General features: G+C 49.8%; 1 protein-coding gene across 3 annotated transcripts; it reads right to left on the bottom strand.

Moving 5' to 3' along the window:
• Window positions 1-29,570: 29,570 nt before the first annotated feature.
• Rps6ka1 (ribosomal protein S6 kinase A1) lies at window positions 29,571-68,920 on the bottom strand. Of its 3 annotated transcripts, XM_048350585.1 has the most exons (22): window positions 68,719-68,920; window positions 61,600-61,644; window positions 53,228-53,344; window positions 52,896-52,977; window positions 48,759-48,839; window positions 48,510-48,589; window positions 47,002-47,108; window positions 45,110-45,147; window positions 44,632-44,774; window positions 44,239-44,309; window positions 43,864-43,952; window positions 43,238-43,302; window positions 42,877-42,979; window positions 41,092-41,222; window positions 39,640-39,765; window positions 39,339-39,428; window positions 38,619-38,777; window positions 32,229-32,390; window positions 31,950-32,026; window positions 31,613-31,730; window positions 30,787-30,924; window positions 29,571-30,477 (listed from the first exon to the last, which is right to left on the bottom strand). In XM_048350585.1, the coding sequence occupies exons 1-22, from the start codon at window positions 68,779-68,781 to the stop codon at window positions 30,355-30,357; spliced, it is 2,208 nt and encodes a 735-aa protein (XP_048206542.1). In that variant the 5' UTR covers window positions 68,782-68,920; the 3' UTR covers window positions 29,571-30,354. The 3 variants fall into 3 exon arrangements, with proteins under 3 accessions (XP_048206542.1, XP_048206543.1, XP_048206541.1); XM_048350586.1 differs by lacking the exons at window positions 61,600-61,644; window positions 68,719-68,920 and adding an exon at window positions 56,367-56,588; XM_048350584.1 differs by lacking the exons at window positions 61,600-61,644; window positions 68,719-68,920 and adding an exon at window positions 54,164-54,964.
• Window positions 68,921-70,275: the final 1,355 nt, after the last annotated feature.

Raw genomic sequence — 70,275 nt, 5'->3', positions numbered from 1 at the left:
GTAGCTAGGATTACAGATGTAAGTCACCAACCCACAGCTGCTATCGGCCATTTTAAATATATAACCAGTTCAATATATAACCAGACGAAAGATTTATGTGGGAGGAGGTGTTTGATATTGGCTCTGCCATAGAGAGATGGTGACATTATGAAAGGAAATGGAGAACCATGACTGCTACACAACTCTTCTCATCTTAGGTGGTCACTCAAGGGCCTACATCCCAGAATTTCCTTAACATATTATGACAAAGTCAGCCAAAGTGGAATTGCACATGTCCTTGTTCCTAATGCAAGGTAAAGGATTTCACTTCTCTTTCCTTTGGTTCTGTTTTATTCTTCATGCTTTAATCATTTTGACACCAGGCTGTACAAAAGTAATTTAAAATTAACATGTCTGACACTTAGTAGCTGGCAGAACCTGATTCTGAACCCTGTTGCCTCTCCAGGGCAGCTGAAGTCATCTTTCATTGGCTACTGGTCCTGCAGCAGCTGATGAAGGGCCCAGGAAAACACAGCCAATAATTAATTTGCTAATTTGGTTTTCTGTTTAATTTGAAACCAGAAAATCCTCAATCACCCAGGAGCCTGAGTTTCTGGCTCAAGCATCGGTTTCTGAAACTTATTATTCAACCATGAGCACAGAATTACAGAGGAGACAGGGAAAAAGTTTACCTAATTTGGTGCATGCTATAGCCTAGTAGCCTTCTGTTCTCAAAATGGCTTTCTGTAATGCTACAAAAACAAAGGTCATTGTCCTAGGAGAAGTGGAGCAATACATTCATAAAATGTTCAATACAGGGGCTGGGAAGGTGGCTTAGTGGTAGAGCACTTGCCTAGCATGCACAAAGCCCTGGGTTCGATTCTTCAGCCCTACATAAACAGGAAAAGCCAGAAGTGGTGCTGTGGCTCAAGAGGCAGAGTGCTAGCATTAAGCAAAAAGAGGCCAGGGACAGTGCTCAGGCCCTGAGTTCAAGCTGTAGGACTGACCAAAACAACAACAAAAGTTTAATACAAACTCTCTTCTTGAGTTATTGGGAATTTCCAGACCAGTATGTGCTCAGAATTTAGAAAACTGTCTTAGAATCTAGACAGGCCCATCTAGGGTTAGAGGTAGCATCTTTATGAAGCAGCTTTCAGCTTCTCTGGGAACTTTTCCCGGCTGATTTCAATAGGATGAGCCAAAGGCAGTTGGTGAGAGGTTTGTAGTAGAGTTGGATGAGGCACAGCATCCTTCCCAAGTGCCTCTAATAGCGTTCCTGTGCTGGACAGTCTCCATTAAGAGGAAATTGGAGACTTTTTTTTTTTTTTTTTTTTTTTGCCAGTCCGGCCGGGGGCTTGAACCCAGGGCCTGGGCTCTGCCCCTGAGCTTCTTTTGCTCAAGGCTAGCACTCTGCCACTTGATGTGCTACTGAGGAATCAAACCTAGGGCTTCATGCATGCTAGGTAAGCACTCTACCACTAAGCCATATTCCCAGCCCCGAGACTTAACTTTTAAAAATACACAAGAAGCTGGATCCCAGTGGTTCATGCCTGTAATCCTAGCTGCTCAGGAGGCTGAGATCTAAGGATTGCAGTTCAAAACTAAACCAGGCAAGAAAGTCCATGAGACTCTTTTTCCTTTTTTTTTTTTAGTCAGTTGTGGGGCTTGAACTCAGGACCTGGGCACTGTTCCTGAGCTCTAATGCTCTACCACTTTCAGCCATTTCCAGCCATTCAGCCATTTCCAGTTTTCTGGTGGAGATAAGAGTCTAATAGACTTTCCTGCCCGGGCTAGCTTTGAACTATGATCCTCAGATCTCAGCCTCCTAAGTAGCTAGGAGTTATAGATGTGAGCCACAAGTGTCTGGCCCATGAGACTCGTCTCCAATTAACTACCAAAAAGCTGGAAGTGGAGCTGTGGTTCAGGTGGTAGGGTGCTAGCCTTGAGCAAAAAAGCTTAGAGACAGGACCTAGGTCCTAAATTCAAGCTAGGTCCAGTAGACACACACACACACACACACACACACACACACACACACACACACACACACACACCAAAAATCCAGACTAGCAAATAGTCCCTTCCTGAGGTATAAGATTGGGCCCAGGAATCTGTATTCTTACATAGTCCCCAAGAATAGCCAATCCTCCTAGGTGCTGAGGAAATCACCACTTCTAGCACTTGGCATAGGAGACTCTCAAGTGAGACCATTTAGGCATAAACTATACATGTGTACATGCTTATTTATATCACGGGCTGGGAGCCTATGCCAAGGCACTGGTTTCCATCCCTGGCACAGAAAGCAAATGCGAGGAGGAGTCGTTTATGGTTATCATGTAGTGACCTCATAGATGGGTCCTCCACAACCAAACCTCCACCTTCAGGCACAAATGGGAAAGCAGATAATCTGGTTTACCCCTCTGTGGCACTGGTTTGGTATATGTGCAAACAGAATTTCTTCTTGGCCTTATGATTTCTTGGTAACTACAGATGCAGAGGAGGTTAGGCTGATAGAATTATAGTTGGTTTAAGCAGAATTATTTCCTATCCTACTCCATCAGTTACAGTCTATAGCATTTGTGGAATGATATTTAGGAAGCTCAGGAGTCTGGCATGTGAAAGAGTCCATCAGAGTCTGCCTCCAAATGCAACTGCAAAATTAGTCAAATGCTTCCTCCTGCCCACTCCTCAGTCCATGTCCTAAATCTAGCTCAGATGTTAGATGATGGAGGATTAAACTGTGATCTTTCTGGGGTACTTGTGTTTCAAAGGGAATCCTCTGGTTGGGAGAGGAGAGGCTTACCTGACTCCCAACCGTGCTTGACAGGAAGACTATCCAGAGTCCGAGCCTTGGTAAAGTCCTCTATTAGATAAGCCTGTGGACACAGCTCTGCAACTGCCTCTACCCTGCCATTCGGCGAAGTAAACACAATCGCACTGGTCTCCGAGCTGGGAGAGTGGGAGCCTTTCAGCTAAGATGGAATTTGTCTCTGAATGTTCTTAGAAGTAGTGTTGTATGGTAGATCCAGTTGTGAGAAGTGAGAAGTGAGAAGCCACCATTTAAGAAGCTGAATTTAGAGTGTTTATTGGAGCACTAGCAGGCAGCAGGGGGACTCCAGTCCCAAAGCCCTACCCTCCTGAACACAACAAGCACATGGCTTATATGGCCAAAAGCCACACAAGGTGCATAGAATTAACCTTAACAAAGTAGAAAGCAAATCAGATGTGAACGCAATCAAGTAAATAAAAAAACAGTGAACACTCAGATCTAACAAAGATGTTATTAAATAGAAGCCCAAACAAATCAAATGTAGACACAATCAAGGGAAATCAGGAGCCAATCATCTAAGGATAGTAACACTTTTCTGGAACTTGCCAAGGCAAAACACATTTTTAAACTAAAGAATGTCCTCTATTATTAAAGTGTTGTGCTTAGACCCAATCTCCTTACTTCAGTAGCACCTGAATCATAGAGTCCCATCACTCTTCTGCTAAAACATCAGATTCAAGGTTCCCTTTTTTTGGTTTTGTTTGTTTTTGTTGCCAGTCCTGGGACTTGAACTCAGGGCACTGTCCCTGAGCTTCTTTTGCTCAAAGGTAGCACTCTACCACTTAAGCCACAGAGCCACTTCCAGCTTTCTCTGTTGATGTGGTGCTGAGGAATCAAACCCAGGGCTTCCTGCATGCTAGGCAAGCACTCTACCGCTAAGCCACATTCCCAGCCCCAAAATTCCCTTCTTTGTTGTTGTTGGTCAAGTATCTTTTTTGTTTTTGTTGTTCATGGGGCTTGAACTCAGGGCCTTGGAGCTGTCCCTGAGTTCTTCATTCAGGGCTATGGATCTGGCTGGGAACATGGCATAGTGGTAGAGTGCTTGCCTAGCATGCATGAAGCCCTGGGTTCGATTCCTCAGCACTGCATAAACAGAAAAAGCTGGAAGTGGTGCTATGGCTCAAGAGGGAAGCCAGGGACAGTGCTCAAGCCCTGAGTTCAAGCCCCAGGACTGGAAAAAAAAAAAGACTGTCAATCTGCCACTTTGAGCCACAGCTCCACTTCTGGTTTTCTGGTGGTTAATTGGAGATAAGAGATCCTCAGATCTCAGCTTTCTGAATAGGATTATAGATGTGAGCCACCAGCACCTGGCCAGAATCAGCCTTCTGAGTGCTGGGATTACAAGCTTATATGTGTGAGGCCCTGGGTTCAAATTACATGCTCCCTACCACCACCCTTAGGCACTGAAAAACAACAACAACTGGGCTTTGTGGTACATGTTTATAATTCTTCTCAGCACTCAGGAGGCTGAGATGGGAAAGTTACAAAGTGGCAAAGCCAGCCTGGGCTACACAGACTCTCAACAAACAACCAAACAGCTAAGTATTGGTAGCTCATGCCTATAATTCTAGCTACTCAGGAGGCTGAGAGCTGAGGATCACAGTTTAAAGCCAGCCTGGGAAGGAAAATCTGTGAGATTCTTATCCCCAACTAGTGACCAAAAAAGCTGGAAGTGGAGCTGTGGTTCAAGGGGTAGAGCACCAGCTTTGAGCAAAAAAAGCAGACACAGTGCCGAGGCTTTGAATTCAAGCCCTAGTACTGACACACACACACACAAAATTGATTGCACTTCTTTGATGAAAGATTCTCATTTATGCTAATTAATTAATTTGCCTCAAAACAGCCACAGGAGTAATTATATATTGAATTTTTAAGTAGATTATTTGTTTTTAAGAAATTAAAGTTTCTCTTGAGGGTAGGGATGGGAGGGGGAAATAGAAAACAATGGGAGGGGGGACAGTGCTGGAGAAGCATTTAAACTTATAACCTTAACTATGAAATTGTAACCTCTTTGTACAACTACTGTTTAATATATATGTATTTTTTTATTTTTTTATTTTTATTTTTTGCCAGTCCTAGGTCTTGGACTCAGGGCCTGAGCATTGTCCCTGGATTCTTTTTGTTCAAGGCTAGCCCTCTTCTACTTGAGCCACAGCGCCCCTTCTGGCTTTTTCTATATACATGATACTGAGGAATCCAACCCAGGGCTTCATGTATATGAGGCAAGCACTCTACCACTAGGCCATAATCCTAGCCTCTTTTTCAGACTTTTTTGGTTTTGATAACCTGGTTATCCCCCAGAAGTATAGACCATATGTTTCATAGAATGCCTTCTTATTTGGATTTGTGTATGTTTGTGTATGCCAATCCTAGGGCTTGAACTTAGGGTTGAGCGCTGTCTTTGAGCTTTTATGCTCAAGGCTAGCACTCTACCACTTGAGCCACAACTCCACTTCCCGGCTTTTTAGTGATTACTTGGCGATAAGAATCTCATGCATTTTCTTGCCCTGGTCCTCAGATCACAGCCTCCGGAGTAGCTAGGATTATAAGCCGGAGCCACCAGTACCAAGCTTCTTATTTGAATTTGACTGCTGTTTTTCAACGGGCAAATAAAGCTTCAGTTATGGGTCATCACATCAAGGGTATATAGTATGACCATCCTTTATGACGGCTGCTGTTTACCTTGTCTTGAGTGAAACAAGGCTCGTGTGTCAGCTTTCTCTCCATAGAGCTATTCTCCATTCCATGCCCATTTGCATGCTGTATACTTTACAGAAAAACTACTATATGCACACCCTACTTAAGGACCAAAAAGGTATACTTTTTTTCCTCCACAGTAGAAATGCCGTCTAAATTGTTTGGAATTCTTCTACATAGGAATGAATCTTATTTTCTTAAACTGAAGTATTCTTCACTTTTGTGCAGAAGAGTGACAGCACTTTAGGAAGGCTTCATCAGCAGAATAGACAAGAAAGGTTTAAGAAAAAGACTGGGGCAAAAGGAGAAACATTAGCAGAAGAACCAGATAGTATTTTACAGACACGGGAGGAAGAAATATCCCGGCATTTGAAATACGAGAAAAGAATCAAATTCAAGAAACATAACTACTTCTTTATATCTCCTTTTTCGTGAATTAGGTTAGTCATAAATTTTAGTACTTAGTGGATCACTGTACTATACTTTTCAGCATCATCGACTCTACTCAGCCCAAGGTGGAAAGCAGTCCTTGTAGCAGAGCCCAGTGGTGGAGAGGGGGATAAAATTTCTGCCATGATTTAGACTTCCAGCCTTTAAGACCTATGCCTAGGAACGGGTGCCAACTGTCTGTGCTTTCAGATTTAACTTCATCACCGGCTTTTCCAATACACTGTTGATTTTTCTCTTTGTTATATGCCAGATGTGGTTTCACAGGGCATCGAGGGGTTGCTTAAATTCTGTAAGTAAATGCTGTGGTGTAGCTGTTTTCCCATTGGGGAACTGAAAAGACAACTCTGACAGCGAGGAGAAACATGGGCCTTGGAGTCAAAAGATCTGAGTTTTAACACTTGGCTCAACCACTTTTTAGCTGTGTGACCTAAGGCAAGATATTTAATCTCTTTGAGAACTAGTGTCCTTGTACGTAAACTAGTGTAATAACACTCTTAGACATTGCACAGTATGGTGGAAAGACCCAAAAGGGAGAAACTTCTTGGTTTCTTTTTCTTTCTTTCTTTCTTTTTTTTAATTATTGGGGCTGGGAATGTGGCTTAGTGGTAGAGTGCTTGCCTAGCATGCATGAAGCCCTGGGTTCATTTCCTCAGTATCACATAAACATAAAAAGCTAGAAGTGGGGCTGGGGATATGGCCCAGTGGCAAGAGTGCCTGCCTCATATACATGAGGCCCTGGGTTCGGTTCCCCAGCACCACATATACAGAAAATGGCCAGAAGTGGCGCTGTGGCTCAAGTGGCAGAGTGCTAGCCTTGAGCAAAAAGAAGCCAGGGACAGTGCTCAGGCCCTGAGTCCAAGCCCCAGGACTGGCCAAAAAAAAAAAAGCTAGAAGTGGTGCTGTGGCTCAAGTGGTGGAATGCTAGCCTTGAACACAGAGAGGCTCAGGGACAGAGCCCAGGCCCTAAGTTCAAGCCCCATGACCAAAAAAAAAAAAAAAAAAAAGAAAGAAAGAAAGAAAGTCTGAAAAATTGCTACAGCCAAGAAGAGCCTAAAAAGGTACAGTATGTAGTAACTTGGGTGGGGTCATAAAATGGGAAAAAAAAGGATATTAGGTAAAAACTAAGGAAGAGCTGGGTATTGGTGGCTCATTCCTCTAATCCCAGTTACCTTAGGAAGCTGAGATCTGGAAGCTCACAGTTTGAAGCCACCCTACATGGAAATTTTAAGAGTCTTCATTTTCAATTAACCAGAAAGAAAGTGCTTGGAGGCACTTGTTCAAGTAGGAGAGCATCAACCATGAGTGAGGGAAATTTCAATTTTCCTATATTTTAAACTATTCTAGGGGCTGGGGATATGGCCTAGTGGTAAGAGCGCTTGCCTCGTATACTTGAAGCCCTGGGTTCAATTCCCCAGCACCACATATACAGAAAATGGCCAGAAGTGGCGCTGTGACTCAAGTGGTAGAGTGCTAGCCTTGAGCAAAGAGAAGCCAGGGACAGTGCTCAGGCCCTGAGTCCAAGGCCCAGGACTGGCAAAAAAAAACAAAACAAAACAAAAAAAACTATTCTAAATTAGGGGCTGGGAATATGGCCTAGTGGCAAGAGTGCTTGCCTTGTATACATGAAGTCCTGGGTTCGATTCCTCAGCACCACATATATAGAAAATGGCCAGAAGTGGCGTTGTGGCTCAAGTGGCAGAGTGCTAGCCTTGAGCAAAAAGAAGCCAGGGACAGTGCTCAGGCCCTGAGTTCAAGGCTTAGGGCTGGCAAAAAAAAACAACACACACACACAAAAAAAAAAACTATTCTAAATTATAGCCTATTTTAACAAAGAAACACAGAAAAAGTAAGATTCGGTCTAGTACATGAGGCCTTCTTTATCTAGTTCAACTTAGTAAAATTGATACAAGATCAAAGAGAAAACCTGAATTGGAACTAGGGATGGTAGTAACCATCCCTAGATGCTTGTAACCCCAGCTATTCAAGAGGCAGGCACAAAAGGATAGAAATTTAAGGTCCGATTGGGAAACATTATCCAGGCTTTATTTCAAGAATAAAATAAAAACAAAAAGGACTAAGAATTTAGTTCAAGTGGTAGAGTACTTGCCTAGCAAGTGTGAGGCCCTGGGTTCAATCCCAAACAAAATTGAATTGTCCTACGTCTATATAGAAATGGATAGTTCTATGGAAATTGAACTTGTGATTTAAAAACATCTCCCTAAATAAGCTCTAGGCCCAGATAGTTTCACTGGTCAATTCTATCAAACATTTAAAGGATAAGTAGAACCAATCTTATAGAAAATCTGTAAGAAAATAGTGGAAGAGGAGACATTTTCAACTAATTCCACTTTATTTAGTCTACCTAATCTTGGCTACCCTTACTGTAACCACAAAGGAAATCCATGGGTTGCCAGGGCACTCGTGGCTCACGCCTGTAATCCTAGCTACTCAGTAAGCTGAGATCTGAGGATCATGGTTCAAAGCCAACTCAGGCAGGAAAGTACATGAGACTCTTATTTCCAATTAACCACCAGAAAACAGGAAATGATGCTGTGGCTCAAAGTAATGGAGCTCTAGCCTTGAGCTGAAGAGTTCAGGGACAGTTTCCAGGCCCAGTGTTCAAGCCCATGACTGACAAAATCAATCACCATGACTGACAAAATCAATCAATCAATCCACAAGTGCCTCTTAGCTATCATACCCACAACATGCCATATGTCTGTCTTCCTATCCCGGAATGCCCTCCCTACTTCTTCCACCTGTACAGACTTTTGCCTGTATCAGAACAGAAATTCTTAAATGATCTAAGGCTCAGGTCCTTGGTTTTTGTCAGCTGTCCCTAAAGACAAGTATAACCTTGTGAAAAGAACAAATCAGTGTTAGTACTGTACACAGACATGAAGCCCAGTATACACAAAAGAGACAAGGGTGTTTCTGATTCAACGCAGAGAAGTGTTTCTATTAAACAGTGAAGTAGAATGTAGACCTGTGCAAAACATAAAGAAAGTGACAGCTCTGGTGTTTGAACTCAGGCAGATACTCTAGAGTTAAGCAATGCCCCCCAGTACTTTTAACTTTTGTTCTTTTTAGAAAGTCTTGAGTTTTTATTCAGGCTGGCCTGGCCCATGACCAACCTATTTATGTTTCCTGTGGGATGTACCACCAGGTCTAGCTTCTTTATTGAGATGAGGTCTTACTAATGTGGCTCCTGACTGGCCTGGAACCGCCACCTTTCATATCTCTGCCTCCCTGGTAGCCAGGATTATAGGAGGAGGCCACCATGGTCAGCCATTATGATCACCTTCCTACTGACAAAGAACTGATGCTCAGAGTTTTTACTGATGCCCAAGATTACATAATTCAGAAACTATATACTTGAGATTTACTCTGGCAACCTGACATAGCATCTTGTTTCTTCTTCTTCTCCTTTTTTTGCCAATCCTGGGGCTTGAACTCAGAGCCTGGGCACTGTCCCTCCTGAGCTTATTTTGCTCAAGGCTAGCACTCTACCACTTGAACCACAGCACCACTTCTGGCCTTTTCTGTTTATGTGATACTGAGGAATTGAATCCAGGGCTTCCTGCATACTAGACAAACACTCTACCACTAAGCTACATTCCCAGCCCTGTGACTTGGTTCTTCTTACTAAATCTACTAAATCTACTCGTCTATTTTTGCTCAAGCCAAATCCTTACTCCTTTTCTTTCCCTTCCCTTTCTCCTTTCCTTTCCTTCCCTTTCCTTCCCTTTCCTTCCCTTTCCTTTCCTTCCCTTTCCTTTCCTTTCCTTTCCTTTCCTTTCCTTTCCTTTCCTTTCCTTTCTTTTCCTTTCCTTTCCTTTTCCTTCCTTTCCCTTCCCCCACCCCCTTTGTTAGTTGGGCTTGAACTCAGGGCCAGGGCACTGTCCCTGAGCGCTTTTGCTCAAGACTAGAACTTTGCCACTTTAAGCTTCAGTGCCACTTCTGATTTTCTGGTGGTTAACTGGAGATGAGAGCCTCACAGGACTTTCTTCCCTGGGCTGGCTTTGAACCACAATCCTCAGATCTCAGCCTCCTGAGTAGCTAGGATTACAGGCATGACGCACCAGCACGCGGCAATAATATAATTAAAAGATAAAAAATCCAATCCTGAAAGCCTTAACTAAACCCAGTAGTCCCAAATGGTGTTGGTCTATGCATTGCTGACTCCTGGAAAGCCACCAAACTACATAGTCTGGTATTGTCAGGGAATTTAGTCTTGCTATTTTTTCCCCCAGTGCTATCTTTCCTTTCTTTCCCTTGCTATCTTTCCTTGGCAAAGCTAGCTAGGATCACTTAAAGCAATCTTCCTTACATCCTTTGTTTGTTTCTAGAGTTCTTATGAGAGGAATGGTTGTTCCCCTGTCTGTGGCTAGAGTTTTGTTCAGGGAAAGTCATTCGATTAAATTAAGCAGTAGTAAGTTCTTAATTGACACAAATGAGACAGCTGAAGGAGTGGGGGAGGGGCCGTGAGCCAGAGCCTTGCAGTATGAAGAAAGGGAGAAACAGGGCAGATTAGAAATTCAAATGGATGGTGGAAAAAAATAATTTGTGGGTCTAGATTTTGTGCCACTATAAAGGTAACTTTAGGTCTGGGAATGTGGTAGAGTGGTAGAGTGCTTGCCTGGCATGCATGAAGCCCTGGGTTCGATTCCTCAGTACCACATACACAGAAAAGGCTGGAGGTGGTAATGTAGCTCAAGTGGTAGCATGCTAGTCTTGAGCAAAAAGAAGCCAGGGGCAGTGCTCAGGCCCTGAGTTCAAGCTCCAGAACTGGCAAAAAGAAAAAAGGTAACAGGAGTAGAAAGGCTTCTGTGGTGTCTTTGCCAAGGATAAGGCAACAAGTTTCCGTGTTTGTGGAGCAACTGGTAGTGTCTGCACCGGTGGCTGAGTTGGCCTCTTTCTTGGCACTGTCATTTCTGAGAATCACTCCTGGCAAAGTCCTCATTCTGGGCTTTTCTAGGTTAAACTTGTGAGCTAGATACTGTTTGATTTTTTTTTCCTCAAGGCTAGCACTCTGCCACTTGAGCTACAGCGCCACTTCTGGCCATTTTCTATATGTTGGGGAATTGAACGCAGGGCTTCATGGATATGAGGCAAGCACCCTACCACTAGGCCAAATTCCCAGCCCCTCTGTTTGATTTTTTAAAAATTACTTTTAAAATTCTATTTCTCAAGCAAAAGGATTCTTGCTTGTTTTTGGTTTTTAGACAGGTTCTCGCTATGTAGCCCACGTTAACATCAAACTCATGATTCTCCTACCTTAGCTTCTCCATTGCTAGGAAAGTCATGGAAAGGATGTTTCCAGATCTTCAAACGCCAGACTTATGCATTCTTATATGGAAGTTACAGGTACGCACCTTCACAACTCTGGCACTTCCTCTGAGAATGTTGAGGGCATTTTCCCCTCAGAGCTTTGCCTCCCCAGCGCTGACAGTTCTTCTCTGTATCCATGGGAATTGCTCCCATAATTAGCAGTGTCTCCTGCCTGGAACACAGACACGTGGATGTTCAACCCTGGCAGCTGATTCTGGGAAGTCCAGCTGCGATCATCTCTATATTTCTCTTCTTCCTTTCTTCCTTTCTTCCTTCCTTCCTTCCTTCCTTTCTTCCTTTCTTTCCTTTCTTTCTCTTTCTTTCTTTCTTTCTTTCTTTCTTTCTTTCTTTCTTTCTTTCTTTCTTTCCTTTCTTTCTTTCTTTCTTTCTTTCTTTCCTTCCTTCTTTCTTTCTTTCTCTTCCTCTTTCTCTCTTTTTCTCTCTCTCTCTCTTTCTTTCTTTCCTCTCTCTTTCTCTCTTTTTTTTGTCAGTCATAGGGCTTGAGCTCTGGGCCTGGATGCTGTCCTGGCTCTTCAGCTCAAGGCTAGCGCTCTACCACTTGAGCCACAGCGCCATTTCCAGTTTCCGGGTGGTTAATTGGAGATAAAGAGTCTTACAGACTTTCCTACCCCAGCTGGCCTTGAGCAATCCCCAGATCTCAGCCTCCTGAGTAGCTAGGATTACAGGGGTGAGCCCCCCGCACCCAGCTCATCTTTCTGATTGGAATGTGGCACCTACACCCCGACCTCAGGTTTATCTGAAGGAAGCCTTTCACTCAAACCTTCATAAACTAAAGATCCTCATATGTGTGTGTATTTGTGTTTGTGTGTGTTTTAGAGGTGAGTGTGTGTGTGTGTGTGTGTTTGTTAGTACTAGGGCTTTAGCTCAGGGCCAGGGCATTTTCCCTTAGCTTTTTCCACCCAAGGACGGTGCTCTACCACTTGAGCCACAGCTCTACTTCCAGTTTTTTGCTGGTTAATTTAGGATAATAGTCATGTGAACTTTCCTGCCTGGGCTGGCTTTGGCTTTGGCTTGTGCTCCTTACATCGCAGCCTCCTGAGTAGCTAGGATTACAGGTGCAAATCACTCTCTCTTTAATATCCTAATGTTTGGGGTTACATTCAATCTTAAAAGGAGTCTACTGCTTTCCTAAGTCACATGATCTAGGAGCATACACAGGCTTTTCCCTGTCTCCCAGCTCCTCTCCTGTAAATACAGCCCTGTGTTTGGAATGATGAAACTTGAACAGCACAGCTATCGCCAAATGCTGGAAGTGGAGAGGGACTTTAGAAATAAAAGGGGTTCACGACATCACAACGTACATATAAGTGTTAACTATAAACAGTAAAGAGCAGGCAACCTAATTCTTTCAGAGCTTTAGTAAGATAGGCTGGAACCACGGAGTCCCACAGTGAATACTCTGTGTTATTCTAGTCCAGGAAGGCTTTTTCTGGGCTAGGGTGTATTCTTATCTGGATAGAGCTAGGATTATGTACTACCATTCAAACACGTCGGGGAGAGACAATATCCATTTTCCTACTGACATCAAGGCAGCCTTTTAAGTTTATCCAGACTTATTTTGGTTTGTGCAATTAAAAAAAAGCAAGGTTGGAGAACTATGTCTAACAAAAATAAAGCCATTGTGTGCTCCAAGTTCCCCAGTGAAAGCAGCTTTTAGAGCACTTTGCCGCATAGCCATGGAGTTACCTCAGCAATCCTCGCATTCAAGCAGGTAGTCTGGGAACAAAGCACATTTGCCTCACGCGAAAACAGCCCTAAACCTCGGCTGGCAGGACAAAAGTCTTCCTTAGCAATGTTTTCTACATGGTGCTGGCTAAGGGCCATTCGCTTGCCTCCCACCTCCTTTCTCCTGGGAGACAAAGGTACCATTGGGCTGAAGTGACAGGGGAGAGTTAGAATCAGAGTTGTTATCAACATTACAGCCTTCAATTTCAACAAGAAGCTAAATCTGTCCCGGGCTGGCCTGACTACAGGAAAGCAGTCTTTCTAACCCCTGGAGCACTTGGCCAATTATGCACCTGCAAATATACCATACAAGACATTTCAGGTTCCTAAGCACTTTGAAAACCGATACTTAAACCGTCTCAAGGGATCTCTATCACCCCCACCTCAGATAATAGCTGCTTTGGAATCTGTTATTGGCACCAGAAAGAGTCCTCTGAAGTCATTGCAAAGCCATTTTTATTGTGCATTTTCAACAAAGAACCTCACCAAAAGAACTTCTGTTACAAAATCAGGGTAGAGAGTTAAACTCATCTAAGAGTCAATTACCCTGGCAATTTTGTGAAGGGATGGGAAATGAGAGCCAGGAGAGTGTGGGGAACGGAAAGCTGGGCTTTTAAAACCCCCTGGGCTAGAAGGGTGTTCCCACTGACTCTAACCCCCTAACAAATTCCAACAGAGGGGCCTTTGTGACTTTTGGCTATAAAGTTTTTATGATTATTAACTGGGGAAATCTAGAATATGTGGAATTTTAACAATTGGCTTTATTTGTTTGTGTTGGTACTAGGGTTTGAATTCAGGGCTTAGGTATTGTCTCTGAGAGTTTTTGTTCAAGGTTGATGCTCTACCACTTGAGCCATAGCTCTACTTCCAGTTTGGCTTTATTTGGTGGTTAATCGGATAAAAGAGTGTCATGGGCTTTCCTACCCTAGCTGGCTGGCTTTGAACTACAGTCTTCAGATCTCAGCTTGCTGAGTAGCTAGGGTTACAAGCATGAGCCACTGGTGCCCAACTAACAATTGGCTTTCAACCTCCATTTGCTTCTTTTTGAAGAACTTGCTTTTTGTACAGGATGTAATAAAACCAAGGTTCAGAATTTGTGTTGGCTACCTTGATATTTCTTGCTGAAAAGCTACCTTCTTAAATATCTTACTTCCAATAAAGAGGCAGATATACCCTGTGTGCTGTTTATCTCCGAAAAGGAATACATGTGGGAAAAGCAATTTTCTTCTCATTGCAATTAAGTCATGACCACCTGTTGTGGGATTAGTCTGCCATCTGCTGTTCAAAAGAGAAACAACAGCACAGAGAACAGGATGGAGATGAAAAACTTAGCCCCCAGGTGTCCTTACATTGAGAAAAAGGTTTTATATAGTTGAAATGCAGTCTGAGGGATTTTTCATTCCGGGCTGGCTTCAAACTGTGATCCTGCAGATCCCAGCCTCCTGAAGCCTGGCCCTTTTAGTTCTTTTTGTTTTTAGTGTGTGTGTGGGGTGTGTGTGTGTGTGTGTGTGTGTGTGTGTGTGTGTGTGTGTGTGTGTGTCCTGGAGCTTGAACTCAGGGAGGGCCTAGGCGCTGGCCCTTAGATTTTTTGCTCAGGCTCACACTCTACCTCTTGAACTACAACTTCATTTCCCAATTATTGGTGATTAATTGGTCATAGGAGTTTCATAGGCTTTCTTGCCCGGGCTGGCTTCTAATCATGATCCTCAGATCTCAGCCTCCTGAATGGCTTGGATTACCATCGGAGTCTGATTTCATTTCTTTACTTTTTTGTTGTTTTGTTTTTGCCAGTCCTGGGGCTTGACCTCAGGGCCTGAGCATTGTTCCTGGCTTCCTTTTGTTTAAGGCTAGCACTCTACTACTTGAGCCACAGCACCACTTCTGGCTTTTCCTGCTGAGGAATCGAACCCAGGGCTGCATGCATGTAAAGCAAGCACTCTCCCACTAAGCCATATCCCCAGCCCTCATTTCCTTACTTTTTGAGATGGCAATCTCACAATACAACTCAGGCTGACTTTGAATTCCTCCTACTTCAGCCTCCTGAATAGCTGGGGAGACAAATACTACTGTACCAGATTCCTTCTTTCTCTCTCTCATTCTCTCTTTCCATGCTTTCTGCTAAATACACCTTCTGCCAGTGAACTATACCCCCAGGCTGTCCTAATTGCCTTTACTGAGCATATATTAACTACAGAGTGAAGGCAGAACTTAGCTCCCCTCAAAGCTGACAAGGTTCTAATCCTGTAGTTTACTCCTGGGTGACCTTGGGAAAGTTTCTTTTCTTTCTTTCTGTTTTTTTATTATTTATTATTATTATTTTGCCAGTCCTGGGGTGTGGACTCAGCGCCTGAGCACTGTCCCTGGCTTCTTTTTGCTCAAGGCTAGCACTCTACCTCCTGAGCCACAGTACCACTTCTGGCCATTTTCTATCTATGTGGTGCTGAGGCGGGCACTTGACCACTAGGCCATATTCCCAGCCGGGGAAAGTTTCTTTGGCACTCTAGAGGTCATGTGTTCCCATCTGCCACTCATTTCCTTTCCTTTCCAGGAGGGACGGGATGGATCATGGCCAACTCAGTAATAGGTGTGAACATAACTTGAAGAATATAATAGCCTAAAAACAAAACAAAAGAATATAATATCCTATCTCATTTCCTTTTAATAATTCATTTTTGTCTACAGGTTCTTCCCAACTTATCCATATTCCTGATTTCTTCCCTGACATCAGAAAACAACAACAACAAAAAAAAAAACCCTTCAACACATAAAACTTCAACTGACAACATAAAAAACTTCAATTTCCTTTCACTCTTAACAAAATAATGAGATTTGAATATATTATTAAAAGGCACACTTGGGGACTGGGGATATGGCCTAGTGGCAAGAATGCTTGTCTCTTATACATGAGGCCCTGGGTTCAATTCCCCAGCACCACATATACAGAAAATGGCCAGAAGTGGCGCTGTGGCTCAAGTGGCAGAGTGCTAGCCTTGAGCGGGAAGAAGCCAGGGACAGTGCTCAGGCCCGGAGTCCAAGCCCCAGGAGGACTGGCCAAAAAAAAAAAAAAAAACACCAAAAAAATAAAAACAAAGGCACACTTGGGATTGGGCGTATGGTTCAAGTAGAATATCTGCCTGGCCTATGTGAGGCCGAGTTCAATTATCACTATTGCCAATTAAAAAATTTAAAAAGAGCCAGGCGTTGGTGGCTCACCTCTAGTCCAAGCTACTTAGGAGGCTGAGATCTGAGGATTGTGGTTCAAAGCCACCATGTGGCTTTGAATCCATGAGACTCAAGAGTCCATGAGACTTTTATCTCCAATTAACCACCAGAAAACCAGAAGTGGAGCTGTGGCTCAAAGTGATAGAGCACTGGCCTTGAAAGAAAGAGCTCAGGGACAGCACCCAGACATTGAGTTCTAGCCCCATGACAGACAAAAATGAAAACAAAACACCCTCCATGCAATAGTTCAAGTCCTAGTGGATATTTGCTTAGAGCTCTGGATGGTCTACCACCCTAATTGTCTGGGGCGTCTTCTGGCTGGCTGGCCACCTTCCTTCAGGACATTGCTTCCACCAGGGCCAGAGCATTGAGGCTCCTCCAGCTTCAAAGTCACTTAAGCCGGGGCTGGGAATATGGCTTAGTGGTAAAGTGCTAGCCCTGGGTTCGATTCCTCAGCACCACATATATAGAAAAGGCCAGAAGTGGCGCTGTGGCTCAAGTGGCAGAGTGCTAGCCTTGAGCAAAAAGAAGCCAGGGACAGTGCTCAGGCCCTGAGTCCAAACCCAAGGACTGGCCAAAAAAAAAAAAAAAAGGGGGGGGGGGCTGGGGATATGGCCTAGTGGCAAGAGAGCTTGCCTCATATACATGAGGCCCTGGGTTCGATTCCTCAGCACCACATATATAGAAAAGGCCAGAAGTGGCGTGTGGTTCAAGTTGGCAGAATGCTAGCCTTGAGCAAAAAAGAAGCCAAGGACAGTGCTCAGGCCCTGAGTCCACACCCCAGGACTAGCAACAAAAACAAAACAAAGTCACTTAAGCCAAACCTCAGAGCAGAATCCTTCAGTAGTTCGAAATACTAGTTTGGCACTCAATGCCTTGGTGCTGAATGTAAGTCAAACTATTTCTCACCTCTTTGATTTACTTTTATTGTTCCCACCACTATGTTCTTTCTGGCTAATCTGCCTGACAAACTCCTGCCCAGTGTTTGGGATTCAGTATTAATGTGATCTCTTGAAACCACCCTGGCCTTGTGGAACTGCCCATTTATCCTTTGTAACAGTTTTCTGCAAGGAGAAAAAGAAAAAAGCCAACCTTTTCGAATAGATTATTGATTCACATGCTCTTACTCAGCTTTTCCCACCCCCACCCCCTACCTCTAACACCTGCCCCCCACCCATGGCTGGCACTCTGAGCCACACCTCCCATCTAGCATTTTGCTGGTTAATTGGAGCTAAGAATCTCACAGACTTTCTCTGCCCTTGCTGGCTTCAAATCATGATCCTCAGATCTCAACCTTCGGAGCAGCTAGGATTACAGGCCTGAGCCACTGGCGCCCGGCAATGTCTGATTTTACCAGTCCCCTGCCCCTTCCTTAGCCACTTTTGGCTTTTGCTTCTAATAACAAGTCTAGAGGTCCTCAAGTTACTGGAATGGCTTTGATCCTACCCTTTACTCAGTGGCTGGCAATTGAAAGCTCAGCATTCATGCTTCCGGATAGAATTTACACTCCTGAGTTCCCTTTGGGATTAAGTTCCTTTAGGGATTAAACTCCCCTCTCTGGGTCTTTGCCTGAAATCTTATCTTTGCTTATCCCCCCCCCCCCATCCCTTCCCAATACCACTTCCCCTGTGCTCCTTAGAGTTCGCATGTCCTTACTAAATCTCTTACCTAGGAGACCTTGGCCCCGAATCTGATTCAGAGAATCACGGGTGTGCGACTAAACATGACCTTAGTTCCTGCTGTGTCAGAATCTGTGAGGTGCCGGTTTTTTTGTTTTTTGTTTTTTTTAATTGTTAAAGGCTGTTTTTTTTTTAATTGTTTTCCTGTTTCTGGTGTATGTGTGTGTGTGTGTGTGTGTGTGTGTGTGTTTGTGTGTGTGTGTGTGTGTGTGTGTGTGTGTGTGTGTGTGTGTTGGTCCTGGAGTTTGAACTCGGCTTGGGTGCTATCCCTGGGCATTTTTTTTGCTAGCACTCTGCCGCTTGAGCCACAGCTTCCTTTGCGGCTTTTTGCTGGTGAACTGAAGATGGGAGTCTCATGGATTTTCCTGTCTGGGCTGTCTGGGCCAGCTATGAATCACGACCCTCAGTAGTTAGGATTACAGACATGAGCCACCAGCACCTGGTTTACAAGCTCTTCTTGCTAATACAAAGTCCCAAACTGATGTCTGCAGTTGACAAATGGTTCTAAGTAGCCAATCCTTCCATCCTTCCTCTTTATGACTCTGCCCCTGCCTGCATGGGTATCTTACCCCTCCGTTCTTCCTTCCTTTCTTGTTTCTCTTGCTTTCTTCTCTTTCTCTCTTTCTGTCCTTTCCTTCTTCCCTCCCTCCCTCCTTCCCTCCTTTTTTCTTCCTCCTTCCCTCCCCCCGCCCCGCTCTTTGCTGATACTGTGGTTTGAACCCACGTCCAGCTTGCTTACTCACACCTAGCACTCTCCCTTTGAGCCATACCTCTAACCAGACATTTTGCTGGCTAACCAGAGATGGAGTATCGAAGAGTTTTCTCTCTGGCTGACTTTGGACTGATATTCTCTGGATTTTAGCTCTTAAATAGCTAGGGTTACAGGCAGGAGGCCATTGGCACCTGACCACTCCTTAAATTTTTTGAGTCTTTTTTTTTTTTTTTTTTTTGCCAGTCCTGGGGTTTGAACTCAGGGCCTGAGCACTGTCCCTGGCTTCTTTTTGCTCAAGGCTAGCACTCTGCCACTTGAGCCACAGCGCCACTTCTGGCCTTTTCTATATATGTGGTACTAAGGAATCGAACCTAGGGCTTCAAGTATATGAGGCAAGCACTTTACCACTAAGGCCATATTCCCAGCCCTTTTTTTTTTTTTTTTTTTTTTTGCCAGTCCTGCGGCTTGGACTCAGGGCCTGAGCACTGTCCCTGGCTTCTTTTTGCTCTAAACTAGCACTCTGCCACTTGAGTCACAGCGCCACTTCTGGCCATTTTCTGTATATGTGGTGCTGGGGAATTGAACCCAGGGCCTCATGTATACAAGGCAAGCACTCTTGCCACTAGGCCATATCCCCAGCCCCTCCCAGCCCATTTTTTGAGTCATTTAAGTTCTCAGATATTCCCTTTTTTTTCATGTGAGTGGAAGTAATGTGCACTTTGTTAGCTCGTTCTGATAATTAAGTGAGCTGAAGCATTTAAACTCCCTGGTGAAGTGCTTAGGTGCCAGAGATAGGAGGAGCGAACAGAGATTGCCTTTTGACAAACACCGAATGAAAGTCATGATTTTTTTCCCTCTAAAAAATGACATGCTGGGTAAGAGCCCAGGAAGTGTTTCTTGACTGACAGATGAGCAGATGCCAACATCACTACAAAGTAGGGTGCAGTAAATATATCCCATCTTTCCAAGACATACTGCTTTCCAGGAATGAAACACTCACCTGTTTCTCCTGCACTTTGTAGCTTCTTAGAAGGGGATCAGTAAATCACTTTGTTTTGCAGAGTTGTCTCTTCAAAGGCCCTGAGGAATAAAGTAAGACCCACCCTTGAGCCCTCGAGACAGGAAAGCGACAGTAGGATGGTGGTAGCTCCTGCCCTGGAATCCTATTCAGAAGGGTGAGCTCTGAGGATCGCAGTTCAAAGCCAGCCCAGGCAGGAAAGTCTGTGAGACTCTTACCTCCAATTAACCACCTGAAAAACCAAACGAAGTGGTGCTGTGGCTCAAAGTGGTAGAGCACAGTAGCCTTGGGCTGAAGAGCTCAGGGACAGCACCCAGGCCCAGAGTTCAAGCCCCTGTACCCACATAAAAATATTCAAAATATCCAGACTAACCATAACCTGCCTTTTAAATATAGAGAATGTGAGCAATGAGGTCAGGAGCAGAGTATTAGGTGAGACACACCTGGATTTAATCCTAGCTCTGTCCCTTTTTAGCTGTGTGCCTTTGAATAGAAAAATTTTTTTTTTTTTTGCTGGTCTTGGGTCTCAAACTCTGGGCGTAGGCATTGTACCTGAACTCCTTTTTGCTCAAGGTTAGTGCTCTATCACTTGAGCCACAGCGCCACTTCCGGCTTTTTCTATGATTAATTGGCAATAAGAGTCTCACGGATTTTCCTGTCCCGGATGCTGCCCCAGATGGCTTTGAACATCGATCCTCAGATCTCAGCCTCCCGATTAGCTAGGATTACAGGCTTGAGTCACCGGCATCTGGTAAGTAAATTAGTTAACCTACCACACTTTAAGTGGGCATGATAACACTGTACCTCCTGGGCCACTGATGATTAAGTTAACATAGCACAGTGCTAGACACCGAGGGCTCAACGATTGTTAGTATAATTTTTTTTTTTTTGAGACAAGGTCTCACTAAGTAGCCCAGATGGCCTAGAACTCTCAATTCTCTTGCCTCAACTTTATGACTATTGAGCAGGCATGACCCACCACACTCAGAAGCATTTTTTTGGTATTATTATTGTAGATTTTCCTTAGAGGAAAAACTCTGGTGCCAGGAGACTTGACGATTACTTCGTTTTGTTTTGTTTTTGTTTCAGTAGGAGAGTTTAAACTTGCACTCAATCACCTTGCTTGCTTTGCTGGCACTCCACACTTGAGTCCTACCTCCAGCCCTCGTATTTGATGGCTATTTTGGAAATAGAATCTCACATACTTTTTCTGCCAAGACTGGCCTCTAAGTCAATCTTCTTGATCTGAATCTCCTGAGGAGCTAAGATTATAAGTGTAAGCCACTGACACCCAGCTCACCGCCTTCCTTCCTTCTTTCCTTCCTTCCTTCCTTCCTTCCTTCTTGTCTTGGGGGTTGAACTCAAGGCCTGGGTACTCTCCCTAAGTTTCTTTTTTTCAAGGCTAGTGTTCTATCACTTGAGCCACAGCTTCATTTCCAGGTTTTTAGTGGTCAATTGGAGATAGAGTCTCATGGACTTTCCTTCCCTGGACTGGCTTTGAACCATGATCCTCAGATCTCAGCCTCCTAAGTAGCTAGGATTACAGGCATGAGCTACCACCAGTGCCCCGTTCATCATCGAGTCTTTCTTTTAAGTCCCTCCTTCATCACCCTCTGAGGATGATTTGCAGGTGGGGGAATAAAGCTTAAAGAGGCCAGGTGACTTGCTTGAGAACACACCATGAGTGATGGCTGGTGTTGAGATCTGATCTTATCTGTAACTCCCCCCGACCCCATTCACCCAGGTGAATTCCTCATCTACCTATGACCCCTCATTTACCCATTCATTCTTCCAGATGAGACTCTTTTCATGGTTAAATACCCTCTAAAGCTCACACCAAGGTTCCATACCAAAGCTCCATGATGACAGCAAGAGTGACTCGGCCCAGATCCCATCTTGGGAAGAAGATTCTCTAAAGATGAATGACCCAGGCCTTTCCCAGGTGGAGGCCTCTGCCCAGGTCAGATACATGTCACCTACCCCTGGATTTCCCAATGCAACCCACAGCCTGGTAGGTGGAGGCAGAACCACAGGAGGGAAGAGAAAGAGAGGAAATGACTGATAAAAAGAAGTCTCAGATTGAGTCACAGACTTGAGTTATAATTCAGAGAGAAGGCTCTGGGGTGGGGGAGGTCTTCGTGGGTGAGAACCCTCACTGGGGCTGGGAATCTCCCCCAGGCTCTCTCCTTAGCCAGGGGGAAAAGAGCACTGGCAAGAAAGTTGGAGCCTACGCTCTGTCTGGGAGGAAGAATGGATGGGTAATATCAAGCATGTATTAAGCACTTACTGTGTATCAGGCCTGGAGCTATGGGCTCCTCCTCCCCTTGTTTTAACTGTACCGAAGTAGGTACTACTACCTCCTGTTGGAACAATGGGGACATTAAGGCAGAGAGGTTAAATGCCCTGTCCAGGGTGCACAGGTAAATAGCTGAAGCTGGACTGAACACCAAAACTGTGGATTCTTCAAGAGAACAGTTAACAAAGTCAGGACAGCCAGGTGCTAGTGGCTCACACCTGTAATCCTGGCTACTCAGGAGGCTGAGATGGTGGATCGGGAGGATCGGGATTTGAAGCCAATCTGAGCAAGAAAGTCTGTCTACGAGACTCCACCAGAAAGCTGGAAGTGGAAGTGTGGCTCAAGTGGTACAGCAGCAGCCATGAGTGAAAAAGCCAAGCAAGTGTTTGAGTTGCTGAGTTCAAGCACCAGTATCAGCACATACACGCACAAGTCAGGACGACCTAACCGGGCCACTTTGGCCTGCTCTCCCTGCCCTGGTCCAGGCCCTCCTTGTTCCTGTCCACACTGTGTCTGCCCACCAGTGTCTTCACAGTGAGGCAGAGAGAATGGGAGAAGCCGCTGCAGAGACCTGAGGGTAATAGACCTGAGGCCTGTTCCCTCTCATGCATAGGTCACCCCCCTGCCTGCCACAGTGGGGTATATGCAGAGTTCCCTTCTGCTACTGTTGAGTCATTTCTCCCTTGAACTCCCTAGAGTTCCTAGGAACCCCGCCCCCACAGGAAGCTACCCGGAAGACCTCAAAGTGGAGGAACTTTCCACTCTTGAGTGGGGGACTCCCTAGTGCTGAGGTGAGTTCTCCATCCCTGTGGGTGGGGGGTGGGATGGGGGTGTAATTCAAGCACACTGAAAACCATCTCAAGGGGTGGGGGGCTTTCTATAGTGGGCAGAAGTTACAACTAGGCCTTGAAGGCTCTTCTGACTGTGAGATTATATAGGTCCTTGAGAGATAAAGTTCAGCTTGTGCCTGAGGGTTGACTAGTAGAATATATACAAGCTTTGGGGCCAGATTGCCCTGAGTTCCCAGCCTAGCTCCCAGAAGCCAGCTGTGGTGGCACACACTTATAATCCACTGGGATTCCAACTCAGGTAGTTGAGGCCAGGAAGGTAGTGACTTTGAAGTCAGCAAGGAACACATTGGGAGACCATGTGCAAAGAAAAAAAAAAAAAAAGACAAGCCAGGTGCTGGTGGCTCATACCTGTAACCCTAGCCACTCAGCAGGCTGAGATCTGAGGAGCGCAGCTCAGAGCCAGCCTGGCAGAACATTCTGTGAGGCTCTTATCTGCAGTTAACGACGAATAAAAGCTGTAAGTGGAGCTGTGGCTTAAGTGGTAGAGTAGGAAAGCTCAAGGATAGCATCAATTGCCCTGAGTTCAAGCCACATGACTGACAAAACTGGGGGAAAAAACAAACAAATATAAAAGACAAAACAAAACCCTGCCTCCTGGTGACAGTGGTGAACATCTGTTGTCCCACTGACTTGGGTAGTTGAGGCCAGAAATGGAGACCAGCCTGGACAAAATAGCAAGGTCTCCTTTCACCATGAAAGGAAATTAAAAACCAGGCTCACCTACCTCCTTGCCTGGGGTCTGTGAGCATGTTTCCTCCTTCAGTTTTTAAATGCCTTCTTATAAAAAGGAAACTATGGTAGGCCAGGCCCTGGCCGCTCACCCTCCTCCTCCTAGCTTCTCAGGAGGCTGCGATCTGAGGATCGCAATTCAAAGTCAGCCCAGATAACCACCAGAAAACCAGAAGTTGTGGAGCACAGGCTCGCCCGTGTAAACAGGAACCTGATAAATTATGCCTACAGCTACGCAACTGCCAGACCACAGGTGGCCTTTCATGACAGTTGAGTGGAAGGATGACATCCACGTGTGAATCAAGGGACTGCATGGATGGCCAGTTAACGAGAGCAGGAAACTATCTTTCTCTGTAGACGTGTGTCTCTGAAATGATCCTGAGTGTGGGTAAAATGCAAAAATTTAAAAAATAAAACATAAACCACCAATGACTGACGTCTGGGTCAATGGTAATGTGAACCTCTGATGAATAGAGAACATGTCTGGCCAGGTGCTGGCGGCTCACACTGGTAATCCTAGCTACTTAGGAGGCTGAGATCTGAGGATTGCGGTTCAAAGCCAGCTGGGGCAGAAAAGTCCCTATGAGACTTTTATCCCCAATAAACGATTCAAAAACTGGAAGTGGTGCTGTGGCTCAAGTGGTAGAGCGTTAGCTAGCCTTGAGCACAGAGACTCAGGGATAGCACCCAGGTCCTGAGTTCAAGGTCAAGCCCCATAACCAACAATAACCAGCAAAAAGGTAGGGGGAACATGTCTGTCCATCTGAACATTCCCCTGTAGGAAGAGGAATCTTCTTGAAGGCCGTGAGTTGGCATTAGTTCACTATGCACTCAGCCTAGGTGCTGGGGAACTCACGACCTTCTAAGGTGGTCATCAGGAAGTTCCCCAAGTTTCCTAGCTTGTTTTCTACTGCTTGCCCAGCTGGGAACTAGATCTTTCTTTCTTTCTCTTTTTTTTTTTTTTTTTGGCCAGTCCTGGGCCTTGGACTCAGGGCCTGAGCACTGTCCCTGGCTTCTTTTTTGCTCAAGGCTAGCACTCTGCCACCTGAGCCACAGCGCCACCTCTGGCCGTTTTCTATATATGTGGTGCTGGGGAATCGAACCCAGGGCAAGCTCTCTTTCCACTAGGCCATATTCCCAGCCCGGAACTAGAACTTTCTAACTACTATGTACTGTAATTGTGAGCAGACCCCTAGAAGGGAGAAACATTATGATCCCACGGCGGAGGGGGAAGGTGGTAGCCAGTTCTTTAGAACATATAAGTAAAGTCTTGGGTATTCTCAGAGCAGCAGCCACAGAGTTTCAGAATCACACAGATCTTGAGTGTGAGTTCTGCTCTGCCCTGCCATTGAGCTGTGTCCGTGGGGCAAGCCAGTCTAAGCCTGAATTTCGTGGTGTGGGAAATAAGATTGGCCAGATCTTGTTCGCATGAGGACCGAATAAAGCAGGGGAAGGAGGAGAAGTGCTTGGTGCTCAGCACTCCACAAAATGATGAATTGCTTCGAGGGCATTCTACAGGTGCTCAGGAATTAATAGAGCAGAGCATGATAAAGAATGAAGCCAGGAGTGTAGCTCAATGGCACAGCACTTGCCTAGCATGAGCAAGGTCCTGGGTTCAAATCTCAGCACAGGACTGAGAATGTGGCTTAGTGGTAGAGTGCTTGCCTAGCATGCATGAAGCCCTAGATTCGATTCCTCAGTACCACATATACAGAAAAAGCTGGAAGTGGTGCTGTGGCTCAAGTAGTAGAGTGCTAGCCCTGAGCACAGAGAGGCCCGAGCCCAGAACCTGAGGTCAAGCCCCAGGACTGGCAAAACAAAAACAAATCTCAGCACAGTAAGGATTCGAATGTGTCCCCCAGAAGTTCATGCTTTAGAATCTTAATCCCTAAATGCAAATGTCAATAGGGTCTGCAGGGGGAGTTGAGGAGGAAATTAGGGTCCTTCCTGTCTCCATTGACGCCCTCTGTCATGTTATGTATATCTCAGAGTCCTTCACCAGATCCTGCCTCTTGGGCTTCTCAGCCTCCAGGACCACGAGACAAATAAACTTCTGTACCTTATAAATTACCTGGATTCAGGTATTATGTTATGGCTACAGGGAATAAAAGACATCTTGGCTGCCAATGCGTTTCCCCAGGCTGGGCCATGGCTGATGGGGTGAGGACTTGGTCCAGAGAGTAGCTGCTCAAAGAGGAAAATGCTGGCAGACACCGGAGCCTGGGAGCTGTTTCTGGAGGTCAGCGAATTCATGAAGGGCTGTCTTGACCTTCTAAAAACTAGGATAAGCTTAATTGTACCAACTTGGTGCTTTCGTATTCATTTGATACCATGGGATAATCAGCGCTGATCTCCATTTAGCAAGGGGGGAACTGAAGCCTGGGGCATTGTAGCATCGGGGTTGGAATTCACTCCGGTGCTTCCCCTAGCGCCATCCGCACAACCAGTACTGGGGCTTGTATTCAGGGCCTAGAGTTTTAGTTTTTTTTTGTTGGTCATAGGGCCTGAGCTTTTTGCTCAAGGCTAGCACTCTGCCACATTGAGCCACAGTGCTACTGGTTTAGATTTGTGGTCTTAAAGAGAAGATGTTGGGGGCTGGGAATGCAGCTTAGCGGTAGAGTGCTTTCCTAGCATGCATGAAGCCCTGGGTTTGATTCCTCAGCAACATGTACACAGAAAAAGCCAGAAGTGGCTCTGTGGCTCAAGAGGTAGAGTGCTAGCCTTGAGCAAAAAGAAGCCAGGGACAGTGCTCAGGCCCTGAGTTCAAGTCCTAGGACTGGCAAAAAAAAAAGATAAAAAAGAAGAGATGTTGGGGAACACAAAAACTGGTGAGCATCAGTATATTATTGCCAAGAACAAAAATATGAAGAGGATTAAGAGGGAGGATGGAGAGGTAGTGATGGATACACTAAACACAGCAGACAGGAAGTGGAGTTGTGGCTCAAGTGGTAGAGTACCTGCCTTGAGCAAAAAACAAAAACAAAACCCAAGCTGAGTTGTGGAGCCGAGAATTCAAGCTCTAGTCCCAGCACAAAGAAATAAAACAACATGGGGCTGGGAATGTGGCTTAGTGGCAGAGTGCTTGCCTGGCATGCATGAAATCCCGGGTTCGATTCCTCAGCACCACATACACAGAAAAAGCCAGAAGTGGCACTGTGGCTCAAGTGGTGAAGTGCTAGCCTTGAGCAAAAGAAGCTTAGAGATAGTGCCCAGGCCCTGAGTTCAAGTCCCAGGACTGGCAAAAAAGAAAGAAAACAACATAAACACACAGTAAACGGAACGGATGGGATCGGGATATAGACTGGACACGGGGAGGGGAAGGAACCAGGAAGAGGTATGAAATTCAGGCTGGCACGGTAGGTCCATAGGTCCCAGAGCAGACAAGCTGAGAGGGTGTTAGAGCAGGAAATGTGGGTTTCACAGGACAGAGGGGGACACCAAGCCTGACTCACACGTGATGTGGGCTAGGGGCTCAGTAGCACGTGTCACGGGGTGCTGAGCCTCTGGCCGGCTCCCCAGCCGTGGCCCACCTCTCCCGACCCCAAGACGTCATCCCCATGGAGGCCTGGCTTTCCCAGCTGTATTGTGCTGAGGTTGAGATGGGCACAGCGCCCCACTTCCTAAAGCTCCGAGTCTGGTCAGTCTGGAGGCCCAAGCATGCTGCCTCCTCTCTTGGTCACCCTTCCCTGGGCCTCCTCCGCTCCTCCATCAAGGCCGTTTGCAGCTGGGCCCAGGCAGGCTGCGTCTTCTCTGTGTGTCACCCAGACCAGCGCTTCCCCAACGTCTGCCCCCAAATCTACAGCAGATCCCTGAATCCCATTTTTTCCTCTTTTCTTTTACATCCAAACTGCAAGTGCTGTCCACTTTCACAGCATGCCCTACCCACCCTGACCACAACCTCCCCGTACCCACTCCACGATCCAATCCAGCCACCGACACGGTCACACTGTGTCTGCCCACTGTCAATACTTTATGTAGCAGTCAGCGATCTGTTAATGACGTAAATCAAATTGTGTTACCAGGGGTACAGCTCAGTGGTCCAGCACACACTCACTTCCTCTTCACTGGCCATGGTGGCCCATGTCTATAATCCCAGCACCTGAGAGGATGGGGCAGGATTTCAGGTTTGAGGCCAGTCTAGGCTAGATAATGCAGTCTAGCTAGGTAATGCAGTGTCTCAGAAACCTAAGTATAGCCAGGCACTGTGGCCCACACCTGTAATCCTAGTAATTCAGGAGGCTGAAATCTAACAATTGTGCTTCGAAGCCTGTCTGGACAGGAGAGTCTGTGGGACTCTTATCTCCCCGGGAAAACTGGAAATGGTGCTGTGGCTCAAAGTGGTAGAGCACTAGCCTTGAACACAAAAGAGCTCATGGACAGTGTCTAGGCCCAGAATTTAAGCACCATGACCATTACCTGCAACAACAAAAGCAACTTAGGGACAGCACCCAGGCTGACAAGCTCCACAAATGACAAGCCACAACAACAAAAACCCCAAAGCCAAAAAATACCTTGTCACTATCTTTTTTTTTTTTTTTGCCAGTCCTGGGGCTTGAACTCAGGGCCTGAGCACTGTTCCTGGCTTCCTTTTGTTCAAGGCTAGCACTCTACCTCTTGAGCCACAGCGCCACTTCTGGCTTTTTTTGTTATGTGGTGCTGAGGAATCGAACCCAGTGCTTCATGCATGCTAGGCAAGCACTCTACCACTAAGCTACATTCCCAGCCCCACTATTTTATCTTTTAAATGGATGTTAAGAGATTGAACCCAGGGTCTCTGGCAGGCAAGGCACAGGCTCTACCACTGAACTACATGCAGAACCACTAAATCCTAGTTTGCATTAAGCCCAGCATGACTGGACTCTGCCTGCTTTCTACCCTCCTCCAGGGCAAACCCCAGGCTCAGAGGTCACAGCAACCTCAGCCTCCACTCTGGTCCCTGCATATGTCTGTCTGCTTCCTTTTTAGGGCCTTTGTCCTAATCCTGCCTCTACCTCCTGCTCTTGGCTGGCTCTTTACCATTTGGTCTTAGCATCTGGGTTACTACTCCCCAGAGTGGTCTCCCCCAACACAACTCTCTCCAATTGTCTTATATATAGTTTGTTCATTTCTTAAGTTTTTTTTTTTTTTTGCTGGCCCTGGGACTTGAACTCAGGACCTGTGTGTGCTGTCCCAGAGCATTTTGCTCAAGGCCAGTGCTCTACCACTTGAGCCACAGCTCTACTTCCTAGTTTGTTCATTTTTTATTTCCTTTACAAAGAGGTAAGACAAAGAGCTTGCTTTCTGCCCAGCTCACCAGTGTCTGAGCAGGGCTCGGTCAGGTGTTCAGAAGGTATTTATTGCATGGGAAAACATTACTTCCCTCCCTCTCTGAGCCTACTTCTCCATCCATAAGATGGAGATTACAACACAGGAGTGACTATCTCATAAAGTTGTTCAAGATTAAATGAAATAAGAGCCCAGGTGTTGGTGGTGGTTCATGCTTGTAATCCTAGCTACTCAGGAGGCTGAGATCTGAGGATCATGGTTCGAAGCTAGCCCAGGCAGAAAAGTCCATGAGAGGGCTAGGAATCTCCAATTAAGCAGCATAAAGACAGAAATGGAGCTGTGGCTCAAAGTGGTACCCACCTTTAAGCAAAATTAAACTACACTGCCAAGGCCCTGAGTTCTAGCCCCAGTAAGGGCACATAAATAAATACAATGAGATAGGCACACGGGTGGGGTGGGGGGGGGTGGAGATCAGTTGGTAGAGCCACACAGGTGAAGCCTTTGATTGGCTTCTCAGCACTACAAAAAATTAAAGAAGGTCCATGGGAGGCCCAGGCATAGACCTGGTACTTGTCATGACTGTTATCAATATCACAGTGGAATGCCCTGGCAGGAAGGATTGGGAAAGGGCCGAAGGGACTGCGCATGCTCTCCAGCAGCTGTTCTAACTGACCGGGACCCACTTCCTGTGTCTGCCCAAGTCCTCTACACCCAACAGCAGAGAGCGAGCAAATTCAAGGGGCTTTGTTCAAGTAGAGACGAGCGTGCTTCGACTCGGCTGTACGTTTATTAGAAAGGCCATGGACAGATGAACCCTGAGTTTCCAGCTGAGAAAGACAAGAAAACAGTCTCTACCCCTCCTGACCTGTCCCCTGGCGTGGGAGCTGTTGGGTGGCGGATACAACATGAGTCTGCCGCCATGTGCTCTGGGCTTCCGCCTCTCTGGGCTGCCCGGCCTCACTGCAGGGGCCCCGCGGGCGGGCGGCGTGAATGCTGGTGCCTGGAGCGGGGAGCCGGCAGGAGCAGGGTCCTCTGCTCTCGCAGAAAGTGGTTCTCGAACCCCCCGGGGAGAACAGAACGGAAAAGGAGCCGGCCGGGGACAGAGCGAGGCGCCGCTGCGCTGCTAGGGGTGTGTGCCAAAGGCTCCAGAGGGCCCGATGTGGGGGCTCCCAGGGCAGGGCCTCAAAGCGGCTAGGAGTCTTGGCCACAAGGAGCCCCAGTGTGCCTGGTGTCCCTCCTGGGGTGGCACTGGCTATTTCTGCTCCCAGAAAGGCAAATGGATCCTGTAAAAATCCATTGGTGGTTGATGCCATTGTTTTTTTTTTTTTTCTTAAAAAAAGAGAAGAGTTTGTACAGTGACTGTCATCCCGCGGAGCCTGGGCCGGGCCGAGTCCGTCTTGGGGAAGGAGAAGGCACTTCACACCCTGGCTGGGGTGATCTGGGCTGGCTGCTTCCCGGGCCCCGCGGGGCTCACGCTGGCCCTGGGCCTCAGGCTCGCCCCCTCTGGGAAAGACGCTGCTTCCTCCGCGGAGCCGGCACCGCCCGCGGCTCACAGGGTGGTGGACGGCAGCTTCCTCACCCGCCGCTGGGCCAGGATCGATGACTCGATGGGCTTGAGCTGGGGGGTGGGCTTGGAGCTGTTGAGTGCGGAGTACGTGGCGGCCATGGCTCCCTGGGAGAGAAGATGGGGGGGCGGGCAGGGGTAGAGGGGTTCCACCGCACACCCAGCCCTCTGTGTGCAGCCTCAGTGGTCCCGTACGAGACTGGAGGCTGCAGAGGTGAGCAGCTGTGTCTCCCAGGGGACCCGGGGAGCCCTCTGATGCCACTGTCGGTTAGCCTGGCGCCCCTTGAGGGCAGGATTATGGTTTCTGTCCTTTACTTACCTCCTGGGTCCTGTCCCAGTCAGGCATCTTCTGCTCTGCCACCCCAAGTCCCTGCCCACACCATCGGAGCCGGCCCCTCCCACCTTCCCGGCGCCCACCTTCACGAGCTGCAGGTCCTGGTGGGACAGCTGGCTCTGGGGGAGCTTGTCCTTCTGGGTGATCCACGGGTGCTGCAGGACCTGCTTGGCTGTGAGGCGCTGGTGAGGGTCAACATGCAGCATCTTGGACACCAGGTCCTGGAGGCACAGTGGGGGGGGGGCAGCGGAGTCGTAGTGGGACACAGATGGGGCCTGAACCCCTCCCCTGGCCCCTGTGATCCATTTCCTACTCCGCCAGGGCCTCCCAGCCTCAGCCCAGACATCACCTGGGTGGCGTCCTGCACTTCCAGCTGCCCTTCCGTGTCTCCTTCAGAAAGCCGTGTGGGAGAATGGTGGGAAGGGCCTCAGGGCTGGGGGCAGGCAGACTCAGGTTCAAACCTGAGTCCATTCATCAACTGAGCAACCTGGGCAGTGACTGCAATTCTCTGAGCTTTGTTTCCTCTCTGAGAAATGCAGCTAACAACACACGCCTCACGGGCTGGTGGGAATGCCCCGTCCCAGGTCTGACTTAGAGGCTCCCAGGAACCGAAGCGGTTGCCAGTATGAAAACTCAGACACTATCTCCTTTGAGAAGGGCTGTGCAGATGTGAGCAGCTGCTCCGCGGGCCTCTGTGTACAGGCCTGTATCCCCCACTGCACTGTCTCCACAGAGTGGGGGGCTGTCCCCCACAAGGACGGTGGAATGATCACCAAGCTACCCACACAAATGAGAGGTGTCTACACGGGAGAAATACTGCCACAGGGATTTGTGGAACATTCCACGGGCCGGAAATGTTTGGGAACTGCAGAGACTGTGTCCCACTCCTGCAGGGCTCCGAAGACTCACCTTGGCTGTTTCAGAAACTGTGTTCCAGTTTCCCCCACTGAGGGTGAACTTCCCACTGCCGATTCGGGTCAGGATCTCCTCCGGCGTATCGCTGGGCCCATTGGCAAATGGAGTGTATCTGGAAAAAAAGAAAAAGGAAGCCCATCCAGTCACAGAGTCCTGGCCTCCATCCTGAGCTGAGGATGGGTGGCAGCAGGGCCAGGTCCTAGGGCAGGGCGGAGCCTCCGCCATCAGGCAAGCACCAGGTTCATCTCCTCACTTCCTCTTGCACCGCTTAGAACAAACAACATAGGCGCCGGCCTGCTACAAGGGACAGTGGCCCGGGCTGGGAACTCACCCGGCCAGCATGGTGTACAGCAGGATGCCCAGGCTCCAGATGTCACAGCCTTCGTCGTAGCCCTGGCGTTTCAACACCTGGCAGGAAAGCATGGGAGTGTGCTCGCTCTGAGAGACAACACAAGGGGCTGCATGCTCCCCCGAAAGGAAGTCGTGTATAAGTCTCAGCCATGGGGATGATCTTTCCTGGGCACCCAGGCCAAGCGCACAGACACGGCCGTCCTGGACAGGGTGGGACCCCCTAGGAGCGGGCCCAAGTTCTCTTGTCACCCCCACTTACCTCTGGCGCCACAAAGTTGGCTGTGTAGCAAGGCGTCATGAGGAGCCCGTTCTCGGCCCGCAGCTGCTTGGCGAAGCCGAAGTCGCAGATGCGCAGGCACTCGGGGTTCCCCGACTCGTCCACGTACAGGATGTTGCTGGGCTTCAGGTCCCTGTGCACCACCTGGGGCCGGAGAAGTGGGGTCAGGCCTTGACGAGGGAGACGGCCCGGGACCCAGGCCCACTGACGGCCAGGGGAGAGAAAGATACACAGACAGGCCCAGAAAGAAGCAAAGCCCTGGAATCCCAGAGGATGGAGGGCGGAAATGGGGGCTTCTAGAGATACAGCCTTCTAGAAAGTTCTATATAAGTGGCTACTAAGTAGCTCTAACTTAATCTGCCTAACACTGAACTCCTAATTTCTCCCTTCAGTCTACTCATGACATAACCTTATTTAAGGTAACTCCAACCATCTTAGGTCTATTTTTCTGTTCTTTCTCTCTTTCTCTCCTTGTGCCAATCGTGGGACTTGAACTCAAGAGTCTGGGCGCTATACTTTTCTACTCCAGGTTGGTGCTCTATCACTTGAGCCACTTCTAGCCTTTTTTTTTCTGATTAATTGGAGATAAGAATCTTACAGACTTTCCTTAAACTCTGATCCTCAGACTCTGATCTCAGGCTGAGTAGCTAGGGTTACAGGTGTGAGCCACTGGTGCCTGGCCTGTTTTTCTATTCTCATTTTCCTCAACCAGTTAACAAACTCCATTGGCTCTACTACTAAAACATCTCCAGTAGGTCCCCATTATCCTTACTGGTCTTCCTACTTCTCTTCTAACCTCCAATAGCCTGTCTCAACAGATGCTAGAGCAAGCCTAGTAGAAACAAGGTCCCCCTTGTCCATGCTTAAAACCCTCCCAGGTGTCCCTTCTTCCGAGGGACAGTCCCAGTCTGGTGTGGTGGTCAGGATACACCAACAGCCCCAGCTGCTTGGGAGGAGGCAGGAGGCTCACTTGACCCTGGAAGTTCCAAGGCCAGCCTAGGCAACAGTTCAACTCCATCTCAAAAAGACAATTTAAAAATGGGGACTGAGAAGGAAAAGTTCAGCAAAAGACTCCAAAGCCCAGTCAGGGAGGATGAATTAGTTCAGTTTTTTCCTACAGTAGGGTAACTACGGGTTAAAACAATCAAGGAGAGGCCGGGCACCAGAGGCTCTTGCCTGTGATAACACTGTATTCTAAAAACGACTAGAAAGGTAAGAAATTCCCAGCACATAAAAATGATTAAGCAGGGCTCTTGTGGCTCATGCTTGTAATCCTAGCTACTGAGGAGGCTGAGATAGGAGGATCCCAGTTCAAAGCCAGCTTAGGCAGGAAAGTCCATGGGACTCTTATCTCCAATTAGCCACTAGAAAAACAGAAGTGATGCTGTGGCTCAAAGTGGTAGAGTGCTCAAGCGCTTGAATAAAAGAGCTCAGGGGGCTGGGAATGTGGCTTAGTGGGAGAGTGCTTGCCTAGCAGGCATGAGGCCCTGGGTTCGATTCCTCAGCACCACATAAACAGAAAAAGGCTGGAAGTGGCTCAAGAGGTAGAGTGTCTTTTTGAGATGGAGTTGAACTGTTGCCTAGGCTGGCCTTGGAACTTCCAGGGTCAAGTGAGCCTCCTGCCTCCTCCCAAGCAGCCAGGGCTGTTGGTGTATCCTGACCACCACACCTGACTGGGACTGTCCCTCGGAAGGGGAGTGCTAGCCTTGAATAAAAAGAAGCCAAGGACAGTGCTCAGGCCCTGAGTTCAAGCCCCAGGACTGGCCAGAAAAAAAAAGAGCTTAGGGTTAGGCCCAGGCCCCAAGCTCAAGGCCCATGACTGATAGAAATAAATAAGAGATTAATATTGATCAATCATAATTCCATAATAATATGGAAATGCTTATTTGGAGTCAGTTATTACACACTAAATACAATGTATCAAATTATCACAGTAATAATTCTCCCTACTTTGCTGAGGTGCACCACACTTGCAGGAAGCAGGGAAACAGAGGTGGTAATCTTACGCTACGTAGGGAAATGACTAATGACAAAGGGAACGGTCACCACTGAGATGGGCGAGGGGTGCAGCTTAGAAAATCTGCACAGGTGTGGGTGCTGCCTGACCCTCAAGCGTGTGTATGTCACACGCAATATCACGTCTGCCACACTCACTGAGTGGAAAGTTACCCCAGGTCAGCCACGCGTGAGCGAAGCCAGGCTGGGTAGGAACCGTGCCTGCCGATCTAAAAGGGGCAATGGCTCCTTGGTGACAGCCACCAGGTGGCAACGGAAGCCTGGTGTTTCAAAAACAAAAGGCCCAAATCACCAAACCTTCCTGAAACCAAACTCCACATGACAAAAACATCCCACTTCTCGCAGGCCAAACAAAATAGGTGTGCAGGCCAAACACAACCAAAGAGACGCCACGCCGAGCCCGCTGACAGCTGTGGCGCTGGCCAGAGGAGCGCGGTGACCAGACGAAAGCCTGGGCCTGCCGTTTCCTCCACAGCTGGCTCTGCCCTTCCAGTCCTTGTCTTCTCGTCTGGAAGATGGGCTCCTAACTGTGCTCAACGCCCAGGGTCGTAGGAAAGAGCAGAACTAGTCAGCACAGGGCGCGGGAAATGGAAACTGTTGTCTCAGCAATGGTCTGGGCTGAACCTCGTGTAATGTTGCATGCTGAGACAAAGTGACCGGCCGGCACTAGTGACTCACACCTGTAGTCCTAGCTACCACAAGGCCGATATCTGACGATCGTGGTTCAATGCTATAACCCAGGCAGAAAAGCCCATAAGACTCATCTCCAATGAATCACCAAGAAGCCAAAAGGGAAGCTGTGGCTCAAGTGATAGAACACCAGCCTTGAGCACAAAAACGAGTGAGGTCACAAGACCCTAATTTTAAGCAAGATCCAATACACAGACGCACAGACACACAGACATACACACACAGAGTTAAATCCTACCTAAAAAATTTACTAAAAGAAAAAAGAAGCCAGGTACAAGTGGCTTATCCCTATAATCCTAACTATTCAGGAAGCTGAGATCTGAGGATCACAGTTTGAAGCCAGCCCAGGCAGTAAACTCCATGAGAATCTTACATCCAATTACACACACACACACACACACACACACACACACACACACACACCCCTAAGTGGAGCTGTGGCTCAAGACCAAGCACTAGCCCTGAGAAAAAGAGCTCAGGGACTGCGTCCAGGCACTGAGTTCAAGCTCCACAACCACCCCAGCCACCCAAGAAAAAAGAATAAAGAAAAGAAGCTTCTAATGGCTCTCCTAAAAGAGGAAATTTGGGGAATAGGAGACACAGCACTTACCGATCTGGAAGCTGATTCTGTGAGGTTATTGAAACAAATGGGGGATCCAGTAGATCCCTAGTTAACAGACAATAGCTATGCGTGATGCAGAGAAGCCCAGAGAATCCTTCCAGATGCCTCCATATGTGCTTCCCACATCCTCCTCCCTGACCCTGCTATTTGGTTTGTTTTTTTTTTGGCCAGTCCTGGGCCTTGGACTCAGGGCCTGAGCACTGTCCCTGGCTTCTTCCCGCTCAAGGCTAGCACTCTGCCACTTGAGCCACAGCGCCGCTTCTGGCCGTTTTCTGTATATGTGGTGCTGGGGAATCGAACCTAGGGCCTCGTGTATCCGAGGCAGGCACTCTTGCCACTAGGCCATATCCCCAGCCCCTGACCCTGCTATTTGGAAAGGGCCAGAAAGATTAGTGGCTTATGAACTCCTGGCTTCCTCCAAGTGACTGTCTGCATCTGAGCTTGCACAACCTTGTGGAGGGGCTCACTAATTTTGCAGACAGCTCCTGTTCTAGAAAGCTCTTTCTTTTTAAAAATTTATTCAATAAATAAATTAAATAAAAAAACTTATTCATTGTCAAAGTGATATACAGAGGGGTTATAGTTTCATGCAGTGAGTACATTTCTTTCTTTCTTTTTTTTTTTTTTTTGCCAGTCCTGGGGCTTGAACCCAGGGCCTGAGCACTATCCCTGGCTTCTTTTTGCTCAAGGCTAGCACTCTGCCACTGGAGCCACAGCGCCACTTCTGGCTTTTTCTGTATATGTGGTGCTCAGGAATCGAACCCAGGGCTTCATGTATGCAAGGCAAGCACTCTACCACTAGGTCACATTCCCAGCCCTAGAAAGTTCTTTCTTGCTTTACTAAGCAAGTGGGTGGCCCACTGGTAACTCAGTGATTCTGCTCTATCTTCTCGGCTTTTTTATTCCTGCTTCAGTCTCTGTAGGGATGGGATTATATGGGATTCTAAGTGCTCCCTACCATGCCTGGCTCTTTCCCCTCCCCATCCCCCCAGTACTAGGGATGGACCCCAGGACCTCTCAGATATTGGACAAATGTTCTAGCACAGAGCCACATCCCCTAGGGATAACTTTAACTAGTACTCACTTGAGAACAAAACAGGAAAAGGAAACACATTTGCTCTCTGATCTGACATGTTTAAATATTAGTCTGTTTGCATTGGCCACTTCAGAAACCTAAGGCACTTGAAACATGACCATTAAAAACACATGTGGTCACCAAAGTGAACCTTCAGCTAGGAGGTAAAGTTCTTCTTGAGAAAAGAAGAATCCCTCATAAATCAGATGAAATCAGACATTGCCTTTGCAACCTCTAATGAAATATCTGGTCACAAGATCCTGACAGAATGAAATTATTAGACGAAGGTCTTTTTTTGGGGGGAGAGGGGGAAGTGCTAGTACTAGAGCTTGAATTTAGGGCCATCATGTTCTAGCTTGGCTTTTTCATTCAAGGCTGGGGTCTATCATTTAAGCCACAGCTCCACTTCTGGCCTTTATCGGAGATAAGAGTCTCATGGATGTTTCTGCCTGAACTGACTTTGAACCATGACCCTCATATTTCAGCCTCCTGAGTCGTTAGGGTTACAGGCATGAGCCACTGGTGCTGGCTTTGTCCTTGCTGTTTCTGTGATGTTCACCAGCAGCCTGCACTGAGTCAAGTGTTCCCCTTTGTCGCGTGGATGCCCTGTGGAGACCCACCCTGCTGCTTCGGGACCCTGCAGATGAGCCTCTCAGAGAGGTGAGGCTGCTTTCCAGCCCCCCACAGCGGTGATCTGAGACACCAAGACCTGGACACAGACAGTTGGGTTCCAGAGCCTGTATTTTTTTTTTTTTTTTTTGGCCAGTCCTAGGCTGTGAACTCAGGGCCTGAGCACTGTCCCTGGCTTCTTTTTTGCTCAAGGCTGGCACTCTGCCACTTGAGCCACAGCGCCACTTCTGGCCATTTTCTGTATATGTGGTGCTGGGGAATCGAACCCAGGGCCTCATGTATATGAGGCAAGCACTCTTGCCACTAGGCCATATTCCCAGCCCCCAGAGCCTGTATTTTTAATTTATTCTTTTATTTTTATATTTTTGGCCAGTCCTGGGGCTTGGACTCAGGGCCTGAGCACGGTCCCTGGCTTCTTCTTGCTCAAGGCTAGCACTCTGCCACTTGAGCCACAGCGCCACTTCAGGCCATTTTCTGTATATGTGGTGCTGGGGAACCGAACCCAGGGCCTCATGTATACGAGGCAAGCACTCTTGCCACTAGGCCATATCCCCAGCCCTGTATTTTTAATTTAAAAGAATTTTTTTTTTTTGCTAGTCCTGGGGATTGAACTCAAGGCCTGGACACTGGCCCTGAGCTCCTTTTGCTCAAGGCTAGTACTCTACCACTTTGAGTCAGAGCACCACTTCTGGTTTTCTGGTGGTGAATTAGAAAGAAGCCAGCTTGGGCTGGCTTTGACCTGCAACTCCGATCCTCAGCTCTCAGCCTCCTGCGTGGTGGCGAGAGCCACCGTGCCTGGCAGTTTTACTCTTCTTAGGCCTTCTCACAGCACCTGACTCAGGGCTGATGTGAAACTCAGCTGAGCTCACGTAAGGACCAGGTATGGGCCAGGTGCTGCTAACTCACATCTACAGTCTCGCTCCTCAGAAGGCTGGGATCTGAAGGTCAAGATGTGATGCCAGCCTGGGCAGAAACGTCTGAGACTTACCTCCAATTAACCAATAAAAAGCCAGAGGTGGAGCTGTGGCTTCAGTGGTAGAGTTCCAGCCACAAGAAGAAAAATCTAAGAAGTCCAGAGGGCCCTGAGTTCAAGCCCCAGTACTGGCACACAGTGAGCACTGAATAAAAGCTCCTTTCTACCATTTGCCTCACCTCTTTCTTCCTCCTTTCCTGCCTTGTCTCCTGTCCGTCACTCTGTCCACTTCTACCCACTCACCTGCCCCTAGTTCCTTGTCTGTCTGGTTGGAGGCTGCCACACCTAGGCCAGCCCACCGTTCTCACACTGGGCAGATGGCACGACCCTGGCCACATCCTGCTCCTTCCCCAAACCTGGACTTACCCCCTGGGAGTGCAGATACTCGACAGTCCTGCTGATGGTGTGCAGCACGAAGCTGGCCTCCCGCTCTGAGAAGAACTTCTGCCGCAGGATCTTGTCTAGCAGCTCCCCGCCGCGCATCAGCTCTGTCACCAGGTACACGTGTTTGCCATCATCGTACACCTGCCGGCGACCGCGCAGTCAGCCCTGCACCTCAGCCACCAGCTCCCCGTGAGCCTGAGGTCTATTTCCTGCTCTGTGCTTTAGCCGCCCTGGGCTGGGCCATCACTGGGCTCCTGTCTTCCTGCACAAGGGGGCTGTCGTGGTCCCCCCTAGGTAGGTTATTATTATTATTATTATTTTTTGCCAGTCCTGGGGCTTGGACTCAGGGCCTGAGCACTGTCCCTGGCTTCTTTTTGCTCAAGGCTAGCACTCTGCCACTTGAGCCACAGCGCCACTTCTGGCCGTTTTCTATATAGGTGGTGCTGGGGAATCGAACCCAGAGCTTCATGTATACCAGGCAAGCTCTCTTGCCACTAGGCCATATTCCCAGCCCCAGCCCCCCTAGGTAGGGGAGCTCTCAGAGGAGGCCTGAAGTGGAGAACCTAGGGGGTGCCTAGGGTAGAGGAACCCAGGCTCAGCGTCCCTCCTCTCCAGCACACAGACGTTTAAGACATGACTTGAGACAAAGGCTAGAGCGGGGAGTTCCCCCCCCACCCCGTCTCCAGGACCCTCCCAACTCACATCTTTCAGGGTGATGATGTTGGGGTGCTGCCCATACCGCAGAAGAATCTCAATCTCTTCTGAAGGGTCTCGCTTGCTCTTGTCGATGACCTGAAGAACATGGTGCATGGAGCAGTGTTAGGGACACATTCCAAATCCTTTGCTGCCAGAGAGCCCATACTGCAGGCCCTGGAAGTCTCAGCCACATCCCTTTCACCGTCCACAGAGCCTCGGGCCCCAGCCCTCCCCACCAAAGGGCCACGTTGCATCATCCTCACCCATGGGCCAACAGGCCCTGCCAAGACAGGGTTGGGGGGCCCACCTTGACAGCGTATTCCATGTTGGTGGCCTTGTGGACACAGCGCTTGCACACCGAGTAGGAGCCTACGCCGATTGTCTCCTTTACCACGTAGCCATCACTAAATACCAGGTTCTTCCCATGGAGTTGCTACAGGAGGTCAAGAGATGGGGTTCACTGTGGCACCCGAGTGCCCGCCGTCATTCCCAGCACGAGAACCTTGACACAATGACGATGGTGCAGGACAGCTTGGGTAACGATGGCTGTGTGACCTCAGGCGGGAACCAGCCCCTCTCTGGAGCCTGGTTTTCTACTTAATACCACGGGCACATTCCCTGGTTTCCTGCTGGCCTGGGCTTTAGAAACCTGCCAGTCACAGGTGTGTTACTTTTCTCTCTGTGCCAGTACTAGGGCTTAAACTCAGAGCCTCCTCACCTGGCTCTTCTGCTCCAGGTTGATGCCCTACCATTTGAGCCACAGCTCCACTTCAGATTTTTTTTTTGTGTGTGTGTGGTTACCTGGACCTAAGAATCTCATGAACTTTCCTGCCCAGGCTGGCTTCAAACAGTGATCCTCAGATCTCAGCCTCCTGAGTGGCTAGGATTCCAGGTGTGGTTCTAAGAAGCCTGGGCAAGCCTAAGAGGGACCCAGGACCCCTGAGCTGGGTTCAGCTGGGTCATCTTGCTTTGGGCAAGCTGCTTGCTCCTTCCAGGGTGTTTCAAGGTTCTGAGATTAACCACTGCAGATGCTCACAGGTGCTTAGTCTGAGCTGTATGAGGCATACATTTAAGAACTGGTGTAAGGTGGCTACATGTCAACTTGGTTCGTGCCTATTGTCCTTGCATCTAATCTGGTTTAACGTTTGTCCTGGACAATGATGGCCCATTGGGACAATAAATGACATAATCACCTTAGCTATAATCACAGTAGTCCGGACAGCTCTCACAACTCTATAGAGAAGGGTTTTGTCATGATCCTAATTTACAGATGAGGAAACTGAGGCACAGGGAACGTGCCTCATCCGAAGTCACTTTTACACTGTGATCTCTGAACCCAGGCCATGAGCTCTAGAGTCTACATTCTCGCCTCTCCTCTCTAAACTTTCCTTGGAGCAGGGCAGTATATAAATGAAGGACAAATGTGAAGAGAACTTAGTTTTCTGCCACCCACTCCTGACAGGCGCTGGGTAGCCACTGCCTCACTCCCCCTCCTGAGCGGTCACTGGCATTTACCCACACCCTGGCTCTCCGCTAGGGAGTTTACACCTTTGTTTTCATCTAGTCATCCGCAACAGTGCAAGGCAGCCATCGTCCCGCTTCACACACGAGTGAGGCGGGCGAGGCGAGCGTCCAGGAGCTTGGAGGCTCCTTCGGGGTTCGTCCCGGGTCCCTCCCGACTCCAGAGCCCAGGGTCTTCTTTGTTTTGCCTTGAAGCTTCTGGGTCGAGAAGCGTAGGTGAGCAGCTGGCCTCGCTCACCTGTACCACGGAGTGCAGGGGCGCCTGTGTGGCCCGAGGCTTCCCATCATCCTCCATCAGGCCCGTGGCCACGAAGCTGAAGCCCCGGAACAGCTGGTGGGCGCCAGCGCTTGGGGGGATGCCCGGGGAATCTGTGGGGGCAAGAGGTGACATGAGCCTAAAGAGGTGCCTTTCAGCGCCCCCAGCCTGGCAGGGGGTCCAGGAGGTCCTGACTACCTCAGCGTCTGGCCACAGTCCGTGTTCTAGGCTTCGCCTATCTGTTCTCACTTGCTCACGTCAGCCCAGTCTGGCCACACGAAGAACATAGAATTCCCACATCGACTTTCCAGTCCAGGTTCCAGCCAGGCTGAGTCCTAGTTACCTTCTCCCTGGCTTCCCTGCCTCAGGCGCGACTCTGTAGGGCCTTCTTTTTCTTTTCTTTTCTTTCTTTCTTTTTTTTGTTGGTCGTGGGGCTTGAATTCAGGACCTGGACGCTGTCCCTAAGCTTTTTCACTCAAGGCTAATGCTCTACCACTTTGAGCCACAGTGCTACTTCCAGTTTTCTGGTGATTACTCATGGACTTTCCTGCCTGGGCTGGCTTTGAACCACAGTCCTCAGCTCTCAGCCCTCTGAGTAGTTGGGATGACAGGCGTGAGCCAGCAGAGCCCAGCTCATGTCTTTCTCTTGCACTGCTCCCAGGAACCCCAAATCTGCCACGCTGCCCGCACACTTCTCATTTTCCCCAGGGGAAAGCACAACTCTAGTCTGGCAACTGGGTCCTTGTGCTCTTGGCTTCCTTGCTTCCTATTCTGCAGCTCAGCCATGCTGGATTCCCCAGGTCCTTAACGGAGGCCTCTGAGCTATTGGATGTGCTGTTCCCTCCGGATAGTCTAGTCCTCGTTCACCCTTCAAATTCAGCTTATCCTTCTCTTCTCTGAGAAGCCTTTCCTGACACTGTTCCCTTTGCCTTTGCCTTCAGCAGCCTATGTTCCAAAGATAGCCTGAGCTACTCAAGGGACCCATCTTAGGAATCATTATTGCCCCTTATGGCTGGGGTACAATAGGGACCTGGTGTGTACTTAACTGGTAAATAACAAGGAGACAGATTGCCCACAAAGTGCTGAGCTCTCAGTCACCAGCGGTGTGCAAGCTACAGTGAAAAAACCATGCGCTCCGCCAAAACATGCTCCACAAGAGACATCTCGGTCCCAATGTCCTACTTGCCACCCACAGGCAAAAACCTGGCCACAGTGTTTGGATTTACCCAGCTTCTTCCCAGAAGCCCCTTCCTTGGCTTCTTGAAGCAACTCCTAGGAGTGGGACAGTGGCTATGCCCATGTTCCAGATGAGGACACTGAGGGCCCAGCAGGCGGACAGCCCAAGTTCCCAAAGTCAGATTCCCACGCTTGCTCCTGACCTATGAATACTGTCAACCCTGCTCTACCAGACTGTCTCCACCACAGCTCTGCTGGGTCAGATTCTTTAGCCCTGACCCGAGGACTGCACGCCTGATGGGTTTAGTCTTCCCAGTGGGCTGGATGACGCCCACAGCGGGGGTCCTGACTCTCCCATTGTGGCCTGAGCCACCCACACACCGCACCCTCTCACCCAGACACAAAGAAGCCCACAGAGCCCCAGAGTCAGAGAGTCAAGCAGCATGAGACAGGCCACTCAGCGCCTGTCTACCCACACACCCAGGCCTGGCCTGCCAGAGTCCCCGACCGTCCCTGTGTCCCCAGGTGCCCTGGTCTCCCTGCTTTGCTGCTGTACCAGCCCTGGACAGACAAATCAGACAAGGGATGTACCTCTTGGTGTGCGGGACGTAAACTCAGTGTCAAAGTAGAAGGTGTCGTCAGGCTGAGCGACAGCGGGTTTGAAGGGTGGCTTGATCTCACGACGGTAGAGCTTCTACAAGGTAGGGTAGGCTTTCTGATGGTCATGGTATTCCCACAGCCCACCAGGAGCCCCAGTGAGGAGCAGAGGTCACACCGCCCAGCAGACAACAGCAGGACTGCTTGCCTGAGGGAAGCTGGCCCTGCCTTCAAGACGGATCCTCACCCTCTGCTGCCTCTCCTGTGGCCATCATTAGCAGAGACCCCTCCCACCACCCGTTCTCCCCTCCCACCACCCTTCCTATGGCCAACCAACCCTGTGGGGGCCACTCACATTCCAGTCAATGGTGGAGTAGAAGATGTGCCTCTTGATTTCCTCTGCCCCATCAGGGCCAGAGCCTAAAAGAGCCCAAATGCAAGGTTTGCCCCAGAAAGTCCAACCCCAGGCAACCTCCCTATCAGCCAAGGAGCTGCACAGAGCTCTGGGGCCAGCTGCTAGGACAGGGAGCAGGATAGGTTCACCCTGCTCTGAATATGCCCAGACATTATTCTAAGGGTGGTACTTATTCATTCAACAAATATTTGTGAAGGACTGCCATGACTGCCAGGACTGATACTGCTGGGGCTGGGGCCTGAGCCTGCCTTGTCTGCCACTCCTGAGCTCACAGGCCTTCCCGTGAGCCAGCAACCTTGGCAGGGAAACGACGTGGGGGCCTCTGTCCTTGTCCTCGGAGGGAGTGGAGATGACTCAGTTCCTGCCTTCCCCCCACACACAGGTCATCACCCCTCTCCAACACCACCCATGGAGCCAGAACGCAGAGTGGCCCGCAGCATTGCAGCATTGTCTGCTCACACAGAGGACAACAGGCCCTTTCAGCCCCAGATGGGGCCGCAGCCTAAGTCGCAGCTGCACCCTCCCCCCCACCACCGAGTCCCCTCCCCTGGGCTGTGAATGCTTACCAAGCCGGTTGGCAGGGTTCCTCTTGAACAGGGCCCGCAGGAGGCTCTGGGCTTCTGTGCTCAGAAACTGGGGCATGCCTAGCTTTGCCCTGAAACAGCCCCCAGATCTCATCAGGGCTGAATCCCGCCCCAGGAGCCCACGCTCTCCTCCCCCTCTGTCCAGGCCTTGTTCCCAGCTCAATCCAGACAAGCGGCCACTACCTTGCCTCCCAAGGACTTCAAGGACCCCTCCCACAAGCCCTGGAAGGAAAAAAAAAAGTGTGTGTGTGGGAGGGGTGGGGAATCATGGAGGCAGAGAGAGGATAAGGGACAGGCCTCTAAACCCAGGTGGTATTGGGGGAGTTCCTGAGGGACCAGCACAGGCCTTGAGCTTACTTCAAAATCAATGTCATGGTTTCCTTTCGGTCCTTCCCCTGGAAGGGCAGGGAGCCCGTCAGCATCTCAAACTGCAGAGGACACGTTCATTTAGGCTTTGTGCCCTCTTCTGTGCCCCCTTCCTCTTCCTGCTTAAGCCACCCTGCTCCAGCCCCAGAATTTGAGCTCCAAGTCCCCCTCTCCTCTCTGCCAACCCCAACGTCCAGGAACAACATTAGGGGTCAGAAACCAAGGAAAGCCCTGAGTCAGGATGGGGGGGTGGGGCTCAGGTGGGGTCAGTCCTGGGATCTTTCCAGGGAAGGAAACTGGATCACCCGACCCCCTTGCTGTCCAGACAGGGGCACGGAGGCCAGAGGCCAAGCGAGTCCGCATGCCCCTTTCCTGGGCACTCACCATCAACACCCCATAGGACCACCAATCTGCACTGTGGGTGTGGCCTTGGCGGTTGACCACCTCGGGAGCCATGTATTCCACAGTTCCACAGAACGAGTAGGCCTTCTTCTCGTGGTCGATGGCCTCCTTGCTCAGGCCAAAGTCTGTAGCCGGGAGGGCAGAGGTCACATCTTGAGAATCCTTGCTTTCCTTGCTGCCACCCCTTGTACACTCAACTCCCCACTCCAGAGGCCTACGGGCACTGCCTCCATGATACAGACTCGGAAGGAAGTAAAAGCACAGAGAGGTTAGGTGACCTGCCCAAGGTTGCATGCTGAGGAGCAGGGATTCCAAGAGTAGAATGTTGCAAGTCTGTAGCCTGACTGGGGTCTGACTCGTTGTGAGTAACTGGTATCCTCACTTGGGAAGCATGAGCCCCCAGACCTCAGCTGAGACCGATCAGGAGCTCCTTCCCCCCTCCCGGGTCCCCGCCACTCACCAGTGAGTTTGATGTGGCCCTCCTCATCCAGAAGGATGCTGCAGCAAAGAAATGGGAGTCAGGGTCTCTCAGTGGCAGGTGCTGAGGCAAAACTGTGAGTTCTGCAGACACCGTGGGCAGAGGAACTCGAGCCTGCCCAGACGAGGTGCTGCACCCAGGATGGAGAGATGGGAGGTGGAGCAGGGGTCCAGCAATGCCACGCAGGTGGGGCTACCTTTCCTTCTAATTCTTGCATCAACAGTGAAGAAGGTCCTATTATAAACCCATTTCACTAATTTCCTGAAACTAAAATTCAGGGAACTTAAGCTTCTCCCCATTATCCCAAAGCTAGCAGCTGATGGAGGCAGAATTCGAATTCAGATATACCTCACTATTTACTATTTATTCTGGGGTTTGAACTCTGGGCCGGGGCACTGTCCCTGAGCTCCTTCTGATCAAGGCTGGTGCTCTACCACTTGAGACACTGCACCACTTTTAGTTTTTTGTGTGATTAGCAGGAGACAACAGTCTCATGGACTTTCCTACCTGGGCTGGCTTGGAACCAAGATCCTCAGATCTTAGCCTTCCGAGTAGCTAGGATTATAGGCACGAACCACTGGCGCCCAGCTTACTCTTCTTTTAAAATATAGGTTCTATGGGGCTGGGAATGTGGTTTAGGGGTAGAGTGCTTGCCTAGCATGCACGAAGCCCTGGGTTCACTTCCTTGGTACCACATACACAGAAAAGGCCAGAAGTGGCGCTGTGGCTCAAGTGATAGAGTGCTAGCCTTGAGCAAAAGAAGCTCAGGAACAGTGCCCAGGCCCTGAGTTCAAGCCCCAGGACTGGCAAATAAAATAAAATATAGGTTCTAGCTGGGCACTGGTGGCTTCACATACAGAAGGCTAAGATCTGAGGACTGTAGTTCAAAGCCAGCCCAGGTGGGAAAGCCAATGAGACTCTTATCTCCAATTAACCACCAAAAGCCAAGTGGAGCTGTGGTTGAAGTGGTAGAGTGCTAGCCTTGAACACAATGCCCAGGCCCTGAGTTCAAGCCCCAGGATGAGTAACAAAAAAGAAAAAAACATAGGTTTCTTAGGTTTCTAACATAGGTTTGGAGGTATGGTTCAAGTGGTGATGTACCACTTTGTACAGGCACAAAAACATAAATAAATGGATTTTAGAAAATATAAGTTCTCGTAATATGTCCCAGACTGACATTGAGCTGCTGGGCTTAAGTGATCTTCTTGCCTCAGTTTCCCAAGTAGGTGGGAATATAGGTATATACCATTTTCAGCCTTGAGGTGTGCCTAACTGCAGATTCTATAACATCCCCTTACTTGCCCCTGAGTCCCAAGGTATCATTTAGATATTAAGGGAAATTCTAGAGAGGAACATATCAAGAAATGATCCTTTTTTTTTTTTTGACAGTTGTGAGGCTTGAAATCATGGCCTGAGCAGTGTCCTTGAGCTTTTCTGCTCAAGGATTGCACTCTATGACTTACACAACAGCTAGCTTTTTGAATGTTAATTGCAGATAAAAGTTTCACAGACTTTCTTGCCCTGACTGGCTTTGAACTGTAATCCTCAGATCTCCGCATCCTGATTAGCTAAGATTACAGGTATGAGCACCTAGCTCAAGGCATGATCTTCAATGGCAGCATCTCGGGTGTCATGTTGACTGAGCAATCAAAGGGAGACAACACAGCTGCCAGGAAGCTATCAGGCCTTGGTAATGGCAGGAAGGTAATTAGGTAGCCCCCAGTCACCCTGTTCTACCCCACCCATTTTTCAGAGCGCCAGAGGGAGCAGTTCCTGGAAAGAACAGCACCCACCACATCAGGTAGCTGTGATCTAGAAGAGGCCTGGGGCACTTAGTTCACTAGGGAGGGTGGGGAAGGCAGAGCTCTACTCACTTCTCAGGCTTGAGGTCTCTGTAAATGATGCCCAAGCTGTGCAAGTGGTCCAGGCCCAGAGCCAGCTCTGCCAGGTAAAACTTCACATCCTCTTCCGTGAACATAACCTGCAACGGGCCAGGGCCAGAGTGGAGGCGCCTCTGGCTGGAATCCCTCTTTCTCTGGAGCTGGGCCACTGAGCAGCCAGCAGCTTCCAGGGGTCCGCTCTCAGCACCACACACCAGAGCACAGAGGGCTTTGAAGGAGGGGGTAACTAACATCCAAGCCACTCACTGTGGAGATGTTTGGTAGTAACAGAAGGTGTGTCTAAGGAGAAGAGAACTGGAACAAACTGGCCTCTCCCCACACCACAGAGGGCTCTGCAGACAAACTAGGGCAAATTCATTTCTGATATGGAGTGATTTTCGACACAGTCCTAAAAGGGCATGAGGCTGGATGCTGGTAGCTCATGCCTATCATCCTGGCTACTCCAGAGGCTTGGAGATCTGAGAATCTCAGTTCAAAACCAGCCCAGGCAGGAAAGTCTAGGAGAGTCTAATCTCCAACAAACTACTTAGAAAAATCCAGAAGTAGTTCAAGAAGTAGAACACACCTTGAGCAAAGGAAGCTCAGGGACAGTGCCCAGGCCCTGAGATCATGCTTCAGGATTGGCACTAAAAAAAAGGGGGAGGGCAGGAGACCCAGTGTATATAGAATGATACTTTTTACCTAAGAAAGTGAAGGTAAAGATTCAGAACACTTGTTGCAAAAGGAACATGGGAAAGTTAAACAAGAAACCAATGGAAATGTTTCACCTAGGGGTGGGGAGAGAGAGGGGAAGAGGGTGGGTGGAAGACTATTTTTTTGTGTGTGTGCCAGTCCTAGCTAGGACTCGAACTCAGGGCCTGGTTGATGCCCCTGAGCTTTTTTGCTTAAGTTCAATGCTTGTGGCCAAGAAATGAATGAATGAACAAATGAATAAACAAACAAACAAAATTTTGGCTGATTAATTTGGGGATAAGAGTCTTGTGGACTTTCTTGCCCAAGCTGGCTTCAAACCACAATTCTCAGGCCTTAGGCACCTGAGGGGTGTGTGCCACCAGTGTCCAGCCTAGAAGACTTTCTAAAACTAATTTTTAATTTTTTTGTTTTCATTTTATTGTTTTTTGTTTATGTGGTACTGAGGAATTGAACCCTGGGCCTCATGCATGCTAGGAAAACACTCTACCGCTAAGCCACATTCCCAGCCCCTGAAAGACTTGATGGATACTTTTCTTTTGAATCACGTAAATGTTTGACCTATTCAAATATTAAAATAACATCTTTTTTTTGGTGCCAGTCCTGGGGCTTAGACTCAGGTCCTAAGCACTGTCCCTGGCTTCTTTTTGCTCAAGGCTAGCACTCTACCACTTGAGCCACAGCACCCCTCTGGCTTTTTCTATATATGTGGTGCCGAGGAATCGAACCCAGGGCTTCATGCACGCTAGGCAAGCACTCTACCGCTAAGCCACATTCCCAGCCCCACTCACCTCTTTTGAGAGCCGAGTGAAGAGGTCACCACCACGTAGGAAGTCCAGAATGAGATAGAGCTTGCCCTCGGTCTGGAAGGCTGAGAAAGGAGCAGAGAGCCATGCTGGACTCACCTGGGTTGTGACCTGTCCCCCCAGCCCTGGCCCCAGGCCTGCCAGGAGGGGGGTGGGGCAGGGTACACAGAAGCAGACCATGGGGAAGGGCTGACGCTGAGAAGGAAGGGAACTTGGGCGGGATCTGCGGCTCACCATAGTGTAGTTTCACCACAAATGGATGGTTGACATCAGCCAGGATGTCTCTCTCCATCTTGGTTCGAACACGGTCACGCACTGGCCAGAAGAGAAAGGAAGTCACCAAGAGCCTTTACGCCCAACACAGCCACCTTCCCAGCCCAACTATAGGCTCCCTTTTCGTTTATTCCTCTGAGCCTGTGCTTCTGAGATCCCCTCATCCACAGCCCTACAGACAGTCCATTTCCTTCTTCCTCCCTGGACCACCCTGGCTCTCAGTTCTAGGCCTGGCCTCTACTTCTGCCACTGGCAAAGCCCAAAGGGGGGACTCAGTACTTCACCCAGAACCCAGCCTACCTCCCACCACGTCCCATAGCAAGAGCCAGTGAGCACCTACTACTCCATTACACCCTATTTTCTGAGGTCCTGCAACTTTGACTCTGCGTATCTTTAACAGCTTCTTTTCATCAGACATAAAAATTCCCTAGTCTGTGTACAACACCTTAATAACAACAATAAAATATCTTACAAACTTCCCTCGTCTAGGCGCCAGGGAGAAGGGTTACCTGTGGTACTACATAAGACAGGCAGATTGCCTAGGCCTGAAACTGATTGATGAATCTGGCCAGGCTCTGATGGGGAGGGCAGTTATCAGCGGGTGGAGAAGGGTGAACGCAGAGGATGGATGGGAGTGACTACGCTTACATGAAAATACATGCGTGACAATATGCATGTATGAAAATAGAACAATGAAACCAATGGAAATTTTAAGAAGTAGGGGGAAGAAGCTGGGCGCTGGTGGCTCACAGCTGTAATCCTAGCTACTCAGGAAGCCGAGATCTAAGGATTGTGGTTCAAAGCCAGCTTGGGGCAGGAAAGTCCATGAGACTCTTATCTCCAATTAACCACCAGAAAAGCGGAAGTGGAGCTGTGGCTCAAACTGATACAGTAGTAGCTCTCAGCAAAAAACAGCTCAGAGACAGTGCTCAGGCCCTGAGCCCAAGTCCCACAGCCAAAAGGAAAAAAGAAAAATGAAGGGGGTAAGGAACTGGAGGCATGGCTCAAGAGGTAGAGTAATAAAAATTATTACTGTGCCTGTAATCCTAGCTACTCAGGAGGCTGAAATCTGAGCATGGAAATTCAAAGCCAGCCCAAGCAGGAAAGTCCATGAGACTCTTATCGCCCACCACCAGGAAACTGGAAGTGGCGCTGTGGCTCAAAGTGGTAGAGCACTAGCCTTGAGCTGAAGAGCTCAGGGACAGGGTCCAGGTCAAGAGTTTAAGCCCCATGATCGGCAAAAAAAAGAAGTTGAGTGAATGTCTGCTTTACAAACATAGGCTCCTAGTTTAATGCTAGTACCATCACTTAAAAAATTTATTACAATGGTAACTTTTCCGTGTGCTGGTAGTTCATGCCTGTAAGTCCAGTTATTCAGAAGGCTGAGATCTAGAAGACTGTGGTTCAATGTCAGCCAGACAAAAGGAGTACAAGAGATTCCATTTCCACAATAACTATCAGGGCTATGAATCACGGCTCAAGTGGTAGAAAGAATACCAGCCATGAAGAACAAAGTCTAACAAACTAAAGGCCAGGAGTTTAAGCCCCAGTAAGAGGGGCTGGGAATGTGGCTTAGCAGTAGAATGCTTGCCTAGCATGCATGAAGCCCTGGGTTCAATTCATCAGCACCACATATATAGAAAAAGCCAGAAGTGGTGCTGTGGCTCAAGTGGTAGGGTACTAGCCTTGGGCAAAAAGAAACTCAGGGACAGTGCCCAGGCCCTGAGTTCAAGCCCCAAGACTGGCAAGAAAGAAAGGAAGGAAGGAAGGGAGGGAGGGAGGGAGGGAGGGAGGGAGGGAGGGAGGGAGGGAGGGAGGGAGGGAGAGAGAGAGAGAGAGAAAGAAAGAAAGAAAGAAAGAAAGAAAGAAAGAAAGAAAGAAAGAAAAAGAGAGAGGAAAAGAGAAAAAAAGAGGAAGGAAGGAAGGAGAATGACAGGTTGATCAGTACATTGAAAATGAAAATAAAATCAAAGAAATTTTCCTTCTACAACTGATATATACCCATGTTTAAAAGCTTAAGAAGAAGGAAGAAGAAAAAGTGCTGCCTGGTAATTCTCTCTATCACCAGGCTTCTAGCTGACTTAACTCAGGCCCGGCTTCCTTCCCCACTGGGGGCAGCTTTGCCCTTGAGCCCTCAGATGGGGACTTCTGGGCTCCAGTGCTTGTGCTTTCCCTCCAGAGCATTTTTTCTGTTTTAATCCTTGTATTCCCTTTTCCAGATGCAGCAGGTGCTATGAGGTAATTAACTACCCCAGGTGTTTCCAACACACCTTATATTTCCAGCCATCTCAGGTGAACAGCTCCTCCTTCCCAGATGCCCTTTCTCTATCACCTTGGTGAAGAGAACTCCTAATCCAGTCCTCAAGGCGTACCTCACACGGCTTCTTCACGCGTCCCCCTGACCTCTCAGCAGTCTCTGTAAGGCTGCATCTCAGCCCCCTGTGCTCCCCAGGCTCAGACATCCATACACAAGGCTCACAGGACCATTGCACTGCATTTTCAGGGCAGGTTTGGCCTCTTGCATCCAGCCTGTGAGTGCTGGTCATAACTGAGATGTCTTTTCATCACCCTCTATAGCTCTGGGGAGTGACTCCCATCCATTAGGCTGCAAAAAACTACCATCAGGGCTGGGAATGTGGCTTAGTGGTAGACTGCTTATCTAGCATGCATGAAGCCCTGGGTTCCATTCCTCAGCACCACATACACAGAAAAAGCCAGAAGAGGCACTGTGGCTCAAGTGATAGAGTGCTAGCCTTGAGCAAAAAGAAGCCAGGGACATTGCTCAGGCCCTGAGTCCAAACCCTAGGACTGGCAAAACAAAACAAAACAAAACACACTACCATCATCCTGCAGATCCCTCATGGATAGGAGGAGCTGCCTATCCGTTCTTTTTTAAAAACTAATTTTTTAATTTATTTGTTATTTTGTTTTTGTTTATGTGGCACTGAGGAATCGAACCCAGGGCCTCTTGCATACCAGGCAAGCACACTACCACTAAGCCACCTTCACAGCCAGGAGCCATAGCCACACCAATCAAGGCTTGGCTTAGATTACACGGGATCAGTGGACACACTGACCTCGCAGGCCAGTCACAGTCAACAGCTGACTGAATCCACACCCTTCACATCCTTTTTAAGTTCCCAGAAATTTCAGATCGGGGCTTAGAGCTTCCTTCTGAACCTCTCTGCCACTCATCTCTGTGGCCCTGCTTCCACCCACCCTCTCTTAGGAGCCAAGCTGCTCCCACTGGACTCCACTTCTTTCACACTCTTCTGTACCCTGGAGCCAGAGAGTCTCCCTCAGATTCTTCTAGTATCATGGAGCCTGAGCACTGTCCCTGGCTTCTTTTTGCTCAAGGCTAGCACTCTACCACTTGAGCCACAGCGCCACTTCCAGCTTTTTTTCTGTATATGTGGTGCTGAGGAATGGAACCCAGGGATTCACGCATGCTAGGTGAGCACTCCACCACTAAGCCACATTCCCAGCCCCTTGCCTTTTTTTTTTTTTTTTTTTTTTTTTGGCAGTAGTAGGGTTGGAACTCAGGGCCTCATACTGGTTAAACTGGAGCTCTACTACATGAGCCAGTCAATCCCTTTTTGTGTAGATAGGGTCTCACTTTATGTATGGATCAGCCTGAAGTGCAATCCTCCTATTTGGTGTTGGCCTCTGTCACTGAAATGACAGGTACATGCTACTATGCCCAGCCAGGTGCTTGGGATGACAGGTGTCCATTGAGATTGGGATTGAGGTAAAGTCTCACAATATTTACGTCCAGTCTGGCCTTGAACCCCAATCTTCCACTCTCTGCCTCCCAAGTAGCTAGGATTTCTGGCTTGCACCAACTGTGCCTAGGCACACTACATTTACCCCACTATCTCATTCCAAATATTCACCTTCAGCCAGTCACGGCCAGCCTCTTGGTTTGAGGAGGAGGAAGGGAAGAGAGGTGACAGGGTGTAGGTCTGTTTTCTACCTCCATAGTGGGTGCTCTTGAAGATGGAACCACTTCCTTCATCAGCCCCAAGATCTGTGGACCTGGGCTTCTCCCTTAACTCTGGGCCCCAAATGGGTTCTGCCTAGGAAGGTGCCCAGACTCACCTTTCAATGTTGCCTTCTTCAGCACCTTCATGGCATATAGATGCCCACTGTCAGGCCGGGTGACCTTCCGTACCAGGAAGACCTGAGAAAGTAGAGGCAGAAAACTCCAGGGAGGAGCTGGGAGGAGGCTGAGTCGACTGGCTCTCATCTTCCACATTCTATGTTGACTTTAGCTTCCTTGAGCCCCAAGATGAACTTCTATTTTCCCTGGGTATCAGGGTGACCTCTCACCTTTGCCCTGTGACTCTAGTCAAAGGTCACCCCAGGTGAGCCCCTAGCCTCCACCTTGGACATGACTGGTGCTACCCTCCCAGCAGGAACTCATGACTCACTTTGCCAAAGGATCCTTGGCCCAGAACCTTGAGGAGCTCGAAATGAGATGGATCTGCTTTCTCGGAGCCTGCCTTGACGTGGTGCGTGATGGAGATCTCCTTGAGGACGCCCTCATCCTGACAGAGGGACAAAGCTGGTGGTAGGTACAGGGCTCTGCTCAGATAGCAGGGAATGTTGCCCATCCATGCCACGCCAACAGGCCTTGGCATACTCAACAAACCATGTTCCCGATGGGCGGGCTCTGAGATTCATGGGTTCCAACAGGGCTTCAAAGGCTAGGATGCCAAATCACCAAGGTGCTGGTTCAGGTAAGGTCCTGCACTGGTCACCCTGAGGGCTCTAGCCTGGCCAGGTCCCAAGGGGTAGCCCAGCATGGCCAGGAAGAGCAGACCCCCGACTCTGGCTGAGGTGCAGGGGACCTGTGAGGCCTGCCTGTGGGACTCCCCTCCCCCTGCTGTTTTGGTTTTGCCACAATAGGAAGTAACATTTGAGCTCACAATGGGGAGGTAGATCTGGCCTCAGTGGCTGGTCAGGATGAAATGAGGGGAATCACTGGCTATATGGAGAGGGTTAAATTACACAGTGGCCTAAGTGTCACCCAAATACCCCTTCAACCCATTAAGTATCAACCTGGGCTGGGTGGGAGTTAAGGCCAGAAACCCCATGCCTCACCTACCCAAACTTCCCTTGGAAGCCCTCTGTCAGGTCCCAGCTGGTCTAGGGCCTTCCGGCCCCTCCCCAATCTGTCAGTCTTGCCCTGACACCCTGAGGTGTCTCCTCATTTCCCCAGGAAGCAAGCCTGAGCTGGGTCCAACCACCCAGCAGGGCCAGACTTGGGCCAGGAGAGTCCGAAGCCAGATTAAGCCATAGTGGCTACTCAGGCACCTGTTCCAAGGGCTATGCCAGACTAGAGTCAGACATCCGGGCACACTCACCGGGTCCCGCCGGGGGCCAGGGCCGGGGCCAGGGGCAGGCAGTGAGGTCTGAACGATCCTGGGCCGCTGCTTCCTGGGTAGCCAGGGGAGCAGGGCCCAGAGCCGCAGACGGGGCAGCTTGGGATCCTGCTCCATCCGCTCAGCAGAGCCGGCACCATGGCAGGAGCAGGCAGTGCTGAGGAGGTGGCCAGGCCCAAAGCGGATGTGCAGGGTGAGGGCACAGGGGCTGGGCCCAACCCCAGGCAACCAATCGTTCAGGGCCTGTGGTTTCCCAGCTCCAGGCCTCCACCCTCACCCCACCTCCCTGGTGCCTGAGGGCTGCCCCCTGGCCCTCCCCCATCCTCCTGTGGGCTTAGAGAGGGAAAGCCTCATGCTGACCCAGCTGCTAGTGGTTTGGTACCCAGGAGGCAGAAACAGGTGCCTAGTATGTACAGGCAGATAAGGAGACACCAATAGGCAGAGGCAGGCAGTCAACAGGTGGAGATTGATACAAAGACAAGCATCCAACAGGCAGGACTAGAAAGGCACACATCACATGCATATACGTATGATTACATAAACGTATACATACACAAAAACATATATATACAGCAGACAGTGAAGTAAAAGGACTTAGGCTCAACAGGCAGAGATAGAGACTTTCACCTAACAGCAGGGAGAGGTGGAAACTGAGGTCTAAAAGGTAGACAAGATCCTAGGACCAACATGCAGACAGAAGCAGATATGAACACATCAGGTAGAAACAGATGAGAATAACAACCCAACAGGTAAAGACAGAAGGGACCCAAACCCACTGGGCACCTAACATGTGGCATGTGACAACAGACACTGATTAAACAGAGTCAGAACCTGAGACCCAACAAGAGACAGGTGGGCAGCAACACAGCCAGAGTAAGTGAGATCCACGCAGACTGACAGATGCCCAGGACAAAGGCAAGTGACAGGGCAGAGATTGCCAGAAAAAAAGAGTGAAGGGCAGATCTGTGCATTCTTGTTGGTATACAGCTGGGGCTGTGGAGAACAACGAGGTGGAGAACACAGCTGCTGGCATGCAGCACTCCCGTGTTGGTGGCCAATCCATCTCTAAGGTCTCCTGTTTCCCCTGAACAGGGTCTAGGGCTGCAGGACTGCTTGAGGGGACCATCTCTGATTGCATTTTTTTTTTTTTGTTTTTTGTTTTTTTGGCCAGTCCTGGGGCCTGGACTCAGGGCCTGAGCACTGTCCCTGGCTTCTTTTTGCTCAAGGCTAGCACTCTGCCACTTGAGCCACAGCGCCACTTCTGGCCATTTTCTGTATATGTGGTGCTGGGGAATCGAACCCAGGGCCTCATGTATATGAGGCAGGCACTCTTGCCACTAGGCCATATCCCCAGCCCCTCTGATTGCATTTTGATGACTTTTGACTCTGATCAAAAGCTGTTAACTTCTTTTGGGGAACAGGAAACTGAAGCACAGAGAATAGCAACAGCCAAAGCAAACCAGTGGATGAAATGACTTAAGCCAAGTCCCTCCACTGGACCCTGCCTGGCTGGAACAGCAGTCTCAGTGCCAGGGAAGGGTGGGCAGGTAAGTCCCCTTCCTTCCTACCTACCCAAGCCATCCTTCCTCTAAGTCCTAGGACCAGTATGGAACTTCCCACCCCTGGATCTTTGTTTTGTTTTGGTTTTTTGCCAGTCCTGGGGCTTGAACTCAGGGCCTGAGCACTGTCCCTAGGCTTCTTTTGCTCAAGGCTAGCACTCTACCACTTGAGCCACAGTGCCACTTCTGGCCTTTTCTGTATATGTGGTGCTGAGGAATTGAATCCAGGGCTTCATGTATATGAGGCGAGCACTTTACCACTAAGCCACATTCCCAGCCCTTGACCCTCAAAAACAACTCTGTCTTCAGGAGACTCTCTCTGACAATAGGAGAGTGGGTTTAACAGCCCTACAAAAACCAGGCAAATAAGACCCCTGTCTAATGTGTAACTTCCTAGAGAGACAGACAGAAACTATGGCTCAGAGAGACTGAGATAGCTTAAAGCCACACAGCAATCCTCGTCCATCCTAAAATCTGCGTCTCTGCTTGTCTTGTCTGTCTCTGACAGAAAACTTCCTGGAAACAGATGCAGCCACCAGGCAACCCCAGGGGACAAAGCCACCCCTCACCCCTGCCCCCCAATCTTGGTGACAGACACTGCTGGAGGCAGGTCACTCTTGGCTCACCTTTCTGAGACAGGAGACTGGATCTCTCTCAACTCTGGGGAACTCTGCCGGGGTCTGCATGGTTGGGGCTCAAGCTAGTGGCCAGAGGGCCCCGTTATTCCTCATACTTCTGCTTTTTGTTTTAGCTTTCTTGCCCCAGAAGGCAGGGTCCCTGGCCCCCCTCCTTCTCACTTCCCCCTCAGCAGGGAGGAGTGGCTGAAGATGTGCAGGCTGCCTTGCTGAAGAGGGGATACTACAGACCCCCAGCCTATGGCCCAGGGAGAGTCCAAGGGATCAAGCCCTCCCCTCCCTCCCTGTCTCCAGACCCTAAGGAAGGAAGACAGGGACACATCAGTGGAATGATGATGAAGTGGTGACCCAGCAGGCATCAAGCTTCCACAAACATCCACCTGGGAGGCCTGAGAACAGCGGAACAGGGGAGCTTAGCTACTCCTTTCCTGACAGCACCCCTGCCATGACTGTGGCCCCCAGGAATGGCAGTTGAGGGGACCAAATCCTGCCCCCTCTCAACGTCTCCCCTGAAGAAGCCAGTCTCAGTCCCTGGGGTAGGCAAGAGGGCTGAAAAGCCAAGAGAAGGTGTGGCTGCTGAAGGGAGAGGTTCACCAGGCCCTGCCCACTTCCGTGTGGCAGCACCTCCCCCGCCCCCTAGCAAACCCACAGGAACTGACATGTGCTCTGATCATCGGAAACCCTCTCCTTAGACAATCCTATGTAGAAGTGCATACCTCCCCCCCCCAACACACACACAAGGACTTCCCCTTCCCTGGCAGGGCCTACAACAGCAATCAGAAGCCCTGTAGGGGCTAGGAAAGATGCCTCCCTTCCACCAAGGCCCCTGTGGCTTTCTCAGGCAGGGGCAGCTGCCCCAGGAGCCTAAAGTTCTCAGCTCTCTCCCCAACTTTCTCAGAAGCAGGGGAAGAATGGCTTTGGCTAGCAGGCTACCAGAAGCGACAAGAGGAAGGAAACACTCTCAGAACTGGCTTTGCTGAAGGGCGTGGGGGGCCTGAGGCTCTGGTAGCAGGAGGGGGAAGGACAACCACCAGCCCACATCTCTGAGTCCCTGCCCAGTTCACCCCACAGACACTTCCTCTTTATTTACTTCCTCCCACAGAGCAGCTGAGACGGAAGCCCAGAGCTTCACCATGTTGCTCTCCTAGAGTCCCCACGGTGGGCTCCCCTGGCCCAGCTGCGGTCAAGCCCACCTGACAGTCTCTGGCCCTAATGGGCACCACAACAGTCCCTTCCCCAGCTGGCAGCCTGTGGGTCCTCCCAAGGGGTGTGTCTAGGTGTATCTCCCAGCATGCCTCTCAGCAGTGAGGCCAGACTGACCCTTCCTGGGTCAGGCCTGGCGTGGAGCAATCTTGAGAATTGCGCCTTGCACTGAAGGGGCATTTAGTGCACATGGACATTCTTTGCTCTGCCAATGTGGGGTCCACCAGGCCTGTGCTTGCCACTGGGATAAAGAGCCTGTGGCTCAGCTCCAAGGGGAGGTGTCACAATCTCCATGTCAGAGATGAGAAAACTCGCCTCAGGGACAAAGTGACTTGCTGGAGGCCACAAGTAGCAAGGGGGAGTGCAAAGAGCAAAGCCGGAGCCTGACTGCTTCCCACGTGGACACTTATCTGGTTCACCAGGGCTCCCTGCAAGGCCTCTCTGTGGGCATTAGGCACCAGCATTGTGCCACTCCATTGGACATCGCTGACAGCTCCTGCCCCTGCTACGGCCAGGCCAAAGCAGGACTTGACGTCAGGCAGCACGGAAAATAACACAACTGTTCTGTGACCGAACTATGCTGTAATCAAGGTGCTGTGGCTGCCCAGAAATGGAGACTATCAAGCAAGAAAGAGCTGGAGAGACCTGGGCAGGGGACAGTCAGCTGGCTCCCAAGAATGATATTGGCTGGGCAGAAACAGGAAAAACAGCACAAAGAAGGATCAGTGGGAATATGGCCTAGTGGTAGAGTGCTCGCCTTGTATCCATGAAGCCCTGGGTTCAATTCCCCAGCACCACATATATAGAAAACGGCCAGAAGAGGTGCTGAGGCTCAAGTGGTAGAGTGCTAGCCTTGAGCAAGAAGAAGCCTAGGGACAGTGCTCAGGCCCTGAGTTCAAGCTCCAGGACTGGCAAAAAACAAAAACAAAAAAACAAAGCAGGACCAGTGTAAGCAAGGGGCTTGAGGCCTATGTGCCTGGTCTTCAGCAGCTGGATGCTTCGGGACAAATTTCTCTCCCTGTCTGAACCTTACTTTCCTTCTTGGTAAAATGAAGGTTCAAACTACAGGCTCCACCCTCAGAAGGATGTTTCTAGGAGCAAAGTGGGCCATGGAGACAAAGAAGCATTGTACACAGCACTTCTCTCTGCCACGGGGTCTCCCTCGGACAGGCTGAAGGGCCAGCGCACGGGCAAAGGTCCCAGGTGCTGGAAAGGTAGGTTAACCTACTCTGGCCATTCAAGGGAAGTTGCTCCTAATACCTGAGGTTCCCCAAAGCCCACAGTCACATCCTGCCTGAGCTCCGGCCAAGGGAGCAGGAGGGATCTGAGAGGGATCAGGGTTTCATAAACAGGAAGAGAGGAGGGGAGGGGGGAGACACTCTGCTCTCAAAATAGACCTGAAGGCGCTTCAAAGGGGTCCAGCTCCGGAGATAGCTGGAAGAGGGGCCTAGGATGCCCAGTCCACTCCCAGGAAGGAAGGGAGGCCGTGTGGCACTCCAGTGTCCCCAGGTGCTGATGGAGTCCCAGGAGCGCTAGCCCTGCACTGGCTGTCCATGCTATAAGTTGCCAAAACCCCAAACACCCTTTTTGCCTAAAACGAACAAAATAAACAAGCATTAGACAACACTGTGCCATAAACTTTGTTGGAAACTATTAATTTATACACCTCTCATATGTCTTCCAGGTGGTTCTAAGAGGTAAGCTCTAGTTCTTGTATAGGAAAGGAGCCTGAGGCTTGGAGACACAAATTACTTACTTGCCTCAGGTTACAGGCAAAGGAGACAAAGAAGGAGGCTTCTAAACTCAGGAGGCTGGGCTCTTGGTCCCCTCCCCTGTCTCTTCTCCACCTGAAAGGCTAACTTCTTTTCTTCCTGCTACCTAAATCTGGCCATCCAAATGCCAGCCAACTGCTAGCTCTGCAGGGTGGACAGCCAGGAACCCAACAGCTACCCAATCCTTCTTCTTCTGCCACACACAACAGTGACCATCTGTCTGGTCTGTGCTCATCCTGGAGCTCAGATACCACCAGCTGGGGCTTGAATGTGCTCATCTCATCATCACCGGGAGAAACGTGGGCACTTGGAAGCAGGTATATGTCTCTGCCCAGAATGGAGGTTCTATATGCCCAGGACCATGTTCTTCCCTTGTCATAATACCTGCCACATGGCTTTCCTATGGCCACCTTCCCTCCAAGACTGAGGGCTCCCTCTAGCTAGGGAATGTTGACTTCATTTTAGGGTCTCTCAGTGCCACAACAAGGTGCACTGAACGTCTAATGAGGGGTAAAAATGCCAGTTCATTCCGATACCCAGTGATGAGATCCTGAGCGCCCCCTGGTGTATGAAGCCCAGAAGTGAGCACTGAGAGATACTGGTGTTTGGAGCAACAGAGATGAATGAGCTGCTTGGTGTCCCGGGCTGGAATTTCAAGTCATAGATGGCTATGCACCCCCTCTTTAGGAAGGAATGTGGGCTCTGTAGAGCACGGTGAGAACTAAATGCAAAGCTTGTGGTGTGGTGCTAGGTGAGGGTTCCCCTCTTTCTCTTCCTTCATTGGAAGAGATTCTCGCTGCCTTACCATCTCCAGCTTGTCTCCCTCGCAACCCAAGAATATTCTGCTCCAGGACAGGAGCCATACCTGGGGAGTGAGTGGAGATTCCAAGGCTGGGCAAGCTCCTGCCCTCTCCCAGGAACTAGAAAGCCTCTCTGAGGCTGGCGGTGAGTGAGAAGTTGCACTCTCCACCAGATCCTCAAAAGCGATCAATTCTTCTACAACCTCCAAAACCTCAGCCCAAAGATCTGAACCCCTGCTTCTCCACTAGGACCCACAACCCTTTCACTTTATTACTACAAAACCAAGGGCACCTTCTTTGGAAAATGACTCTCCAGACATAGACAAGAATAAACCAGGGGGTCTAGGCTACATGGTTTAAGGCCTCAATACCCATGCCAAGGTAACCAACAGAAGAGGGGGTAGGAACCTGTTTCCTACCTTGCTCCACCCCACTCAGCTCAGTTACCTTATCTTAGAAAGTTGAGTCAAGGTAAACAGCAGGACCAACCCTGACTCCATCTCAAAGGTCAAGCTTCTGCTCAGCAGGCACCAGCCGAGGAGGTGGGTGGGGCTAGTGGCAGGAAGTAGAGCTGAGCAATGTCCTGTTCATGCATTCACCCTGCTGGCGCTGCAGCCACCGTGTACCAAGGAGTTACCATCTCCTTTGTCCTCCACACCACCCCTGTGGACTATCTTTTCCCAAATGACAGAAAAGGACACTGAGACTCAGAAAGGAGAAGAGCTTCTGGGCCAATGATGGAGTTGGAGCCAGGACTCGAACCCAGGTTTGTCCATGCTTGGCTTTTGCCCAGTGGTTTCCAATGACAGAGATGAGAAAGCCAAGGCCCAGAGAAGACAAGGGATTCACCTAAGGTCATATAACTGTCACCTAGCCTCTAGTGCATTTGGCAACACATAAAACCAGCAACAGGGTCTGAGAAGCTGTGGGAAGGACCCAAGGGAAGCAGTGATAGAGGAGAGAGGAGTTGTTCCTCCTCCTCGGAGCCACTTGCCAGGCACTGGGCCTGGTTAGACTAGAAGTCACCGGGTTGACCCAGTACTACCATTCCAGCTCAAGGGCCCAGATGCCTTCAGGCCTTGTCAGGCCCAATCCTACAAGAAGCTTAGGTGAGGTCCTGTCTTAAGAGCTACCCAGACCCCATGAGTAAATAAATCTAGGAAGTATCTGTACTGGTGTGGGTGACAAGTAGCCAGCGCTCCAGCCTGGACCTGCTCCTGACCCCTGGCCTGTAGCCTATTAAATGAGAAGGACGGAACAATTGAGTTCTATTGCCCACAGCTGCCACTAGGATTAGGCAGAATCAGAGCAGGAAGGCTGAGCTGCACACAGGGATGAGAGGCCAGGGCTTTTGTGTCCAGGTGGGGCAAGGACAGGCCTCTCTCCTCCAAGGTCATGCAAACAGTACCTCCACATCCCCGAGCCCAGGAACCTGGCCTGGGTCCTCACCTTGGATGGCTGAAGTCCAGCTTCTTCTCCTGACGCCTGTCCATTCTGGAAAAGAGAAAAGAAATTGGGCAGGAGGGCTGGCAATGTGGCTTAGGGATAGAGTGCTTGCCCAGCATGCATAAAGCCCTGGGTTCCATTCTTCAGTATCACATACACAGAAAAAGCCGGAAGTGGTGCTGTGGCTCAAGTGGCAGAGTGCTAGCCTTGAGCAAAAAGAAGCCAGGGACAGTACTTGGGCCCTGAGTTCAAGCCCCAGGACTGGAAAAAAAAAAAAAAGAAATTGAGCAGTACTGTCAGAACTTACCAAGAAGAAGAAAGTTGTACATCTGGGCCACCCCTTTTTAGCTGTTCCCAAGGTGGGGCATGGAGAGGATCAGGAGTCCTAGCTGGGCCCCCTCTACTTACATTTGCTTTTACATGAGGGTGCAGTACCAAGTACCAAGCCCTCTGGCAACTGCTCACAATCCAGGCTAAACAGTCCCCAGGCCAGGATTCTCTCCTTACTTTCTGCCTAGCAACTTGAAAGAACCAAGACAGCTAGGTACTGGTGGCTCACACCTATTTATAACCCTAGCTACTCAGGAGGCTGAGATCTGAGGATTGTGGTTCAAAGCCTACCCTGGCAGGAAAGTCCATGAGAGTTTTATCTCCAGTTAACCACCAGAAAGCCAGAAGTGGTGCTAGCCTTGAGCTGAAAAGCTCAGAACAGTGCCCAGGCCCAGAGTTCAAATCCCACAACCACAAAAAAAAAGAGAGAGAGAAAGAGAGAGAGAGAGAAGCAGCAGCAGCTGAAAGTGGAGAATCTCAGGGACAGTGCTTAGGCTCTGAGTTCAAGCCCTAGGACCCACCCAAAATAATAATAATCAAGACAAACTGGGAAATTCTTTTTTTTTTTTGCCAGTCCTGGGCCTTGAACTCAGGGCCTGAGCACTGTCCCTGAGCTTCTTTTGCTCAAGGCTAGCACTCTACCTCTTGGGCCACAGTGCCACTTCTGGATTTTTCTGTTTATATGGTGCTGAGGAATCGAACCCAGGGCTTCATGCATGCTGGGCAAGCACTCTACCACTAGGCCATATTCCCAGGCCCAAACTGGGAAACTCTTGCAAATTAACCAACTATGAGAGACCTCAATTTACCAATCTGTAACACAGGGGTAGTTGGTTTGACCCCATAGAATTTCTACAAAGGTGGAAGGATTCAAAGTCTTGGTGTGTCCAGCCCAGAGACAATGGCTGCCCTGCCTTGCCTCCCTCCCTCTGTCAGGTGGAGACCGGTGGCCTGCATTGCTTCCACTGACTTACTACAAGGACCATTTACACACAGTTTTACCCTTCCCAGTAAACGGGGCGTCCCAGCAGGGCAGAGATGAGGGCTTGGTGCTAACAGCTGCTCTTCTGAGCCTCTGCTGCATGCCAAGTTGGACTCAGTGCCTCATACCTGTGGCATTATTTAATCCTTATATCAACCCTGGGGTGGCGGGGGTGGGGTGGGTAAGTTCTTGGCCCCTTTGGCAGAGAAGGAAACTAAGGCTCAGAGGTAAGCAGCGATAGTGCCTAAGATCATACCACTAAAAAGTGGGAATTCACAATGGTCCCAAACCCAAGGAGTGCTCATTAACGTTCTGCTTGGGAAAACCACTCATCCCGGCCAGGGAGAGGCAGGCATTAGGGCCCCTTTCCCAGCAATCCTGCCTCTTCCAGATTTTAAACCAGCTAGGAACTAAAACCCAGGGGTGTACCAAACTCAGCCTGTCCGTTCCTGTGTGCCGGAATGATGAGGAACTATCACGACCCCTCCTGGCACAAAGAGTGTGGAGAGACAAACAGGAGGTTTCTAATTGCTAAGAAGACCCAGCCTAGGGAAGGTCCGAACTTTGGAGCCAGGAGCCGGGTCCACAGGGCAGCTGGGGCCTTGCCTGGCTGCAGTAGGCACAGCTGGGCTCTGCCTATTACATAATCTCCCTGCTCCTGGAGCGGCTCCCCATTGTCACTCCCGGACATCCTTCCTGTCCCCCTGAGTCCCTTCAATGCCACTAATTCTCCCCTGGAGCCAAGTCTTCTGCAGACTTCTATACACACACACACACACACACACACACACACACACACACACACACGCTGCTATGTCTCAGCCTGGAGAGAACAGATAAGTTGGTCAGGAATGCTTTTGTAAACTGAGTTCAAGTTCACCCAGCATTCTAGACCCTTGACATGGAAATTGTTCCAAACATGATCACAGACTACCCATCAGCCTCTTCCTGCTCCAAACCCTCATCCTTCCCCAAATCAAGGGTGTCTGTTATACTCTACTCAATCACTGAATATTTATTAAGAGCCTTTATGGAGTCAGGGCTCACACCTGTGACCCAAGCTACTCAGGAAGCTGAGACCTGAGGATTGAAGTTCAAAGTCAGCCCAGTTAATCAGGAGAAAGATACAAGTGAAAGTGTGGCTCAAGTGGTAGAGCACAAATCAGCCTTGAGTGAGGCCCAAGTTCAAGCCCCAGAATTAGCACCAAAAAAAAAAAATTAAAAAGTGATATACTTCATCAGATGGCTGCTAAAGTAAATGAAAGAATGCCTATAAATATATGGACTGTAACTGGTCTACAAATCGCAGCCATTATTGTTATTGGATCCTATTTTTGAGCTAAACCTAATAACCTGAGGCCCTGATTAGAGCCATTTGTTTCACACCTCAAAGTGACTTGAACAAGAGCCTTGTCACTTTGGCATAAGTGATACTTGATCCAAATCAAATGGCACCTCTCTATCCATACAATCTCAAGCTCTTCTCATACTCTTTTGGGTCCCATAGCACAATCACACAGGAGAACTCCGGAGGAGATCCTCCTGTCTTGCCCATCATCAGCTTCTTGGCACTGAGCAAGGATCCAGCAAATAATTTGTCAAATACAAAGTCAACCCAGGGCTGGGAATGTGGCTTAGTGGTGGAGTGCTTGCCTAGTGTGCATGAAGCCCTGAGTTCAATTCCTCAGTACCACATAAACAGAAAAAAAAATGGAGGTGGCACTGTGGCTCAAGTGGTAAAGTGCTAGCTTTGAGCAAAAAGAAGCTCAAGGACAATGCCCAGGCCTTGATTCAAGCACCAGGACTGGCAAAATAAAAAATAAAAATAAAAAAGTCAGCCCAGCAACAAAAGCCAGAAGTGCAGAGCACATTCTGTTACTCCCATCTTCAGTTAAGGGATTCACCTAAGGTCCCTCAGCTAGCAGGTGGCAGCCATGGGACCATAACCAGTCATGTGGCTGCAAGCCTAGATCCCTGTTGAGAGAAAGGAAGAGGTGTGTGCACCCAGCGGTGCCTGTCTTTTGATTGAGCCTGGATGATTCAGGGGACCCTGTCCCAGTTCTTCCTGGTTGGCAGGGTCACTGGCCTGGGTGCCATCTTCATAGAACCCCACACCTCTAACAGCTCTCTTACGAGGAGAGTGGGTGGCACAGAGAAAGGACTGAGGGGAGCAGAGAGGACGACAGAAGAGCCTGAGTACCAAGAGGTTAAGGGTCATCTTCCCTCCAGGTTTAATGGAAGGAAGAACCCAGCCCATGCTCACACTGGATGGTGCAACCACAAAGACACAGCCACTAACCTAGGCTCTACCAGGCATTTACTTTGGCCTTGGGTCTGTCACATTACACTATCACATTACACTGCAGAGCCTCAGTTTCCTCCCTTGAACTATAAGGGCAAGTCTGTCTTCCTGGCAGCTGCACTCTCTTGCTTGGAACAGTACTCATCACATAAGAACTGAATGAATGAATGGGCCAGCAATGCTGACCTTGTAGAATGAAGTCCTTTTCTAAAAACACTTAGGACTGTGGACATGGCTTAGGATATAGCTCAGAGGTAGAATACCTGTCTAAGTATGCAATGAAACGCCCTGGGTTCAATCCCTAGCATGGCAAAAACGAAAAAGCCTGATACAGGGGAAGGCGCTATGACCTCAGAGCTAGGGGTCACACTATTCATGAGGACAGCTGCCTAGGACCCTCTAGACTACTGTGCCCCCTTTCCAGGGGTTGGCTCCCTGTTGAGAAGAGGGGCCCAGGGCAGCAGCTGCAGAAGCTGAGCAGCAGAGCTGATGGAGAAAGGCAGCATGTGTCCCACAGGCAGGAAGCAGCCGCAGGAACTGGGTTCTAAGCCCAGCACGGGCAGCCTTGTGCACGCTGGAGGCTGGGGCGGGGGCCAGGTGCCAGGGCATACCAGCCCTCAGCAAAGGCGTCTGCCAACATCCAGAGCTGCTCTTGGAGCACCTTCCACCAGGGCCAATTCGAACCCAGTCTATGCCCATCCGGAGTCTCCTTGTTTGGGTGGAAGACCGTAAGAAAGTGGGGTTCCGGTCCTGGCTCTGACATTTAAGCACATGCCTGCTCTCTAAGCTGAATTTTCCCATCTGACAATGGGAGTAATAATCCCTATCTCTAGAAGTTGTAAAAATTAAAAAAGTATAGATCTGGGTGCTGGTGGCTTACAACTGTCATCCTAGTTACCCAAGAGACTGACATCTGATTGAGGTTTGAAGCAAGCCCAAGCAGACTCTTATCTCCAATGAATCACTAAAAAGCCGGAAATGGAGCTGTGGTTCAAGTGGTGAAGTGCCAGCCTTCAGCAAAAATAATAATAATAATAATAATAAAGAATAGTACCCAGGCCCTGAGTTTAAGACCCAGAGCCAGCATCAAAAAAAACAAAAAAGAGACAGGGCTGAGATGTAGCTCAGTGGCAAAGCGCTTGTCTAGCAAGTGCGAAGTCCTGGGTTCAATCCTCACTACCAAAAAAGAAAAGACAAATATATACATATGTGTATATATATATATATATATTTTTTTTAAAGACATACATAGGTGAAGTGCAGTGAGGTGGACGGTAGACAGTAGAGCTGTGTGGCAGGACCAGGCCTGGAGACAAGGCCAGGGAAGGCCTAGGCAGAAGCAGAATGCTCACCCACACTTGCAATGGGTTTGCTTCACCTGGGCCACACCCTGGGCCAGGCCCTGCCTCCCAGCAGCCTATTTCCAGTATCATCCTAATACAGAGCACCAGTACAGATCCCAGGCCTCTGCCAAATGTCCTTGCCAGAACCTTACCAGCCTCCTTCCTAGCCAGGAGCCTCCGGCAATGGCGCCAGTACCTGCAGGTCAGGCTGCTGTATCGCTTACATGTCACCTGGGCTAAGAACAGCAAGGCCCTGTTCTCCAGTGAGAACAATTCAACCTGAACCCCGGCTACCCCAAGCCTCTTGTTACCCAAACAATACCACCCAGTCCCTGGCACCTCCACAGGAGGGAGGAGGAGACATCGGCAGCAGAACCCAAGTTCAGCACCCTCCCAGGCCCAAGGAACAGAACTAGAATTTAGCTCCTGTCACTGGAGAAATACAGGCCCAGACAGGCTGAGGACTGCCTGAGGGTCACACAGCACTTCCAAAGTGAAACTCCTAGAAAAATCTTCCCCCTACTCTGAAACTCACCAGTCTCCTCTTACAGAATTCAGGTGCAGTCTACTCAAACCAGGATAAGTTTTCAGTTTAACCTGGCCCCTGGTAAGGCTGGCCCTTGCCTGAGGATTTCCCAAAGGGAAGCAGCAAGTAGTATCCCAGAGAATGGAGGAGCTTTTAGGGTGTCTGTCTACTCTTGTTACTTGTGAAACCAAGGGGAAGTGCAGGGCTAAGTGTCTCCCTAGACATTCTCATCCTAGCTCTACCTCTTCTGGAAGTCTAGGTCACAGGAGCATGCCTGGGCAAAGGAAGACACTTCTGAGCCTCCTCCAGCCACCCCCAGGCCTTGCGCCCAGTGCTGGTGTACGTGTTGGGGAGGGGGGTGTGGAGGGGCTGCAGAGGGCACCTAAAAGGGTGAGTCAGCGGGAGAACCTCTGAGCAGCCATGTAGGGCCTGTAAAAACCCGGTGGCAAGAATCCCAGAGCAATTTACTTCAAATTGCGCCTTCAGGTCGGTTACCTAATCCAGCCGCGCCCACCCTCCAATAGCCAGTGTTGGCCATCCCTTTAAAGGGGCAGCACACCCCAGGTGCTGGCAAACCAGGTGTTCATGCCACCAGTCTCCACCTGTGGTGGAAGAACAGAAGAGAGGACAGAGGCTAAGGCCAAGAGCTCAAGAAAGGAGGAATATCACCTGGGCATCAGGGTCAACAAGGTGCCCACCCCTTCCTACCTCCTTGCCCCCAACAGGTTCCCTTAGGGACAGTTTCCACCAACTGCCTTCCCAGTATGAGGCCAGGGGAAAGTTTTCAACCTGCCAATTCGGGGCTTGACCTTGACCCTGGGGGTCACAGGGCACTGGAAAAACTGACCTTCTGCGTGCTCAGGGCCTGTCACTACAAAACCCTCAGAGGAAGACAGTTGCCTCTGGGAGAAAGGAGGTGGCAGAGGCCACACTCCCCAAGGGCCCAAGCCTCACTATGGAAGGGGAAACAGGAAGGAAGGCAGACACACGGTGTACCCCCTCCAGAATTCATCTTCAAAAGGTCTAAGGGCTTTTGGCCACTCTCTTCGGCACAGCCTGGGGCAGGGGACACTAGGTGTCCTTTAGCCCTAGCCTTGGGGCAAAGGAAACCAGGAGCTTCAGCTCCGCTCCGCGGGGGTGGTGTCATTCCACATTCCACAACTGCCAGGGATCCAGAGGGGCAGCTCCCGCCTAGGGTCAGCGGTGAGGCGGCGAGCAGGGAACGTCCTGGGGCGGGGGGAAGGCCGCTGGGGCTCGTGTGGGAGGGTGTCCTGTGATCCTCGTCCCTACTAGAATTCCAGACATCTGAGCCAAGCCCTGCCTGTCTGCATGAATGGAGGATCTATGACAGCTCCCCAAAAGATGCCAGGCGAGTCAGGTTCTAGAGATGTGGAGTGAAGGGGCCGGATCCCAGCGTCCTGGGGGGTCCCCTCTGCCGGCTTGGGCACGGAGGGAACCCGCGCTGGGCGGAACTGTCCCGTGCACACGCACACCGGGAGCGCAGGGGGGTGGAGCCGGGCGGTGTGGCAGGAGAACCCCGGGCACCCGCCGGGCTGCAGCGGCGCGGCGAGCCGCCCCGCCCCTGTGCGGATCCGGGCTTGCTGGCCGAGGGCGCCCGTCCCCCGCCCCGCTCACTCACCTCCGGGTCCAGCGGCACCAGCTCCATATGCGGCCAGGGCTCCTTGAGCTGGGCGAGCGGCATCGTGCCGCCGCCGGGCCAAGGCCCCGGCTGCGCCCCCTCCCGTCTCGGGGGGCTCCCAGGTTCCGCACCCGATCCCCGCGCGCCCCCGAGTCCCTCGCGCTCAAGCTGGGCCGTCCGCCGCCGCAGCCGCCGAGGCACTCGCACTCCGGCTCCCTCCGTCACCCGGCGCCGCCGCGCCCATTGGCTACCTGGGACGGGGGCGGGGATTCCGCGGCCACGCCCCCTGGCCCCCGCGGCGCGGCATTCCCGGCGCGGACCCCCGCCCCCGCCGCGTCAGGAGTCCGGCCCCGCCTCCACCGCAAGCCCCTCGCCCGGCCACGCCCACGGAGCCCCCGCCAGCTCGCACTTCCCTGGTGGGGTCCCCGGGCGCGGGTCACCCCAGAGCCACCCGTCTCCGCTTCCTAGGCTCCTTTGGAATCCCAGCCCGCCTCCGTGCACGCAGGGTGTCCTGGGTCAGCTCCCGGCGCGGGCTCAGGAGTGACCCGGGCCTGCGGTCCTCACGTCTCGTCTCCCAGGAGATTCCCCCCCACCAGTCCGGGCCCAGCAGCTAAGCCCTCACGGGCGCCTCCAGGTGATCAGGCCATTGCCATCGCAGTCTTTGCTGTGCCTGGTCCATGGAGGGCCCTCTTTTCCAGCCAGGTCTGGTATCCTGCGACAGGCCCGGCGAGGGCAGGACTCAGGCTTCACCATGCGTGCTGAGATTCGGAATAAACGGCCAAGGAGAGGGATTCCCCCTGGATAGCCAGCCTCCACCTAAACAGGTCTAGGGGGCCAGGTGTGGTGAGCTTTATTCACAGGTGAGGCTCTGGAGTGGGGGCTTGCTGGTTTCACGGGCCGAAGACAGGCCCGCTCTTTACAAAGCTGCTCTAAGGAGCTGGATGGGAAGGAGTAGTTATCCAAGGCCTCCTGTAAGTGGGGATTTCCTTTTTTGTTTTGTTTTGATACTAGGCATGGAACCCAAGGCCTTTGCTTCCTAAGAATCCTTTGCAGCACTGAGCTACACCCTCTGTCCACATGTGAGTCCTCTGAATCCTTACCACCACCTCATTTACAAATCAGGAAACATGGGGCTGGGGATATAGCCTAGCGGCAAGAGTGCCTGCCTCGGATACATGAGGCCCTAGGTTCGATTCCCCAGCACCACATATACAGAAAACGGCCAGAAGCGGCGCTGTGGCTCAAGTGGCAGAGTGCTAGCCTTGAGCGGGAAGAAGCCAGGGACAGTGCTCAGGCCCTGAGTCCAAGGCCCAGGACTGGCAAAAAAAAAAAAAAAAAAAAAAAAAAAAAAAAAAACAAATCAGGAAACATAAAATGACTTACCGAGTCACACCACAGGACACACCACAGGACATTACAAGTCATGATGGGGGTGGGGGTAGGAATGTGGCTTAGCGGTAGAGTGTTTGCCTAGCATGCATGAAGCCCTGGTTTCGACTCCTCAGCACCACATATATAGAAAAAGCCGGGAGTGGCTCTGTGGCTCAAGTAGTAGAG

Source organism: Perognathus longimembris, chromosome 7 (genome assembly GCF_023159225.1).
Source record: "Perognathus longimembris pacificus isolate PPM17 chromosome 7, ASM2315922v1, whole genome shotgun sequence".
Lineage (NCBI taxonomy): Eukaryota > Metazoa > Chordata > Mammalia > Rodentia > Heteromyidae > Perognathus > Perognathus longimembris.
The sequence above is the reverse complement of the archived record's forward strand: the minus strand, read 5'-3'. Positions and strand labels throughout refer to the sequence as shown.

What these genes read in the sequence shown, in the direction of transcription:
- Rps6ka1 (XM_048350584.1), bottom strand. Translation starts at nt 54,298, where the DNA reads ATGGAGCAGGATCCCAAGCTGCCCCGTCTGCGGCTCTGGGCCCTGCTC. An exon ending in GGGCCACATCAAACTCACTG is followed by an intron (nt 44,775 to 45,109) that starts GTGAGTGGCGGG and finishes TCCCGGCTACAG; the next exon opens with ACTTTGGCCTGAGCAAGGAG. An exon ending in CCAACTTTGTGGCGCCAGAG is followed by an intron (nt 32,027 to 32,228) that starts GTAAGTGGGGGT and finishes CTTTCCTGCCAG; the next exon opens with GTGTTGAAACGCCAGGGCTA.